The sequence below is a fragment of the Phacochoerus africanus genome, chromosome 1 (assembly GCF_016906955.1).
Source record: "Phacochoerus africanus isolate WHEZ1 chromosome 1, ROS_Pafr_v1, whole genome shotgun sequence".
Classification (NCBI taxonomy): domain Eukaryota; kingdom Metazoa; phylum Chordata; class Mammalia; order Artiodactyla; family Suidae; genus Phacochoerus; species Phacochoerus africanus.
In genome coordinates this window covers 2,947,631-3,019,719 of record NC_062544.1, presented here as the reverse complement: position 1 = coordinate 3,019,719, position 72,089 = coordinate 2,947,631, and positions in this window count along the sequence as shown.

Genomic DNA, 72,089 nt, shown 5'->3' with positions numbered 1-72,089 from the left:
CATCAGTACATCTTACCTGCAGCAATTATCAGAATATGCTAGTGGTGAATTCTTGTTTCCCTCATTCCTTCTCTATTGATTGGATTTTTTTCTGTAAGGAATAGTTCTCTCCCCCTTCCCACCATTTATTTGTTATTTTAGTCATTTATGTATATCAGCATGGATTCCTGGAAACTAATTTTATTCTCGTGATTATAATACAAGGCAGTTGTTCAACCTGATCCAGTTTTGGACTTTGGGAAGGTTTTAGATTAACCTCTTCAGGCTTTCAGATTTGCCATGTTTTTTTGAACAGTTCCAGGCTCAGTTTGTATTTTCTTGTGGAAGCCCTACAGTCAGCTGTTGTTTTCATGAGTCTTGATTTTTTTCTCGTAGAGCGGTATTTAGAAAACACAGACTGGGTGCTTGTGTGCTTATTGCTACTGAGGTGTCAATGATTCCACAGCTTTTCAGTGTAGCCTAACTCATACACACACATATCTGTAATTGTCTCAGCATCTCTCCACCTGTATACGTATATGCACCTAAACAGAAATTCATACAAGCCCAGTACCTAGAAGTAATTTTTAAAATTAAAACAGTTCAATTTCCCTTTGGTCTCTCCCCTTTCATACAGGTGTTTTGTTTTGTTTTGTTTTTCAGTAAAAAGAGACATGCAGTCACCCAAATTATGAATCTAGAAGAGCAAGTTAAATAACATTTTCGTTTACCCAAGAGTGTGCCTGAACACTGACCCATGCAGTCTGAATGCTAAGTGCATCAAGTTAGGATCAATAAGAAGCTCTTTGAATTCCTCAACTAATTTGATCAATATTAGCTTTCCTTTAGTTTGGAGTAAGCACTGCCTTGGTAGCACCTAGAGTAACACAATTGCTATTGACATTGTCCCATATTGAATCAGGGGATTCCCCCGTTTTCCCCCTTCTGAATCTGTGTTTTGTAAATGCTAAAACTGCGTACGCATTTATCTCAACGAATACCAAGTGGGGAAAAATCAGTTGTCTAGGTCTCAGTGCCTGATGGCTTTGAAGTCTATTACTAAGTTAGGAACTGTTTTATATTATAAGATCCGTGGATTTTTATGCATGACTTGCCTTGTGTATAATTACGCTGGGAAGGAAGAAAGCATGTCTGTTGTAATGCTGCTGGCACGAGAGCAGGTGTGAAAGAAGGGCAGGAGAGAGGCTGTGCTCTGGGCCATCCTCCGAAGGGCTCAGAGTCTGGAGCAGAACAGAGGCACCTGGGAACGAGGTGAGGACAGGGACCTCACCTGGACTTGGCCTTTCGCAAGAACCGTCTGTGTGCTGATCCCGGGCTGCTGGGTTGGGCTGTGGGAATCCCTCGGGCCCGGTGAGCTCTGCCTTCCACGGGTCCCGCGGACCCAGGCTCCTGGCCGAGTTCCCTCAGTTTGCCCTCCCAGGGACAATTTTGCTTTGTACGTCTTTCATTACAAAGCTGACGCAGGTGATGGGTTTTACCTGCCTCCCTCCTGTGTTGGAAATAACACGGGGCGTGATGAGATTGTCCACCGATTGCTTGGTTCTGCTTCATCCCGTCTCCTTCAACACTGTCACAACCCACTTCCAGACGCCTCCTCGGTGGGGGTAAATATTTGTCAAATGCCATCTCTCCCTCCTTTTGCCTCAGAAGTGCTCTCGTTTGCTGGTTCCTTTGTCTGCGTCATTCCTGTCCGATTGCTCTCAACATCTGACACCTCTCTCCCTCCCTGCTCCCTCTGCCTCTCTTTTATAAAAGGATTGAGTTGTGTTTTATCCTCTAATCCTTTCAAAATACTGTGTACCTTTCTAAATGATGGCAACCCCCTGACAAGGCAGGGGAGATGAGAAAGCTGGGAACCACATCAGAGGGGTCGGCTAAATCTGTTGTGACAACAGGGAAGGGATGCTAGGACTTGCTTCATTTAGGTCTGAAAGCACCTTTGTTATGTTTCTGAGCAAAGGAAAAGAGGGCAGGGCCAGGCCTGGCAGTGCTCAGGGTTCCACTGCCCGTCAATCACCCCAGCACTGGAGGAAAAATGAAGGATTTGGAAAAATCGGGAGCAAAATCGAAATGGAAAGGCATAAAGAACAGACGCATTTGCATAGTTCTAACTATCACCGCTGCACGGCGTCTGAGATGATGACACCCAAAAAAGAGGGCTTTTGTGTGCCTGGAGGACCAGAGTGAGGTCAGCAGAATTGGATGCCTGGCTGCTTCCGTCCTGGCCAGAGAGGTTTTCAAATACCCAACAACGTACGTTAAAGAAAGGACATATTCAGGGACTTTTTTTTTTCTTTCTTGCCTTTGCTGGTAAGGTGCTCATTTGCATCGGGTTGTCAGGAGATGTGACATTTACTGTTATTAATGTCAATTCCATCACACCACTGACCCTCGGCCGCCTTCACCTACGAAATGTAAATGCCCTGCCTCCACGACCAGGACTAGACACCCCAAGGGGCGGGGAAGGGAACGCAGGTCTCCGCACGGTGGGGAGGCCAGCCCGCGAGCACCCATGTCACTCACTGCCATGGACCCGGAGACGCATTCCCTCGGCGTCAGAAGTGTGACGCACACATACGTGCATGCACCCGCACACACCCCCGGAGTAGTTTTCATTCTAGAAATGCAGGGCCATTCAGCCCACACTTGGAGCCGACTCTTTCAGAAGGAATTGCGTCAGGATGGCAAAAAGGTAGAAAACACTTCGAGGAATAAATAGTCGCGCCAAAAAGGACCAGGCGCTATAAAGCAGTGGGAACTACTGGGTTATCGCATGCCGTGTTGACATTTATAGGATCTGCTCCCAGAAATTTGTTTATTGACGGAAGTAATTTTGTGAGGTATTCAGATTTGTAACAAAGGATGCTTTCTTTTAACTTGGGAAATAGAAATGATAACATTTTCTAGAAAAGACGATTGGACTGTAGTTGACTTACAAAGTTGTGTCAATACAGGCACACAGGGCAGAGTAAATCAGTTCACATGATACCTTTGTAATTTTATTTTTTATTCAAGTACAGTTCAATAGTACAGTATTTTTATTGACGTATTAATTTACAACGCTGTGTTAATTTCTGTTGACGAGCAAAGCAATTCAGTTATACATATATAGGCATTCTTTGTTGTATTATTCTCCATTATGGTTTATTGCAGGACATTCATTATAGTTCCCCATGCTCTTCGGTAGACCTTGCTGTTTCTCCACTCTATATAGACCAGTGTGCATCTGCTAACCTCAGACTCCCCACCCTTCCCTCCCCCTCCCCTCTCCCTTGGCAACCACAAGTCTGTTCTTTATGTCTGTAAGTCTGTTTCTGTCTGATAGGTAGGTTGATTTGCATCATATTTTAGATTCCACACATAAGTGATATCATACGGTGTTTGTCTTTATTGTTCGTACTTGAAAATGATCACTTTAAATAACATTACATTTCATATTTGAATACTCTTAAATTTTAGACAAGGCCAGAAAGAAGATTCAAGTACTACTGAAATGTTTAATACTGTATTTAAGGAAGGGACTATTAAAAAAAGAATGTATGTGTATGTATAATTAAGCCACTTTGCTGTGCAATAGAAAGTAGCACAACATTGTAAATCAACTATTCTTGAAAAAAAAAAGTTAGTGACTCAGTTTCTCCCTCCATTAATGAAGAATGACAATAAAACCAACAATATAGGATGGCTGGGAGGACTAAGTAAATGTATACCTATTTCTATAAAATAAAAACTGTGTTTAATTAAAATTAAATTCTCAATTCTGAACTGAAAGTAGCTTTTACACATAATTTTTCTTTTTATTATGAAAAAAAGCAATGCGAGAAAAAGCAAGACTAATGAAATAATTACCTAGATTCAACAGGTAACATTTTGCCACTTTTTTTTTTTTTAACTTTTTAGGGCCGCACCTGCTATGGAAGTTCCCAGGCTAGGGGTCTAATCCGAGCTGTAGCTGCCGGCCTACACCACAGCCACAGCAACGTGGGATTTGAGCCGCATCTGTGACCTACACCACAGCTCACGGCAACACCGGATCCTTAACCTACTGAGCAAGACCAGGGATAGAACCCGTGTCCTCATGGATTCTAGTCGGGTTAGTCAAGCACTGAGCCACAATGGGAACTCCAACATTTTGCCACTTTTTAAAATACCACTGTCTCCATCTCTAGCTCTCAGTTTTTGTCTTTATCTGGAAAGATAAATAGAATGGTAGAGAGAGAATTTTTGCTAAACCACACATACCCACATACCTACCAAAACCCCCACTATGTTGCCAAATAAAATGAAATATGATTCCCTAACATCCGTTGATCCCAGATCATGCACACATTTTCGTTATTTTTTTCAAAATATTTAGAGCTGGTTTCATCAAGCTCAATTTCAAAGTCTGTGCACTCCTTATACCAGTGTGCCCCTCTCGTCTTTTAAAAGCAGAGTAACTCCTTCCTTCCTAAGGCTTTTCTTGATTTTTCAAAAGGAAGAGGCAGTGGTATCTCCAGGTCCCACCTTCTGGATTGGTCTGATTGTTGTCTCCTGGTATCACTTAGTTCAATGATACGTTATTTCTCTGGCTGCCTCAGCGCCAGGAAGCTGAAGCTTGGGTCTACACTCATGGCCATTATTTTTAGCAAGAGCACCTCACGTGTCATGTTCCACTCCTGACATTTCAGCACATCAGGCGGTGCCTCCTGCCAGGGTGTGTGTTATTACTGATGCTAAATTTAATCGCTCGGTAAAGGTGGTGACAACGGTTCATCAGAGGCATTTAGCATCCACTGGGGATGGCTGCCGGAATCAACAATTTTACTTTGGGGGGGTGCAAAATTATTCATTGCCTCTAGAGGTGTCAGTTGAGATTATGATGTAAAGATTTACCTCGTCCACACTTCCAACCTTTGAGGGAGGAATGAACCCCTTCCACTGAAGTTTCATTCTTCAGCGTGTAGAGTCGACGTAACAGGCACCTGTAATGGCGGAAGATGAGGTTTTTTTCCCCCCTTCATATATTTGAGATTAATAGATTTTTATTTGTTCGACATGTTTTCCTCAACGACAGTTATCATTTGTGTTGACACCTCCAGTTTCCCCAGGGGAGCCCCTCAGTCAAGCCCTTGTGTCTTTGATGGGACCCCATTCATCTCTGAATGCTTTGAACTTACCCAGCTCCACACTGGAAATCAGCCTTTGTTTAAGCAGCACGGCTTGTTCTTAGTGGGGACGGTATTCAAACTCAGCTTCCTGGCACCTGAGGTGCTTGTTGCTGCTGGTGTCACTACTTCTAGGCTGCTCCAACAGAAACAGCTAAGCAAATACGTACTTTTTAAAAAGAAAATCATGAAATTGTGTTTCCGAAACATTAACATTAGAGGGCATTTTTGCTACCTTTTCTGATTTTCCATTTGCATCTGTTTTCTTTTACCTGGAATGCCTCAGTTGATAAAATCTTTAATATATTTATTTATTTGTATCACTTACAATCTGGAGAAAACAGTGTCAAAATTACCATATCAGAAGTTCCCATCATGGCTCAGTGGGTGAAGAACCCGACTAGTATCCATGAGGATTCAGGTTAGATCCCTGGCCTTGCTTAGTGGGTTCAGGATCTGGTGTTGCTGCGGCTGTAGTGTAGGACAGCGGCTGCAGCTCCAATTCAACACCAAGCCCAGGAACTTCCATATGCCATGGGTGTGGCCCTAAAAAGAAAAATAAAAGAAAGAAAGAAAGAAACTACATCACTATCATCACTAAAAATAGAGCTACTGAATAAAGTTTAGTATTCATTTGCAGTCTCTTTGTTTCTTAAATTATATCCTGTTGAAGATATGTGCTGGAATAGGAATGATATGTTCATATATGAATGCATATGTATGGTTATGTTACTCAGCTACTGTACAATTACATTCATTTATTTTTGTTAAAGACTAAAGTTTTCTCTTTTAACTTCATCTGTTAATGTGTAGAACATTGGCGTGATGGAAATGCCAAGATTACATAAAAAGTTATACTTACAAAGGTTATATTCGTTATCCTCATTTACCCAACTCTATAGTTATTTCTGTGTGCTTTAGGTTTGTCTTTCCACTCTTTCTTTTTGCAAAGATAAGCAAACCCATGCATTATTTTTTTCACCTTCTTTCTTTCACAAAGTGTAGCATAATAAATACGCCATTCTGTAATTTGCTTATTTTAACCTAAAAATATGTTCTGAACCTCACATAGTCATACTGATTTTCTTATTCTTTTCTGCACAAGCATCACATTTCTCTGAGTGGATGCATTTTTTGTTTCCTCCTTGACAAGGAGTCCCCTATCCATGGTCCATTCTGCTCTTGTTTTCATATTTGCTATCAGAGTCTGAGAACAGCTTAATTTTCCTTCTCGTAGATAATTTAGATTTTCAATTTAGAGGTTCATGCATTTTTCTGCATACTTCTAAAAGTTTAACAGTTTTAGTAGTGTGTTTTAGAATGAATCTTTAGAGGTAACATTTTTCAGGTCTATCATGGATGCTTTCATTTGTAGACTGAGGTTTTTCTCTGATTCTAAGAAAGTATGGTGTGTGAATTGGAGCTTTAAATATTAATTTTGTTTCAATGATTTGCTTTTCTTCTTGGAGGAGGGCAGCAAGAAGTCCAATTATACCTCTGTTGGATCCTCTTTACCTATCTTCCCCATATATTTCTGATTCTTTAGATCATATCTTTATTTCTGTTTAATTTTCTTAGCTATTTTATTTATATTCTCTATGTCTAGTTGTGCATGTACTATCATAGGTACTTTGTAATTTAGTCTTGAGTTATAATAGCTGTTTTATCTTTTTCTCCAACTTCTTTCTGAAACAAATTTAGTTTCTACTTTGCATTTTCCCTTTCTTTTGTTCAATACTATCATGAAATTTTGTATTTCTGCTCCATTATATATCTTATATCTGCCTTTGCATTAATAGCCACAGTCTTTAAATTTTAGATGGTTTGTTTCTGAATTTTCACCTGCTCCATGGCTGTTTTTAGTGTGTGTGTGTGTGTGTGTGTGTGTGTGTGTGTGTGTGTGTGTATGCTGTGTGCATGCACAAAAGCTCACATTATGGAACTTATTGAGTCTTGAGTTCTGGTTTTTGTTTGTTTTATGTTAGTTCTATAGTAAGTACGCCATCCCTTTCCGTGATATAGGAAATTTGAAAATGAGTGGACAGGAGTTCCCGTCGTGGTGCAGTGGTTAACGAATCCAACTAGGAACCATGAGGTTGCGGGTTTGGTCCCTGCCCTTGCTCAGTGGGTTAACGATCTGGCGTTGCCGTGAACTGTGGTGTAGGTTGCAGACGCGGCTCGGATCCTGCGTTGCTGTGGCTCTGGCTTAGGCTGGCGGCTACAGCTCCGATTGGACCCCTAGCCTGGGAACCTCCATATGCCGCGGGAGCGGCCCTAGAAATGGCAAAAAGACAAAAAAAAAAAAAAGAAAATGAGTGGACAGATTGATTTGTCTCTTTTTCTGGTTTTTGTCATTATCAAGTTCAGCTGCCTTATTATTTCTCTTCATCACTCAGCTTAAATCAACAAATTACAGGGTGCCAAAATTGATTTTGTAGAATGGTAAAGAACAATTGATGTGAAGATGTCAAAATATTCGACATAAATTAAATTAAAATATAACTTTGAAATTTAAAATTGAACAGAAAGCCTGGGAAAGATGAGTAAAGTATAGATTTTAACTAGTACTTTAATTAACTATTTTATTAACTTTTATTAACTGCTATTATTATCAAGAGTATAGAAGCAAGAAACAAAAGGAGGTATTAACAAGGTCGGTAAGCTCTATCTGAAAGAATATAGAAATTCACATTTTATAAATAGAGAATGTCCATCTTGCTACATTCTCAAAGTAAACCGTGAATTTGACAATGCATTCTAAATAATAAGCATCATACCTGTTCCCTCACCTCAATGCCAGAAAAAAAAGAATGTTTTTATTTGTTTAGAACATTTTTCATGTATTTGGAAACAACTAAACTAGTTATTAAGTAACTCTGGAATTAAAGGGAAAACAAAAGAGAAATTATGGGAAGTTTTTAGTAAAATAACATAATTGTGGCATGCAAGATTTTAAAGACATATTTAAGATGAAAATTGAATATACATTTTAAACTTTAAATAAATTTTTGAGAAAAAAATAAAAATATAATAAAAGAACTAAGCATTTATTTTTAAATTTTGATGTAATAATAGTGCTAATTAATAAAATAATGAAAATAAACCAAATATTGAATTTAGAAAAGGTGTGACAGCTGTAATATAGATGAAATGATTTTGTTCATGAACAGCAGAAAAAATAAAGGCTTACTCTTCCTCCTTTCTGAAATTCCGCTCCCAACAAACCGTCAATGATAAACAGAAAGCTAACAACAAATAAGAACAAACACGATGTTGACAAACACATGAAAGAGGCAAACAAAACAAACTGTGCTTATTCACTCACCTCTCAGGCGATGTTGGGTTTATGAGTGTCTTTCCCTTGTAGATGTGAGTGCAGGAATAGAAGGTACCAGCCACGACACCCCGAATATCGAATTTCCACGTGAGCATTATCTCTTTCATTGTAAAATTCCAGAAGAACACCCCAATGCAGTTGTATGTCAAGTCCATGAACTTAATGACTAAATAAAGGGTTGAGTCTCTTCATCCTGCTTGGGGGACTAGGACAGAAAGTAATGATTCCATGTACACTTCGGTGACATCAATTACGAATTAATAATCAGTGTTGGGGAAAGGAAGATGAAGGCAGAGCCAGAAGAACTTTTGGGCAGAGAAGATGCTCTGATACCCTCAGGATGGATACATGTCCTTATGCCTTTGTCCAAACTCAGAGAATGGACGTCATTCACTCAGGAAGGGTTCGAGAGTGTAAACTTTCAAGTAAATCATGGACTTTGGGGGATGATAATGTGTCAATGGGGGTTCATCGCTTGTAACGGAGGTACTTTCTTGGGGGGGCTTGATAATGGGGGAGGGCGTGTATGGGGGCAAGGGGTACATGGAAAACCTCTATGCTTATTTTTTCCTGTGAACCTAAAATTACTCTAAACATACAGTCTGAGAAAATAGCCACCACTTTTAGGGGAGGTCGTGATGCAGAAGGCCCCTCCCTTGGACTGGCCATAACCCACAAACCCATTTTCTCGTCGTACCTTGTCTCCTTTAGCAGGGCCCCAAACAAAACCCCATCACCCAGAAACCTGCCTTTGAAAGTGCCAGTGGATTCTCACCTTAGTCCTCTTCTGTCTCTCTCGGCCCTGCCCAAACCATCCTGCCCAGAGCCATCACAATGGGACAGGACAGAGTAGAAGGCTGCCCACGTCTTTGCAGGGGGCAGTTGGCTTAGCTTGTGGCATCCTAGGAGAGGCATGGAAGGTGTCTAGACCAAGAGATAACCCTAAATAAGGGTCAGAAATGCACAGGAGAGAAGTGCACCTTCATGGGCAGTGAGGGGGAGATGGAGCCGAAGACTGGCATCGTACAGGCATCAGGAGATGGTGCCTAAATGCACGAAGGAGAATGGCAGCCAGTGTCCTCGCTCTCAGATGAGGGAGAGTGCGAGGACGAGCCTGTGGTTCTGCTGTCCTCGGTGACGCCATGGCCTCCTGGAAACACAGATGCTGACCCAGAGAGGGGTGTGACTGCATTTGCGTGTGTGCACGTGTGCACGTGCCCATACTCACATCCCCTGGTTCTGTGCACTGAGCTAACGCTAGAGGTGACGATGCCCAGCAGCAGTGAGCAGACTAAACGTCTCGAGCCTTCTAAAGCCATTTTCCACTAAGAGGAGGCCTGGAGAAAGGGCTGATTCTGGGGTCATGGCAGGGGGTGAAAGAAATGAGCCCCTAACTTCTTGTAGCAGAAAACAGGGAAGAGTTCAAAGAATGAAGAGCAGATGCCCAAAGGCCACGGAGCCACCGGCCCTAATTTTAGCATGGAAATAATTAATGACAATAGGGTGTTACAGCATCTTACAAGAGAGGAAGCCAGGAATACATAGAGATACTAGTAAATCATTAAATGACGTGTTTAATGAAGGAGGGGGTAATTATATGACTTCGAACTACCCTGGACAAACCCAAACTGGGAAGCCTTCTACAAACAAGGGGCCCGAGTCCTAACAAGTGTTGGGTTCATTAAACTCATAGAAAGACTGACACACACCAGCCAAATACAGCCCAGCTTTCCGAAAGGGACCCTTCCTTGTTTTTTGGTTTTGTTTTATTTTGTTTTTTGAAAGACATTGGGACTATGGGTGAAACCTAAGAAGATCTGAGGACAGAGAAGGAAGTGACATGTCAAGGTCGGCTTCCCGATTTTGATAGCTGTATTTCCATTTCGTAGGAGAGAGTCCCTTTTGATAGAGAATACATAATTAAGTAGTCACACGTGATGGTGCATGGGGTTTGTAAGTTCCTGCCAAATGTTTCCAGAAAAAAAAAAAGTGATTTGGATCATCCTTCTAACTTTTCTTTAGGTTTTAAGTTATTTTAATTTTTGAAAATAATAATCATGGCATCAGCTTCCTAGTAATTTAAAATATTTTCTTATATTAGCTGCCCTGTCGGAATTTTCTAGCCTGCTGGGGGTGTGATGTATCATTTTTACTTGCTGGTGTTTTTTGTTTGTTTGTTTGTTTTGTTTTTTGTTGTTGTTCATTTGTTTGTTTTTTGCTTTTTAGGGCCACACCCATGGCATATGGAGGTTCCCAGGCTAGGGATCAAATTGGAGCTACAGCTGCCAGCCTACACCACAGCCACAGCAACGCAGGATCTGAGCTGTGTCTGCGACCTACACCACAGCTCAAGGCAACGCCAGATCCTTAACCCACTGAGTGAAGCCAGGGATTGAACCTGCAACCTCAGGGTTCCTAATCAGATTCATTTCCGATGCGCCCCAGTGGGAAACTCATCCTTGCTGGTATTAAATGGGTGAAATGACCCTTCCATTCGGTCGTCAATACAAGCCCCGTGCCTGACATAACCATCCTCCATGCCCCCAGCCAAACGCAGAGTAGGATGAGATGCCAACCTGCTCTACAGTCAAATTTGATTATTTTGACTCTAAATATGTTCCAGAAACACCTGCTGGGGGAGAACTGGCTTTTCCTCTGACAGCAAGGTAGATCCCACGAGTTTTTGGAGGTAGTGAGAGAGTTCACAGTTCTTTGGAGAATGCTAGGGCTGGGTTAGTCCACTGTTTTCTGATTGTCCAGCAGAAGGGATTGCTGGCAACACCAGGTGTAATTACTGCTTACGGCTTACCCACCGTGAAAGCATCGTTTGAGTAACTCTGTTTGTTGTTGGTTCCTGAGAGAACACCCTCCAAAGGATGGAAGCGCATAATTCCTTGCCTTTAGTGCAAACCCTTTTGGAGAAATTCTCCATTAAACCCGCTCTTTAGAGGCAAATAGCACAGGGGCTTGTAATTAGATGAGCCGCTTTTAAACATGAACCAACACAGATAATGCTAGATAATTAGTAGATAATTTTCTAGGTATTCCTGGCACTAAACGCTAAGAGCTAAATTAAGTCAGGCGCAGCACTGGGAGAATTGCCTGTGGCCAGCGAGTTGTTGGTGTTAATTGGGAAGAGCGAGGGGGAGATCTCTGCGCTGGAATCCAAACGCTTTTTGCTCATTGTCCAGTTAATCGCAAGGTCTGATAGTGGCTGATAGCACGGATAATTTGGTAATTGGAAGGTGGTTTGGGATGAGAGTTATTTATTGGAAACCGTTCTTAGCTTTAACCGCTGGTTCGAATCATATTTGAATTGCAAAAGCGAAGATGTTTAGTGAGTGTTTAACAATCGGGTGTGTGTCTAGAATTTACAGGATCACACTTTCTGGAGTAAACGGCTCATTGGTATCTTCACGTACGAGTTCCAAGAACCCAGTTGGTGGGGTTGGGAGGGTTTCTTGCACGTCTCTTTTTAGACATTAACATGCTACTTCAAGATTTCTCCCCAAAATGTCAAAAATGAGGCCGCTTAATTACAAATCTGAAAGTTTTTAAAAATGTGTTCAGACAGAAGTGGGTCAAATGTAGGAAAAAGTGGGGGGAAAAAAAAACTCGAGAGAAAATTGAGGGAAATAATTCAAGATTTTCAGCTGTTGAACATAGCTTTAGAAGAGCTGGATCCCTTTCTTAGTGCTGGGGAGAGCCGTCTCTGACCAGGCCCTGTGGATTTGAGCCCTCCTCTCATCCATAACTTAGGTATGCACTGGAAAATTTCCTTTATTTGGTTGGGAGCTAGGAATTCTGGCTTCAAGACCAGTTTTGGCATGTATTCCTTGTAGGAGTCAGGGTCTATAATTGTCTTTCTTTACCCCTCAGTATCCTCATGCGTATCCATGTAATTATAAAGTATTTTTTTTTGGAAGGAATATATGTATATATTATATATGTAAGAATATTCTATATTCTATTATATATTAAATATATCATATAATGTGTATTCTGTATATTATTCTATATAATATAGAATATAGAATATTCTTACATATATAATATGTAATATTTTATACAATATGTAGGACTATATAAGTAGTTATATGTTCATATATATAAATATGTATTTATATATTCATAAATATGTATCTACAAACTGCCTCTGGACATGGTGGTAGCTGGAACATCTCTTCTGTGATGACATTGGGCACGGATGGACTTTCTATATAAGAATACATAAAAAAGGAATATATATAGCTATATATAAATTCCAGAACGTTATGTTGCAAATGTTGATATCATGTCCATGCGCGTCATGGTTTAAGGAAACACGCAAGGGCTAGGAATCTGTCCAGTCAGAAACATTTTCAATAAAAGGGTAAAGTTCAGTGAAATGGGTCATCAGTTGACCCAAAGGAGTTTCCCATTTTTAACATCGTCCCCCGCCCCCCCGGGAAATCAGCTCCCCACCTTTTAACAATGCCCCGCCCCCCACTGTCCCTCGTCCTCCAAACCCTTTGGACTGAGACCCCCGCCTACTCCTTCTGGGCAGCATTTCCCCACGGTTCCGTCTCAATTCTCCGCAGTCTCTGTTCTCATCTCCTCCTCTTTGAAGGCTCCAGGAATTTCCTGTTTAATTGGCCTGTTGTCACCGTACCCTTTCAAGTGGTTCTCAGTGAGTTTAGTTACAAAATTCTGCATAATCTCTATACTAAACTTGAAATAAATAGGTCTATACTTTAGTGATATATTTGCATTTAATGCCAACACAGCCAACATAGGCATTGGCACAAAGACTTTTTTTTTAAATCATGAGCAGTTTCAGAATGGGGGGGGGCACTCTTCTTGCTTTGCTTTCTGATATGTTTCTATGCTTTGCATCTGGGGCTTTAATATCCGATTCGAGCATCTGAGCCCTTGGGCTACGGCTGGGGCAGCAATAGTGTTCCAAGCCACTTTTCTTTGAGAGCCATCTGTCCGGAGAGCAGGCAGAGCCACCTCCAGTCCCACTTTAGCCCATCACTCTGTTCAGCCTCTGCAGGCAGAGCTGGCCCGTGGGGTCTGCTGTCCGGGGCTGTGACCTTGGTCAGCTTCTCAGGAGCAGGTTTTCCAGCAGAACCTCCCCAGAGCGTGTGCACCTCCACTTGAACTTGACGTCTTTGGACATGGCGGGAGGTGCACCCTCTCCTCTGCAATGACACTGAGCCTGGATGGACTCTCGGGTAAGACGCGGCCTCCTCCAGCCACCAGGGCTCGAGCAGGAGCGGGCGAGCCAGTCGCGGTGGTTTATTTGCAGTGAAATCACCCTCTGTGTTTCCAAGTATGTTCTTATCCCAGCTAAGGGGTGAGATTAAAATGAGTTTTTCAACCACTTTTATCCCCCGAATCAAAATGAAACAAAACACTTCTGGCAGGGCTTCAAGATGAGTTTAACCCCGTGGGCTTTATCAGAACAACTTAGGATCTGCTGCGATGCCTCGTGGCCAGGAAAGGAGAGCTCTGCTAAGCTACGATGCAGTCGGGTTTGCACCAGCTTATCCAGGCCTCCCAGACTCAGGGGAGCAGTTCGCTTTCAGGTTGCAGAGTTTACAAAGCTTTATGCATTTGCTTGTTACCATACATAAGAATGGGAAGTCACCAGAAATTGTAAAACAGGCTTGGTCTGCTTGAGTCACGGCAACAAAAACTAGACATTCTTTTCACCCGGTTCTGGAGGCTGAGGAGGGCAAGATGAAGGAGCGAGTTGACTCTGGTGTCTGGTGAGAGTTGCATTTTCGGCACACAGATGGCCACCTGGGCAGTGTCCTCGCAGGGCTGAGTGATGGACGGGGAATTTGAGGAACGCAGCATGAGAGCCAGAGATAATTAAAACGTAGACCACGCACTTTACCCTCAGTGCTCAGAGGACCTAGACACTTAGGTCTGTCCCTAATCTGCACCTGTTTGGACATCCCCCGGCCCCTCCCCCTGCAGAGGATTCAGGCAGCATCTCTGGTTTATAGCTCTGCTCCCTGGAGGCAGTTACAGTCCTGCCCGCTGCATGCAGAGGTGTTCTTGTGACTTGCTTTGGCTGATGTGTCAGCTCCAGGCACGCGTGCTCAGACCCAGTGCTTGACCCAGCAGGTTTCTCTTCTCTCTGCCCTGGTGACAGGCAAAGCTGGGATCCATCAGTCAGCCTGGAGAGAGAATAGCCTGAATCAGAGAAGAACCCCATGGGTTCCGAAGGTGGCGTTTCCGTGTCACCTGCCAAACTCACCTGCTGCCACTTCCCATCGAGAGGCCACCTGTGCCCAGGCGGGTCCCCCCAACCCCGTGTTCTCAGCACATCCATTCTGGCCACCGCAACCTCACAGGTGTGTTAAATTCGACAAGTGGGTCGTGTAGTTTACTGCCTGACAGCTTGGATGGCTTCCTGTGGCTTCTGGAATCTGGCTCCCCATCCCTACATCATCCAAGAGGCCCGTTCTGGGTAGAAAGAGCACAGGGCAATGTAACAAGACAGGGAACTGGAGGCGGAGAGATTTCCCTGAAGGTGAAGGATGCCCTTCACCCCTCACTGGCTGGTAAGCAGCCTGGCTGATGGGACTAGAAGGTCCTTGTCACCAGGGGCCCCAGCGTGCCATTAGAGGAGCCTCAAGCTGGGCTGGGACAGAGCACAGAGCCACGTGGCTGAAACTGGAGACGGGGACGAAGCTCGCGTCTTGTCACACTGCTTTAGGTGGCGCGTTTGCGGGGGCGGGCGGCTGGATAACATTTGACGTTTTTAAGGCGCGTCTCTGTGATGCCCCATTTGTGAAATAATTTTTCCAGGTAATGGACCCAGGTTTGACATCAAATGGATTTATTGTAGGAAGGTAAATGCCTGAGTTTAAAAACTATCCAGAGTAACTTATTTCTCCATATTAAAAATTGCTCACATACAATGGTAAACGAGGCTTTTCCATCCTTCTGGTTTCTGTTGGAAGCCGTTCGCTTGGGATGTCACTGAGATGGTGCTGTGTCTTCTGAAAGGAAAGCTTCCCCACCTCCACGTGCTGTTGAGACCTCCCTCGTTTTCTTTGTTTTGGTTTTTGTTTTTTCCTTTTTAGGGCCACACTCACGGCTTATGGAGGTTCCCAGGCTAAGAGTCGAATTGGAGCTACAGCTGCCGGCCTGCGCCACAGCTCACAGGCCACACCAGATCCTTAACCCACTGAGGGATCGAACCCTCAACCTCATGGTTGCTAGTCGGGTTCGTTACTGCTGCGCCACAACGGGAACTCCCAGACCCCTTGTGAGTGTCTTTCTGCACAGAGCCTGCTAATCCCCAGGCTCCAGGAGGCACATCTGTTCCTCTTTGCGAAATCCCGAAATCCCGCCCTGGGAATTGTGGGCTCATGAAGGGGCCGCCCTGTCCCCTGTCCCCTGATGTCCTCTCCCCGTCCCCGCCAGGCTGGAGTCCCCAGAGACCCTGAGATTTGGAACCGCTGGTGCTTAGTGACCCATCTCCTTTCGGGCTTGGGCAGCATCCTCCGGCCCTCAGCTGTTAGCGGCCTCTGGACGGTGACCTTACGCTGCACTGGGGCTCTGTGTGCATCCGCCCCTGTGTGGCTGTGGTTGGCTTCTGCTGGCTCACTTAGGTCATGCGTATTCCTCCATCAGTCGATGTGTCCCATCCATTCATCGTCCCGTGTGCCCCCCTGTACTCAGCATCCTGCTGTGACAAGAGTCAACCTTGAAGCCTACCGGTGCAGAGAAGGGAACTACAGACTCCGAAAGATGTCAGGGAGTCAGGGACATGGGCCCCCGGTGCCTGACAATAACACCATTTTTCTCTCCTGTCACCATCAACACATAACTTTATCTACCACTTAAGCTCAAAAAAAAAAAAAAAGATGTAGTAAGACATCCTAAAAATGAAGCAGTGGTAAGCAGAGTCCGCAAAATGCCACCAGACACGGCTTTCCACTATTAACACATATTTAACGCCTTCAAATGATTAATTATTACTCCAATGACTTTCCAATTAAAACGGAGACTCCAAATCAATTTCAATATTCTAGGGCCTGGTCAAAACTCGCAGATTCTCTTGTTGAATTGAATACATGACAATAAAATACACAACTGGATTTGTGAATAAAATGAATTTTCTTTGAGTCGAGAAAGGGCAATGGGGCAATGGCTACCATCCAGAATGGCAGGTCCTTGTTCTTTGGAAAATATTCAAGGCTGAGGTGTTTCAGAAAGGAGGAAAGGCAGGAGACCCAGAGGAAAACAAGCTCTGGGCTGGCTGACAGCAGGTTAAACAGAAAACGTCTGTTTAGGGTCTTTAAATAACGTGAGTTCTGATTTCCACCCTATCTTTCAAAGAAAGCTCCAAAGACACAGCACTGACTGCTCGAAGTCCCTCGTCCCTGCCCCCCCGCCCCCCCGCATTTCCAGGTGAGTGTCTTGGCCTGACCCCCATAAGAGGCTCCCACAGAGGTTGTGACAACCAACCGTTGAGGGATGCTTTGTTTTGCCAACCTGTCAGAGTAATCCAGTCGCTGGCTAATTTAAGGGAAGGTCTTGATTGGAAAACATCCAGTGTGTTTTACTGTACACATCTGTGTCGGGGATGCCCCTGCCAAACATAGACGCTTTTGCTCATTTCAATAAATCAGCCGTGCGAGCATCAAGAGGAAAAAGGATGCCTGCGGGTTGAGGCGCGGCGGACTCCCTAACACGTTGAGACAGAGAGCGCTCAGGGCGCTACTCAGCACTCCGGGGGCAGGGGGGGCAGGGGGGGCCGGGGGGGGGGGTAGCAAGGGCGGTAAGCCTGTCAAGAATGTCTCTCGTTTGTAGAGAAAAGACAATGCGTTGGGTTAATAAAAAGGTGTAACATTTCCTACAGGTGAGCCTCACTGATCAAGGGATAAAGAGACCTTTTGTTGCCACTTTGGAAAGCGCTCGGAAGGTGTAGCCTGCGCTTTTGATGTAGGCGCGGAAGGCTTCCAGGGGTTGGGGGGAGGGGAGCGTGGGGTCCGAGGCTGGTCGGTCTTTACCAGGAGGATGGTGGAGTTCGCAAAGGGACAAACCCCGCCGACCTGAAAGGACAGAGGAAAGAACAGCACAGAGCTCCGTGGGGTCAGCAGTGGTCCTGTAGGGCCACTGGGCATCTCTCCTCCTCAGTCCCTGAATCCCCCCAAGGGCACATCGAGGCTTTTTTCTATAATGATTCACGTCATCTAGGAGCACTTTCTTGGGGAAAATATGCAGTTACTCTGGCCAGAAATCACTGTTATGAAAGGAATCATTGAAGAGTGTGGATGTATTGTGGCCTCAAGAGGGAAAGCCCTGGTCTGCCCTCCTGCAGGTGTCCTGGGTACAAGAAGCTCTCAGGCGCCCCGAGGGATAGGTATCTGCCGGTCAGGGTGCCCCCCCCCCCCATGGGGTGACATCTTCTAGAGCAGGCTGCAGAAGATCAAGCTGGCTCAAAAGAGATCGTGGCCTTGCCGCAGAAGTGGTCTTTCTTATCGAGACACCGAGACACCGGGAAGGAGTTAGAATCTGGAGGTGGGACGCCACGTCCTCAAAGCTCCGTCCTTCCTTCTCTCTGGGATATTTACAGTGTTTCCCCTTCTGCTCTTATAGTACCTGCTACCATAGCTCCATCCCCAGTCCCAAACTCCAGCCCAAGTGGACCCTCTTCGTAATTTCATCTACAACTGTCTGGGCTGGGAAAAAACATAATAAGACAAGTGTGTCATCAAAGGTCGAATCTTTGTAGAATGATCCAGCAGACACGCTGCTTCTCCGAGGGCCGCTCAAGATGATCGGCCTCAAATAGAGAATCTCCACTGTGTTCATTTCCTCTTCTTCTCTTTCTTTCTTCACACATTAGACATGAAAAGTGGCCAGATCTGTACCTTTTCGTTCAGGAACATAAATCTTTGCCCAGCATTTTGAGGGAGGATGGAGCCCTGAGCAGGGCGAGGGTTTAAAGATCTACAGCCAAGAGGTGGTCTTTATTTTCTGCTGCTGGTCGAGGACAAGGGAAGCAGCCAGGTGGTCCCATGGACACCGCCCTGAGGGAAATTCACAGAAGCTGGGCAGGAAACAGGCAAATCAAGTGTGACCATAGATCTAGGCACTTCCATCTTTTCAAATGCACCATTAACTCGAAGGCCCTCTAGGGTTTCCCCCGGGGGCAGGCTACCCGGAGCAGTATGTAAATGTTGTCTTTGTCAGTTTATTTTTCCAGGTGAAAACTCTTCCTGTATCTGAAAGGAGCCTTTTGTGGCCCTGGGTCCCAGGGTTGCCATAAAATCAGAAGGGCGCGGGTTCCTGTGGAAAGTGTGCTGTCTCACTTTTCGCTGGAAACGCCGTCCTGGGGCAGAGGCGCGCGGAGCCATGCATGGGTTCTGATTTAATTTCAGCGAGGGCACAGGGCAGACGCCGGGAGAAGGTCCCGTCTGTTCCCTGGGCCGGCGGGCTCCTCCGTCGGAAGGTAAACACGGTTTGGGGACAGAGGGCAGTTCCTTTCCCTCATAAATCACCGCGATGGCGAGAGCACCCCATCAAAGCCCCCACGGCCCTTTCACCGCATCCCTTCCCATTAGAAGATACCCAACCCCGGCCAGGGAAGCCCCGCAGCTTTTCCGGCCCTGCTGGACCCTGTGTCAGCCGGCAGGGCTTTTCTGTAGAAGCTGTGTCCTGGGAAACAGTGGCAAAGGGGATTCTACCGCCAGGGCCTTTTTCATGGGATGTGTGTCCACTTAGGCTGTTTCAGATGAGCCGGCCTCTGAGGAAGGGGCCTCGGAGCCGATTCCACAACATGGGTGGGTGTGCCGTGTCTGCTCTGCATTTCCCTCTGCCCTCATCCCTGTTGCTTTACTGACCCTGAGGGCTCAGGGAGAGCAGGTGAGACTCCGCCCTGCTCAGGAAGCAGGGCTCCTCCTCCTGGGACCCCTCATAGCCACTAACCACAGTGGCACCTTACAGTTGGACCTCAGGGGGGGCAGAGTCCAGCTGGGGGTCAGGGGCTGACTGATGGACCGATGGGAAGGGGCTCCACTCAGGGGTCCCGTGCGTCCTGGTAGCTTTAGGATCCCTGCACCTGCTGGAGTATGGGGGCCGGGGTGAGAGGGGATGCTGGACTGGGTCCTGATGAGACAGAGGTGCTCAGGGCATTTTCACACATTCACAGACTTGAGGGAGATGGAAATAGATTGTAATTAAATGCAGCTCGTTAATTAACAGAGAACATCCTATGCAGGTCGTGGGTGTGATGGGAGGTTTCCTTTCCACGTATGTTGTTTTGGCAGAAGGACTCAAAATGCCCTGTTACAGGGTTGCCTGGGTGGGATTTGTCATAATACAGACACTATATCATAACGTGTTAAAATTATAGTCACTGGACATGCAGAAAAAGCTATGCCTAAGACTAATTTACAACGGCTGGTCCTTTAATCTCATAAGATCCCTGTGAGATTACTGTCCGCCGTTTCCAGGTGAAACTGAAGCGTGAATAATTTGCTCAAAGTCCCCCGAATGGTGCATTAAGCGCGGGGCTGTGGGCGCCTCGGAGGCTCCAGGCACAGTCCAAACACCCTTCCTGCCTCTGGGAGCTGGGCCCAACCGGAGACACGTGGGGCTTCCGGGAGCTGCTCTGTGCAAGGGCCTTAGAGCCCCTGGCCCAGCTCAGATGCCACAGCCTGGCCCCAGACCCTGGCTCTGCGGGTGCCGGTGACTCAGGGAGGGTTTCATCTCCCTGCCACCTTCTCTCCCTCACCCGGGAAGTGGAGTCATCCCTTGTGGATAACTTTGTCTCCCTCGGAGGCCATCCCCAGGGGCCCTGGCCAGGAGGCCCTTCTCAGGCCAGCGCTGCTCCACCTGCCCACCTAGAGTCAGACCTGGGCAAGGGGCTGCCCGGAAGGGAGATAACCTGCCTTTTCCCCCCATCTCCTCCCCTCCGCCCACTGCGTTAGGGCAGCTCCCCCCTCCTGCCAGTCAGGGTGGATTATCCCTGATGATGCCTCTCCTTGAGGGCTGGTCCCTGAACACAAGAAGCTCGGGGAGCCCAGGAAGCCTGCAACCCCTGGGGCTCTTGCTTTGTCTGTTGCCAAAGCTGGGTCCTCTGGGAACACAGACCTCCGTGCAGAGCCTGAGCTCTGGTTAGAGGGCTCATACCCCTCAGTGGGCAGACCCAGGGGTTCGCCCTGTTGGTGACACAACATTGCGCAAAGCTCTTTGTTTAAAGACACGCAGTGTGCCCTGGGGGTGGCACCGCCTCCTCCCAGAGTGTTGCCACCAAGCTGACGCTTGATGTTTTCAGCGCATCCAGTGGCCTCAGGATGACATGACAGAGGACCCCACTGTTTTGGGCCCATTCCTGTAACTCCTGTGCTGAAAGGACCACCTGATTTGCAGGGTATCAGGTGGGATGCAGGCTGGTCCAACCCTCGGCAGGCTCAGAATAGTGGTGCTAGCCCAGCGGCTGCTGCACAAAGGCGCACTCACACCAGCATCCTGTCTACTCCCGTGGGGAGGAAACACTGGCCCGTCGGCTTGGGCGGGGCCCCATCCGGATGCCTTGCAGCCTTTGGTCTCTGGCCTGTTGCCTCATCAGGGACTCGGGGTTGGTCTGGGGGGCTGGCAGGCTGACATCAGCTGCAGCGGTAACCTGGTCAGCCTCCATCAGTGGAGTCCACGCTGTGGGCACAGACAGACCTAAACCTCCATCCGTGCCACCTCGACACTTGTTCATGTGTCCGTTGGGTCAGCATGGGGAGAGGTGATGGCAGAAGGACACGGGGGCCCGCGGACCGGGATGTGTTTTCTACTATTTTTCTTTTTCACATCCCTTCCCTGGCGAATGCTTTTGATGGCAGTTGATGCGTAACATGCAGATCTTCAGACTTGGTGCCACTTCTGTGTGTTTGCCTCCATGCTTTGGCCACAGATTTCTTTCCTGGTCCTCCACCTCTTCTGTTTCTTCCAGGAAATGACCAGCTGGATGGGCCAGTAGCCGCTGCCCCTGAGTCTCTGTACCTGCTCCTGGGCCCTTTCTTTTCCACGGGGAGGAGGTGAGCAAGGTCATTGTGGAAGCTTTTCCTTTCGAGATAATTGTCCTTTTGCTACGCTTTCTAAGCCACACCTGAATGAGTCGGGATGTGTGACAGCTCCCTGTGGTTACCTTGGACCCCTGCACTTAGCTGCAAACGGAGGGCAGACTCTTCCGTCTTTCTTGAGTTGGTCATAGGCCCTCGTGTAGGACCAGGAATGTGAACTAGGAACGTCTCTGGTACAGGAGCCCAGTGACGTCATGGTCTGGGAGGTGACCAAGCCCTTTGGGCCTGTGCTTGCTCTGTCACAGACTTACCACTGGCTGATCTCAGCCCTCGGCGAGTCTGACAGCACTGAGTGCTCCATGGAAAATTCTAGAAGCATGGTCACTTGATGTCATCGGTAGGCATTCCATCTCTGCCAGGGTCCCATTAGCCTACCAACTGTGTGGAAAAAAACCATATCACTTTCTGCTGCACATGGAAGGGCCTGGCTTCAGATCCCCAGGGTCCCCATGCTATGCGACTTTTAGACTCAGATTTTTCCCAAAGCGCATTTTCCCATCACTGGTGACGCCAACAGTGTAGCCATGTGATGTAAGTGGGGGGACTTCTTTCACCAAAATCAGGACCTGCTGTGGAGTTCTTTTTCCTCTGGGCCCCATTCACAGGTAGCAGCCTTTTAAATCACTCAGTTTATGGACCAAGGGAGTTACCTGCGAAGGACTCTGCTCCCTACGGAAACGGAAGTGCTCACCAGGCACTGCGCTTCTTTCTTCGGGAGAAGGCGTGTAAGACAGTGTCCTTTCTCCCAGCATTACCCCGATCATCAGACTCCTAACATGTTTATGAATGTACCAGGTCTCCAGGTCTTTGAAAGGTTATCTACAAACCTCAGGAGCACATGTCGTTAATTCGTAGTTTATACATTTAAACACTTTTTTTGTGCACCCGCGGCATGTGGTTCCTGGGCCAGGATTGTATCTGAGCTGTAGCTGCCACCTACATCACAGCCACAGTAACGCTGGCTCCTTAACCAACTGCGATGGGCCAAGGATCAAACCCACACCTCAGGAGTGACCAGAGCTGCTGCAGAGACAATGCTGGCTCCTTTAGCCTCTGTGTCACTGTGGGAACTCCAATGCATTTAAACCCTTCTCGCTCACCTGGCCCGGTCATCATTATAACAGGTCCTTGTTGAAGCAATCAGGACTCTCTGGATTACACTATTGACAGAGGATGGTATATAAGATGCTGGGGGGCAAAATGCAAATGTCTGAGGGAGCCCCAGCTGCCTTCCCAGAGGCGTCATCTTCCAGCACAGGCAGGCACGCTTCCTCAGATCCTGGCATGATGGTACAACTCCGAGATTGTGAAGGTTGTGAGGAGTCAAAACCTTGAGGCGTGCCTCCAAGGATGCATCCATCCCATGGGCCAGTGTCATGCGGCTCCCCAAGATTCCTATGTTGGACTCTTAGCCACCCCCCGAGCCCCAGGAGATGGTTTTGGAGATAAGGGTCTTAGGGAGGTACGTTGGTTTAGGTGAAGTTTGGAGGATGAGGCTCCATGATGGTGTCCTTCGAAGAAGAGGAAGCCACTGGCGCTTCCTCTCTCTCTCTCTCTGTCTCTCATGCACTTCTTGGCAAGACCACCTGAGGACACAGCAAGAAGCTGGCCAACTGCAAATCAGGAAGAGAGTCTCGCCAGGAACAACCTGGCCAGCACCTCGAAGTGGACATCCAGCCTTCAGTGCTGTGAGAAAAACAAACCAAAAAAACCCCTCTGTGTTATTTAAGCCACCCAGGCGGTGGTATATTGTCACGGCCACCTCAACTGATTTAAGTGCCAAAGCCTTTCCAACCAGGACCCTAACTTCGGCAACGCAGGACCACTGTGGCTGGATGTTGACACATTTTTGAAATGTGGAGCGATTGTTCGGTCCAGGACTTAGTCTTCAGCATCTTAGTCCGTCGCCTCCAAGAGATGACAGGTGCTTTGTATGCAGTCAAACAATTTGACCTCACACAACTTCTCTCCCTCAGCTGCCCCTCTCCTCCCAGGAGGCCGTCAATGACACGCAGCCATGGTCCCCAATTCCTAGTGCTCGGACCCACTGTTTCCACCACCAGCCTCCAGCATCTCGTCTGCCCAGGCAAGACTCTCTCCATCCATCCCTGGGTACGCCCTCAAGTGACCTCTGTGCCACTGTAATAACTACACTGCACTGGCAGTGAGGGTCTGTGTTGTTGGCACAGGAACACGACGCGAGATCAAGTCTTTTGTAACCATCTTGTTTTATACGTTTTAAAAATGAAATCAAGGACTCAGTACCTGTCTATTTTAACCATCCACCAAGATGAATTAATGCCTGAGTAATTGAAGTAGAAAGCTTAATTTTTAAATATTACTGAAAAGGTCTCCTGGGGCATCAAACGCATCCTAGTAATAGTGATCCAGGGATCAATGCCCGATGCCCAACAAGCGAGTTTGTTCCCCCACATGTCAGATTTAATCTGCGGTATAGATGGTCTCTTCATTCACCTAATGAAGAGTTTGTCTCACCCCCTCTGGGTTCTCAGAGTGAAAGAATCTGCTCCCCTCATCTGAGACGCTTATCTGCGAAATGAATTGCTCATCAGTGCGTGCATGCCATCTGCTGAACCACGCAAATCTGGAGGTCTTGGAAAGGGTTTTCCGTGATTTGACAGGAGAGGGCGGCTCCGTGCCTCTTGAGAGGAATAATTGACTCAAAGAGAAGATAAACTCTTCCCCAATAAGAAATAGCACTCTGTTTATTAAATAGTGGGGAGATTTTCCTGGAAATCTGGAGGTGCCAAAGCTCATCCCAGACGGAGAAACTGGGGCATTCCCAGAGTCAGCTGGGAAGGAAGCGGGACAGGCTGCGGTGTTTACCCATTTCGTCGACAGTGTCTTCCGGGTAGGTGACACCTGCTTCCCCCCGATTGTGTTTCTGAAGGGTGTCAGTTCTCCTGAGATGGATTCCAGCAAATGTTGTCTCTCTCGGTTCAAATCTCAAGTCTCTTAAGGAAACAAGCAGGGGCTGAATAAAACAGCTGATTAAATTCACGTAAGCATTTTTGAGCCGTGAACCCATGACCTCTAGATCGAGCGCGTGTAGACGCACAAGCACACACACTGCACTTGCCCCGTGCAGTAGCGGGCAGTAGATGAAGGGGCGGAGAGTCTGGAATGGGGTGTGCGAAGGGTTCCCGTGTGATTTGCTTTAGACCCAGGAGACATCGATGGGGGCCTGCGTTCCCGCACCAGTTGTGGCGAATCTGCTGGTCACCTTGGTGTCTCCGCTTGCCGCCAGCTACTCCAGTGTCACATGGAAGGTTCTGCGTGCGAGAAGATGGAATGAGGAGGAATTTTCTCGCGCAAGGGTTTTTCCCTCGGCTTGTGTATCACCATCCGGAAAACAAGGATGCTCTCAGCATGAACCTGCATCCCGCACGATGCCAAGCATTTCACCCCTACGGCACCTTGTGTGGAATGCATTATGTACGTGTCCCTCTATAGACAGCTAAGAAGAGAGTGCCAAGAAGTTGGTGACTTACCCAAAAGCCATAGCTTGTGTCTGGTGGAGGAAGGTCCCTGTAGGAACCCATGGAGATGACACTGCGTGTTCTCCAGGCTCGTGGGGACGCCCTCCGGAGGTGGGAGGTCAGCGACGTGTGAGCACCTGTCTGCTGGGGTGAATGTGCATCCATTTCTCTGAGATGCGGTCGGCCAGCCTGTTGCTGACAGGACTGCCCCCGCGTCCCAGCCAGGTCATGAGAACCGTGCTTTGGGAGGACAGCAAGGTGACGTGTGCAAATGTGCCCCTGACATGGGCACTGCCAGGGAAGGGCTGTCACCGAGGTTGCAGGAAGAGGCCCAGGGGGACAAGACAGCCTTGCTGGGAGACCCACTCCCTTCCTGGCTTTCCACAAGAGGTGGAAAATTCCAGTGGCCACCACGGAGCGTGCCCTGCATCCCCTCAAGCATGGGATGGGGCGGCGCAGGGATGATGGAGGGATGGTGATGCCGGGGAGGGGTTCCCCCGGCTTGTGAGGGACCATTAACCCTGGCGGGTGGTCACAGTGTCTTCCAGTGGTTCTCCAGCGGGGCCTTCAGGAAAGGGATGGTTTTTGAAATCGCTTTCTTTTTTCCCACCTGCTCAAGGCCAGAAGCTTCCTGACACAGCTTCACTGTCTATGGTCTTCGAGGGAGTGGAGGCCCTGGCTGTGGACTTTTCTCTGGGCTCAGTGTGAGTCCCGAGCTTGTCCAGCTCCTTCTCATTCCAGCAGGACTCGCTCTGGCATCTGCCGTAGGAGCAGCTCCCTTTCCCAACTGAATCCTGCCGCCCTTGCTCTCAGGGTCTTCCTGGCATGCCTTCCTCTTGGGTTTACAGCCACAGCCCTTGTTTCTCAGGAAACACTCGTGATAACAGGGGAAGGGATTATCACGTGTTGGGTTCTGAAGAGGGACTTGCTATTCCTATCACAATGGGAACATTCCAGACCGTAGGAGAAGAGCAGATTTTGTGCAAGGTGTTGTGTTATTTGGTGTGCGTATGAGAGACCCAAGCTGTGGGGTCAAAGGCTTGATAATTGTACCAGTGAGACAATAACTTGAGGTTATTCTCAAGGCAAAGGCCACACACACACACACACACACACACACACACTAAAGTAACCCAAGGGGAATTATAAAAACAAAATAGCTCTGTGTTTAAATACATTTCGCAGTTGGAATACGTTTTAAAATTTGTATTATCTTTTGAGAAAATTATGTAATGTTTTAATGTTGTCATCCCATTATTAATTTCCTTTCTTTACCTATTTTTGTCAGGGTTTGAGAACATTCGCTGATGGATGCAGCGTTTCTAGAGGAATCATTTAAACAATTACAAGTCAGTGATGAAAACGAGTGTATTCTTTGCCGAATTAGTCTTTTAAAAATTATTTTAAATACGGACTACAAAATCATTCTGAAAACACATTTCCTCCCTTTTTCTTTTTCCTTTTGTGTCTGTCTTTTTCTTCTTTTTTCAACCTTCTAAAAGTGGTCAATTTGACCTCACAATAGAAATCAAATGCACCTTTGAACATCTAAATTTACTTTAAACTGACTCCATAGAAGGAAGTTCTCTATAACCCTTATAGAAGCAATATCCCTCTCTCTCTCTCTCTCTCTCCCTCTTTTGGCTCCTTAAAAGTGCTTATCAAGATGAATGAGAACAGTGGTGTGTAATTTCAAAGATGAAATTGCTTTTCTCTGCTGCTTTCCCTCCGTGTTTGAAGGTCACTGGTGGGGAAGGACGCCTGTAGCCCAGGCCTTCTCCTGGGCCCCTGTTGGGGCACATTGCTTTCCCAGCCCAGAAGTGCTCTGGGTTATTTTTCCTCTCAAAAGAGGGTGTGAAATTCCTCCTCATTCACACATTGTTGGGTAAAGCTGACCCTTAGGAAAGGGAAATGACATCCCCTGTCCTGTGTCCCCAACACTGTGTCCTGGTACAGCTGCTCAACCACCTGAGCTATGAAATGCCTGTCCTCGTCCTTGTCCCCTGAAAAGTCAGGAAGGGAGGCCCGGGGCCACATCCCACTGACAGGAGCCCTGGAAAGAAGCTCCACCTTGCCGCGTGTAACGGGTTGGTGGGCACCCAGTCACACACGCACTGTGTGCTGTTTGATTTCATGCTTAACAAACTATCAAAGGCTTATGGTCTGCTGTTTCTATCCAGTCCTCCGAAGCATGCCACTACTTAGAGCTCGAATCAGAGGATTCTCATTGGGCAATCCAATGATGCCCAGATATTCCCAAGCATCTTATAGGGTTAACAGAACCCAAAAGTGACCAAGGCATCTCGATATCTGCTCCTCTGTTTAAAAAAAAAAAAAAAAATTCTGGAGTTCCCGTCGTGGTGCAGTGGAAATGAATCTGACTAGGAACCATGAGGTTGCGGATTCGATCCCTGGTCTCACTCAGTGGGTTAAGGATCCAGTGTTGCCCTGAGCTGTGGTGTAGGTCGCAGACGTGGCTCAGATGTGGCATTGCTCTGGCTCTGGCATAGGCTGGCAGCTGTAGCTGTGATCCGACCCCTACCCTGGGAACCTCCATAGGCTGCGGGTGTGGCCCTAAAAAGACAAAAGACAAAAAAAAATCTTGGTGGTCACTTCTGTTGGGGGACTCGGCAGCTCAATGCATGATTTTTTCCAGATTAAAGTAATTACCTTATTCTCGTAGGTAACCTGGCCTGATAAAAATTTAAAGCTGTTTAAAAATATCTAAAAATATGTGTTGAGAAATAATTTGATATAAATCAGGGAACTGATGGCTCCTCATGACCATTACTTTGCTTAGTTCTACAAAATTCCTGTTCCTACATGGTGGTAGCAAAACTCACGCCACCTTCAAGGAGACTCATCATCGACAGGGAATGGCTGGATGAAAATACTGAGACTATTTCTTAGAATCAAAACATGGACGAGGTCTTAGGCGACCCGATGCGGAACGACCTCGCAGTATGAACGTCCATGGTTCAGCCCAGGCTGCAACGGCAGGAGGGATGAGACTTAGAAGGACGTATTCAGTCCTGGGTTTCTTGTGCTTCCTGGAGATCACGGCATCGATCTCACACGGTTGTGTGAAGAGTGAAATGAAAAGTGTGTCACTATTTATTAGCATTCCAACTGCATTATGCGCGATATGCAGATGTTCTGATCAAGCCCTTGGGAGAACTACCTCTATGGCTCAGACTTGCCTGTGGTCCCGTGTGTGCCTCGTGCCCTGTTTGCCTCAACTCTTTCACGGGTGACTTCTTTGATTTCTGTCTTCAACCTCCAAGCTCTGTGTGAGTTTTGGGACAAGGCAAGGGGGGGCCGTTTTAACACAAAACGCGAGGAGGAAAAGCGAATGGAAGCAAAACTGGCGATACAGCAAAGTGTGAATTGTGTCGACTTCCAGCTCTGATGTGTGTGTCTTACGGCTGCGTTCCCCCCTGTGCCTTGAGCCTACAGGCTAGCAAATCGCCACTGGGAAGGTGATGACGATTTTACCAAAATCTGGCCTGTCGTTACAGTGTTTGAGAGAGATGGTCACCAAATAAGACCTTTTTTTCTTTTTTTCTAGTCAAAATATTCAATGACGCTTTACATAAGGGCATGTTTTCACCTACAATAATAGTTATCCTTTGTGCCAGCTGATCAGATTTACTGTCCCCTCTAGCCCTTACCACAGTCCTATAAAGTGACCAGTATTATAATCGTGATAAAAACAGCGATGCTAATTATTATTATTATAACTACTACTGCTCTTGTGTATTGACAAGAAGACTGAAAGCGAGGGAAGCGAAGTAATTCGCAGGGAGAGACCAAGTCCCTTGCTCCCAAACGACGTCCACCAGGCCGTCCAAAGCTGTGACCAAGGCCACCTAAGGTCAGACATGTGTCCTCTGTGTCACTCTGCGACCAGCCGGAGCCCAGAATCTCTCCCAGACCCCGGGGTTACCTGCTCTGGGCCAGGAGCTCTGGGAAGACGCCTTCCCTTTCAGCCGTGCTTCTTGCTAACATCCCAAGGAGGGTCCTGGCCCTGAAGTTTGGGACCCTGGAGACATCTGCTCCCTAAGGACAATTTTTATCTTCGGAAGAGAGTTACGCTATTGAAATAAACCTGAATGTAGCTGTGCACACATCGACGGTGGACAGAGTAAAGAGAGCATCCGTTTGAAGCAGGACTCTAATCTGCAGGAAATTCACGCACATGCGACGCTCTGTACCTTTCCCCAAAGTCATGATGTTGCCCCGAGTGTGGCAGAACCTGTTTTCTAGAATCGCTTTACTTTATGCTGCTACTCGCTCGACCTCAGGCTTCAAGTTCACCAGCCGTCCAGATCAATTCCGCCCTTCCTACATTTTCCACTCAAAGAGATTTTCGATGGAGCAGTGAGTAGACTAGACCTGGCTGGCTGGGTAGGATCCACATTGGGGTACACGGGGGGACGGCCACCACGGGGACCTGCTGTGTCGCACGGGGCCTCGACCGCGTGTTCTGCGCATTCTGCGACGGTCTACGTGGGGAAGGAATCTGGAAGAGACTGGATGTGTGCACATATATAATTAAATCGCTTCGTGGGACGGCAGAAATCGTCACAACATTATATTTATATGTTAATATATTATATATATTATATATATGTGAGTCGCTTTGCTGAATTGTTCTGAGAATTGCACTTTGGGAACTGAAAGCCTGTGAGGAAATAACAGGAAGAAGGGTTTTTTTGGCTGGACGTTTGTGTTTTTTCATCATTTTTGATCTCCTTTATCTCTCCTCCCATTTTTTTGAAGTTTTATTAAGCATAGTTGATATATATAAGGTCCTTGCTGGTTGTTTATTTTATATAGAGCAGTGCGTGTCTATTAATCCCAAGCGCCTAATGTATCCCTCTAGGTTCTTTCCTAACATACATTCAGTTATTAAATAATATAGAACACTTACCTTTAAATAGGTAAAAAAAACCCAAAAAAAAGCCTCTTTATTTTATCTATTTTTATTATATACATATATAATGAAATTATATATATATACACATAAATACACACATATATACATATATATACATACACACACACACATATATACATACATATATACACACACATATATACATATATATATACACACACATATATACATATATATATATATACTTTTTTTTTTCCCACACCCATGGCACGTGGGAGTTCCCAGGCCAGGGACTGAACCTGCACCTCAGCAGCAACACAGCTGCTGCAGTGACAACACTGGATCCATAACCAGCTGCAGCCCAAAAGAACCCCTTGAGCTTAATGGCTGTGCAGAGTTAGGCTTTAAGGATGCCCTGTCATTTAATTTGGTTAGCAATTCATTTATCAATGCATATTTATTATTACAATTCTTTTTCTTAACTCTGTTTTTTTTTTTTTTTTTCCTTTTAGGGCCATACCCGCAACATAAGGAAGTTCCCGGGGTAGGGATCGAAGTGGAGCTTCAGCTGCTGGCCTGCACCACAGCTCACGGCAACGCGGGATCCTTAACCCACTGAGTGAGGTTAGGGATCGAACCCATGTCCTCCTGGATCCTCCTTGGGTTCATAACCGCTGAGCCACGACGGGACCTCCCTCTTTCATCTTCTTTTTTTCTTCGTATACCAACCAAGCCACGTTGTGATGAACGTTCTCCTGCATGTTTTGTTAGGCCGATCCCCAAAGGGCAATTCCGCAGTCTTAGGTTGTCCGCGTTTGATGGCTCTGAGGTTAGGTTCCAGAGAGCCCTGCAAATGCATGTCCCTGCTGGGCGCGTTTCCAGTAGACGGTATCCTTTGAAGGTATCTGCAGCGCTTACCCAGTGCCCACCCAGCACTGGTATTGGACAAATACTGGTTTGTGAAGGACAGGACATTTTTCCTCATCATGCCTGTTTGCTTGTTCCTTTTATCATTTGGAACCTTTGCTAAGGGGAGATGCAACACCTGGCTCTGCTCTCATTTGCATTTGTTTGGTTACCTCCAGGGCAAAGGGCGTTTCCACAAACGCCCTGTCTACTTACATGTGTGTTTCCTTTCTTTTCTGAGAACTCTCCGGGCTCTTTTTTTCTCATATCCTGTTGCTGTCATTGACATATGAGGTTTCTTCTAGTTAAAATCAGTGAGAATTCTTTAGAAACTGGTCCTTGAATCTTTGTTGTTTGTTATCTGTTTCTTTTCATTTACTTGCTTATCCCTTAACTTTGCTTTCGTTATTTCCCCCGACTTAGAAATTATGTCTTTCCCCATATTTATTTATGTTTGTGGAGGAAGAGATAATTCTGGGTTTTTACTGGATTTTCCACCATTATTCTGAGAGCATATGTTTAAATTATTCCAACACATATTGACGGGGCTATGCTACAGATTCGACACAAAATTTTTGTGCTTGCTTTTTTAGACTATAGAACACAGAATACAAAATGTGTGTGTTTTCATGTGGAATTTTTTTCCACATAGGGAACGAGGAGGTTTCTATATTTCTTTCTTTTTAAAAGACTTGTCAGTTGAATGAACATCTTTTATTGAAAGTTCAAATTTTCCCCAGAGTTGAAAGGCCAGCTCTGTCAACTCTGAGATTTGCATTTAAAAATGGATCTATTTTTAGATTCTCACTCTCTCTAATCTTGCCATTAATTGCCCATATCATTCCATAAAATTTTAATTAGTTAGCTTTAAAATGCGCGTAATTGGAGTTCCCCGGTGGCTTAGCAGTTAAGGACTCAGCATTGTCACTGCTGTGGGTTGGGTCACTGCTGTGGCATGGGTTCATTCCCGGGCCTGGGAACTTCTGCCTGCTGTGGACGTGCGCCCACCCCCTCAAATGCATCTGATTACCTGGCAAATCATGAGATCCTCTTTATATTTCCTTTCATGATTCTCCCTCCTAATTCTGATGTTTGTTTTCCAGATAAAGCTTTAGAATAATTTTTAATATGTTCTTAAAATGCCAGTAGAAAACTATTAAGATGTCATTGCATTTATGAATAAGATTGGGAAGGCTTGCTATCTTAATGAAACGCCACCTGCTCATGGAAGAAGCGGGTATGTTTGAGTACATTCATCCTATGTGTGTATATGTAACTTTTAAATTCTACTCAGCAAGCCATTGCACAATGAACGTGTACACCAAAGTTGAATTTTCAACGAGTAGGAAAATAAGGTCTCGGTTCATGCCCTCTGTCCAGGCAAAGGCCTCCACCCTCCCAGAACATTAAGTTGTAAAGTGAATAAAGGCCTCAGACAGTCGCTGCTTTTATCTTAGGAATATTGCATCTTAATCCATCATTTATGCATGAATGGAATGAATTGCCACACGTTCTGATCCGGAGGTTTTGAAATCCTGAAAAGCTCTTGGGGAGATTGGAGTTTAATCTACCTGTTGCCGGCTGGTCATAGTTGTGTCTCTTTTCACTTGGAGGAAAACCATCTTTCCACTTCAAAGGCTGCCCCCCCACCCATGCTCTCTGACACCCCCCCATCCTTTTGTCCTTTGGCTTCGTCATTGTGTAGCTTTGATGATATCTTTGCTCGGTCTTTATATTTGGAATGAAAGACTCCTCATCTATTTAGCTTGCCTCCGTCCAGCCTCCTCATTGATTCTCCTATGAAACCAAGCTGCGTGGTCCTGGCACTGCCCTCGCCTGCCATCCACAAAGGAGGACCTGAGCCAGTTCAGTGGCTGAGGTCTCACTTAGGTGGGAGAGCTGGGGGTGGGGGCGGCGGGGAGGGGTCCCAGGCAGCGGGACCCATGAGCCTCCACATCCAACATCTCTTTATGGGACTTCTCTTCCTGTCCACTGGCAGGAGAGACCAGCGGGGGTGGACATAACACGTTGAACTCAGCCTGCTGCCAGGTAGGGTCACCTGTTATGACCTTTGAGAGAGAAATGAGCTGCTTTTGCTTTTCCATCCATTATACCTTTGGGGCTTGTTACATCAGCCAGTAGTAGTAATGCATTTAATGAATCATGTGACCTGTGTTTTAAAAATACACACTCGTGGCCTATTAAAATAAATTTCCAATAATTGAGAAACTGTAGGTAGGATGAGAATAAAGTTCGGAAGAGAGGCTGGAGCCAGGACTGAGTCTGATCTGCAATCATCAGAGGGGGAAGCCCTGTCCTCTGGTTTGGAGGACTAGTCTGCCTCTAAGTTAGAGGCAGAGAAAAGAACAAGGAAGACAGCAAATGACCGAGGAGAAACGCCAGTGTTCATGATGACAGCGGCGGTGCCCTCTCTGCATCCAGGCTGCCGCCTCTGTTTGCTGTGTGGGTACCGCCGGTTAGGAGTCTGCGTGCAGTTCTCTGTACAGACCTGGAAGACCTGGAAGCGGCGGGGGGGGGGGGGGGCGGTGGACGTGGGCATGAACCTGGCCGTGGATGGAGCTGTGGAATCCCACACAGAGGAATGTAGACAGAATGATAGATGCGGGCACAGCCAGAGATGCAGACTCAGAGACGGCGAGGGTCTTTATGGCGCATTCACCTCCCGCCCTGCGCCCCTTCTGCTCACTGACCTCTTCTCCGTCTGCAGCTCAGCTGGCCTTGTGGCTGCCTTTGCTGTGGTCACCCTTCCCCTTTCTCCCCGGGCCCCCGTTGAATGGTACCCAAGTTGGTCTCCCTCAAACCCTGCCCTGGGTCGCTCCCCCGCCCCCGCCTGACCTGCTAACTGAGGAGTCCCACGTCCAGATGGAAGGCATCGCCTACTCCACATGCCACCCCCAGGGCCCCACTGCACGGTCCTTACTTAAGGGCCTGAGGCCAGGTCGCCGTCCAAGCTGGAGAGGCAGGAACGATCCTGGATTCCGGCTTCTCTCATCCTGTCACTCAATCACCCAACAGCTCTGCGGACGGCCCTTCCTGTGTCTTTCTTAGGCTGCCCGCGTGCATCCGTCACCACCCGGCAGCCACTTGCCCCGTGTCAGCCCATCGCCTCTCACCCGAGCCACCTCTGTGACCCCATTTCAATGGCTCTCTTCAGCTGCGGGGGTAAATCGGAAACGCTGGCTTCCCTGCTTGCAGATGAGCTTTCCCATTTCCTTCTTTGTGGCCTTTGGGGCTGGCATCTCTTGCACGGTCCTGTGCGTCGGGCACTGTTAAGTGTCTTCCTGTCTTGAGCCCAGTTAACCACAGAGCCACCCTGGGAGCTTCTCAGCTCTGCCACCTTCACAGGACAGTGAGGGAACTACGGTCGGGTCCCTTTCCCTGGGCCGTGTGAGTGACCAGGTCACGTTCATGTGGTTTTGTGCTGGTGGCATCACTGTGTCCACGGTGCATGGTGAATTCTGACCCACCCTTCATACTTGAACGTGGATACCACCTGCTCTCCAAAGACCTTCCGTCTCTCCAACCTGCCTAAAGGTTTCCAGGGCACTCACATCAACAGCCCTGGTCAGGCCTTGGCAGAAAGGTCCCCTAAGGGCAGGGCTGTGTCTGACGTTCCTTCAGGCGTTAGTTCCATGCTCGGCATAATATGCACGTGGTAAGCACTGCTTAACTATTTCCTTACAAAATGAATAATAAACATGACCATGTCTCAGTTGCTGTGGGGGAAATATATTTTGTGACATGTGCAAATGTATGTACATTCAAGTGTCTTTTTTTGTTCATTAATAATCACTAAGATACATCTACTTTAGCAGAAATATGTATCTCCATAAGATTATGAGAATGAATAACAAGTATACAAATAAGCCCCCTCATTTACGGAGTTTTAATTATCATGTGAGGCGTCCAGGTTTTATGGATTCATTCTTCCATGAGGGATTCATAGTCCAGGGCATCGTTAATCTCCACGTCTGACAGTTTCAAAATCTTAATCATTATCTTGATTGACCATCATTCTATGTAGGTTTAAAATAATGCACAAACAAACAATCCCACATAAGTTGGGTGATCTGCTTGAGCCTGAATGTTGAAGTAAGAGTGCTTTTCTCACTCCTGTTACATGCCTGTGTATTTACAGCATAAGTTATCTATTTAAAAATGGGGTGTTTTTTTTTGACATAGTCAAAGAAATATGGGAACAAAAATTGTTCAATTATTATATAAGCAATATGCATTTGTTAGAGAAAATTTTAAAACAGACAACAGTTTAACAAAGAGAAGATGAGGAGTCCCTGCTATGGTGCAGTGGTTAAGAATCTGACTGTAGCAGCTGGGTCCTCTGGGGAGGCGTGGATTCAATCCTGGTCCAGTGTTGTGGGTTAAAAATCCAGCGGTGTCCCAGCTGTGATTCAGAGTCGATCCCTGGCCTGGGAACTTCCATATGCCTAGGGTTCAGCCACAAAAGTGAAACAAACAAGCAAATAAAAATCAAAGAGAAAATGACCTACAATTCTATCACCTAGAAGAACCTCCTGCAAATATTTTGTGTATGTGATGCCAGCCTTTTTATTTTGAATATTTTATTATAATTGGCATTTTAGCAATCCGAATTTAAATTCTCTGTATAATAGTATAATAATCGCTTCCTAGTTTATTAAATGTTATTTGTAAACTTAATATCGATGCTTAGACACTATTCCAGTACATGAATACATGTGTATTTTCATTAGTAATTTCTATATAATTTTAGGTGTCAAAACTCATAAGGGTTATCACTGCTATTATATTTAACACAGTTTCCTTGGGATTAATTTATAAAGTGGAAACATAAGGTCAAACTTCCTAAATATTTTAGCTTCTTTGTCCAAATATCCAACTACTGTGCTCAATGCTTGTATCAATTTATATGAACAGTTTCAGAAGGCTCTTATGTCACAACGAATACAAAACATTTCACAATATGTTCCAAACCTTCATTTTGACAAAGTTAAACATAGTTCATGCTCTATAGCTCTTGCCCCAAACCCTAATTATTCTTTTGATTTTGTTTTGTCGGGTTTTATTGGCTCAGTCTTAATAAGTTCGTTTGGAAAGAAGTTATAATCGAATAAATGAGCTTTTGTTTATCTAGGACAGTGGGAGAAACAGGCTCTGAGACCTTCCCTCTCCTCCCCAATATAAAAGAAAAGCATATTCTTAGTAAAAGAATTCTTGGACGACTCAAATGCATTACATGGTTCTGTGTCTGTGATGAAACCTGCCTATGGCTGGCTACCGAAGGAGTCAAGAATTGTGTGTTTGATATTGTCTCCCTTTTCTTAGGTTAGAATCCTGAGTGTCTTTAGAACTAATATTACCCTGCCACCTAGGGGCATTGCCAAAGAAATTTATCCATGCATAGCAAAGAGAGGTACAGTGTGTTGGCCAAAACACAAGAATTCTGTCACTACTATAAATCATTTAATTACCCAAATCTGGGCCCCTGCAGAGACCTCTACCCAGTATTGTGGGATAAGCCATGTGGGCACAGAATCTGAGAGAGAACGGATGTGCATATCTCCATGACTGGGTCACTTTGTTGTACAGCACAAGGGATCACAGCCTTGCAAATTCACTATACTTCAGTACAACTTCAATGCAACTTAAAAATGACAAGTAAGTAGCATCCGCTATCATGATCATGTCTTTTATCTCTTGCACAGTCATCTCTGTTTTGGAAACTGTGTGAAAATGGTGGGATGGATATTAGGAAGGATCCCCCCTTTCAGGACTCAGAATGTGTAGAAGTGAACGCAGCAAGGTCGGATGAGCACTAAGATGTGATGCAAGCAACACACAGGTTTTCCCGAGCCCCCAAAGCCCTTTCTGTATTGCTGCTCATTTATGACCATTTAACACCCAGGAGACAGATCCCTATTCAGGATATGGTCAGTTGTCTACTGTTTGGAGGTGGGTAGAGGTAGTGAGTCTAGATCTTAATATAATAATATAAACATATAATCTGATTGACCAAATTATTCATGCCACTGAAAGCGATGGGAACCCATCATCCAAATTATTGACTTTTTAATGCCTGTCTTTAGACTCTGCCTAACAACCTTTTTTTTTTTTTAATCCCCTGAAACTAAGCTTTTCCTGATGAAACTTATTGAAGTGAGAAACCTAAATATTCACCCCGAAGAATCATTATCTGCCAACTCTGTGGATGTGGGGCTTTTGCCCTGGAGGATCTAAGAATTAAGATGCATTTGGGGAGAGAGTGAAGGCACAGAGGACAGATAGCAGACTTCTTAAAGAGGCATAGTTTGTCTTTATTTAAAGTTAATGGAGCAAGCAAACTAAATTCCGTTGTGAAATGCATAACTTCTGAGGGACAACGTCTCCTTGTCTGGAAGCCTAAGAACTGCAGCCGAGGAGGGGGCTGCCGAGTGGCTGGCGGGCCACCGCCCGGCTGTGGCTCTGGGTCAGGGAAAAAGCAAACCCTGCCCTTCTCCATTTCTTGAAGAAATTAGCCGGAGCGAGGGAAACAGAGTCTGCGCACACTTCAGCCTCATCGTCTGTTCCTGCGGTTGCTCAGCCGGGCAAATGAGTTGGTGTCTGGCCTCCGCACCCCGCGATCAGGCTCAGGAATAAACCGGGAGCAGCGAGATCGGTCCACTGCTAACATTAGGAAACTCCACCCCACCCTGTTTTCTTCACTTTCCTCTTTTCTAGGCAGGGAGAGGGAACATGCAGAAAAGGGGGGACTGGTGGGGGCTTTGCTTCCTGCTGACAGGCCTTTGTTCCCGGCTCCGAGAGCTCTAATTACAGCCTCGCCGGCAGGGCTCCGGTGCAGGCGGCTATGCAAATGCCAGGTGCCTTGCCTGTCTCCCGGTGACCTGTCTCTCTCCCAGCGCATCCCTCTTGGGGAGGGCGGAGGCTCCTCCCTTTGGCTCTTCATCCTCACCTTATTCTTCGCAGTTTTGCTCCCAATCTCCATCCTGTTTAGGGCGAGAAAAAAAGCTGGTTTGGGTTTTGTTTGCAGACACGCTGCCGCTTGAATTCAGCAATCAAGAGCAATGCCATCCCCTCGCCCAGGCAACCCCTCCTGCCGATCGCAGTGCCAGGCACAGGTCCTGGGAATGGGGCTGGGAACGCTGCTCCCTGTAGGACCAGGCCGCCACCTTGGGCCACTGTGAGGGCACAGGGTGGTTTAAAATGCAAACTGAGCACTCCAGGGCTTGGAAACCAATCGGAAAGAGTCTCAAGTGAGCAGCTCCATTTGCACTTTTTATAGGGGTCTGATTTGTGCTTTTTAATTAAGTGGGTATTCAAAAAAACCCTTAAATGCAAAGTTATCCAATATCCAAGCTAGGTCTTAGCATAATTCCAGTTGCTGGGCCAGTTAGGAAAAATATGGGAAGGAGCACTGTCGTAGGTTGGTGTCCAATAAGGATCTTTATACATTCATCTCAGTTTTATACTTTCTCTTTTGGGGAGTGACTTTATTCCACCGGCTTGCTCTGCTAATTCTGAGACTCAAGTCAATACCCGATGAAATTCCACGAGTAGGAATTCTTTGGGTTTTATTTAAATGTTTAGGCACTTCTAAAATTTAACACAAAAGAGAAATGACATTAAAACTTATGTTTTATGATTTATAAAATCTCTCTCTGTTAAAGAAAGCATTCTGAACAGGAGGTGATGACTGGTTTTACAGAGGTGAAATATTCAAATTCTATAGAATTAATAGAAATGACTAAGCGAGCAATAATTTGATATTTGCTGGCACAGAAGAAAAAAGCTTCCTGTTCTCAGTATCCATTTAGTTAGTAGACAATTTGCTACATGTTTCACAGTCTTTAAACTATTCATAAAAACCAAGTACCTATATATTTTAAATAAACAGAGATAATAAAGTTTGGAGTAAACAGTATTGTGACATATATTGTCACATTTTCAAATGATGCCATCGCACACATATTTATTTAATTAGTTCATATTTAATATACTCCGTTCTTTAGTCATACATTATATTGAAAACAGTGACGTTAATTAGGCTACCCTCACACTTAATTTTCTTGATTTGTGCTCTAACAATTACGTGATTCCTTTTGTTTATAATCAGAGCTATAACATGTTGCTTCATGAACACATAAGTAATCCTTATGTCATTATTGCATATAATTTCCATACGTCATTAAACTAATAAGCTTTATTGAAAGTAAGCATTTTTATTAATAGGCAACTGCATCCCCTACTTGAACTATCCTAATTAATTTAGCAGCTTCAGTGTGTGAAACTGAGGTCACTGCATATGTCCCATAAAAGGTGCAGAGGGGACAAGGAGGGGCCCCAGTGTTTCTTAAGATTTTTATTTTTTCCATGATAGTTGATTTACAGTGCTCTGTCCATTTCTACTGTAGAGCAAAGTGATCCAGTCATACATGCATATATATATGTGTGTGTGCGTGTGTGTATATATATATATATATATATATACACTTTTTCTCACATTATCCTCCATCCGGCTCCATCACAAGTGACGAGATACAGTTCCCTGTGCTATACAGCAGGATCTCATTGCTTATCTACTCTAAATGCAATAGTTTGCATCTGTTAACCCCAATTTTTAAAATAACTCAGAGATCGTGTTTATTTATAGTATCAGATTAGCTTTGGTGTTGTTACATCCAGTTGATACTATTACATATATAACACTATATATATTGTATATTCTATGTAAAATAATTTGGTTGAGCCAAAGATTCTCAGGTAAATGGATGCAGAATGATCATGCTTCTAGTGGTGTGATTCTGAATGTTGGCTGCTTGATAAAATACATCCAAGTGTATATTATTTCTGAAAATAAAATCTTCACTGCTTTCTTGTTGTACATCTAAGGTTTCTTAGGGCTCACTGAAAACTTGTGTGTGAACTACAAGGAATGCCTTGAGGAGCCAGGGTCTGGGGGCGACACAAGTCACGCCCCCAGGGCTCATCCTAGACCCACCCATCCTGACAGAGAAGCCCTGAGGGCAGCTGCACCTGCGCCCTGGTCAGCAGGACCAGCCCCACCCGACACAGAGCATCTCCTGGGTCTTCTGAGCTGCCTCCCAGGAGGGGGCTTGTTGTGAACATTTTTCAAAACAAATGCTTTTACTGGCTTGCTCGCTTTTACTGAATATTCGGTGAACCAGAGTCTCTTTAAAAAAATCTCTTTAGGTAAATCTATATTTAGAGGCATTTTAGCCTTTTTTTTTTTTTAAGTAATATGAGTATGTCAGGAATCGATTCCTTTTTTCACTATTGTCAAAATCAAGAATGGCTGTCATTTAAAAAATTCTACCACTTTACTGAATGTCTGCAAACTTTTGGAAAAAAAGTTTTCCAAAAACGTAAAATAGAGTGAAAGGATGCATTTGGGGGCCGTCTATAATGTAAAATTTTGTGGGTTTTGTTGTTGTTGTTGTTGTTTTTGTTGTTCCTTTTGAAGGCACATTATTAATGGGAGTGAGTGAAAGGAAAGAGCGTATTTATCGCTCAATTCTGCTCCTGCAGGAGGTGAATAATTATGCTGGTTGCTGATTCAAAAGAAAGAGGAGGAGGGTGGGGGAGGAAGGACAGCAGCAGCAAAGAGAAGAACAGGAAGCAGGGGGGAGGAGGGAAGGAAGGAGAAAGGAAAGCTGGAAGGAAGGCAGGTTGAACAATTTTCTTTAAATTTAAAAATCCACAGGGATTCCAGAGAAATAAGCTATACCCAGGTCCATCTAGACAAGGCTTAACTTGTTTAGTTCTCATAAAAAAACAGAGAGGTGGAGCAAATTGCCAGGGTCACACAGCTGCAGGGTGGTGAAGCTAGAGTCTGAACTCAGACAACACAGTCCTGTAGCCACATTTTCGCCACCTTCCCCCCAGGGTGGCTGTGAGCTGGTCACCTCCCCATGGCTGTCCTCAGCACGTTTCTGTGTGCCAGGGGAGCACAGTCCCAGGCTTGTGGCAAGAATTAAATGAGACAGCTGTCTACTGTCACAGGCCTTCTCCTGCTTGGGGGGGCAGGGGCAGAGCCTGTGCCTGTGTGTGCCTGTGTGTGTTTTTCCTGGGTCTTTAATCCTGGAACTACGTCTTCCACATAGTAGAAGCTCGGTCAACGCAGGGTGTGTATAATATTTGTACTTCAGTGAATGATAAAGCGATTTAAAAGTGGTTTTGGAGAAGGGTTCAACCACTTCTTTCATATCCCGTGCTTAGTCCTTTCTCTGCGGTTGTTTCGGAGTGGACTGGCTCCCCAGCCCGGTCGGACTGTGAGATTATTCAGCTCAGGGAGGGCATCTCACTGAGTTTCACGCTCACACACAGTGGGCACGAAATCAGCATGGGCAGAATGCAATGACGTCTGCTTTGACTCCAGGGCATTGCAATTCTTTGTCCATTTGGGAAGTGTTCACTGAAGGGGAGACGCGTTTGGCCGGTTTCTTATTAGCGGGTTTCTGGCCAAAGTTCTATGTGATCAGTTAAATCCATGTTTGAACTGAATTTTTTCCGAGAGCTGTACACATAGGGGAGGAAGAGCCAAACTCAACCGGAGGCACCTGGCTGGCACTGAGCTGGGTGCTCCGTGACAAGGGAGGGCAGGGGGGTGGCAGAGGCACAGGGGTGCCCGGGCTCACCCCCCCCCCAGGGACCCTCAGCTGTGCCCTGATCCCCAGCTTTCTCTGCCCTTGGCCAGAGTGGAAGTGAGGTTACCCTGGCTGTGCCGGCTTATTTCCTAGCAGGGACCACTGGCTGAAAATCTTGACCAGGGCTGAGCCTGTAGAATGCTCATCGGGGACGTTTTAAAGCAAAAACAAAACCTAGCGGCTCTTTGCATATGAAGGTTTGGTCAACACAGCTGAAACTTTGCAGCAGCGCCTTCGTCTCTTTTAGGTATGAGATCATTCTGAAGACTGAGCTTTGCAAAGAGCAGAAGCTCTGTGAGAAGGCGCGAAAGCTCTCTTTTTGAAGCATATTCACATTTAATTCAGTTCTTCAATCAGAGGGAAGGCAGCGTTCTATCAATCCAGGAATCCTCTCTAGAAGAAATAGCAAAGGCTGCCCTGGAAACTATGTTTTAAATCCTACATGTCTAACGTCTAGATGGCATTCTGTGCATACTGAGCACAGATGAAGCTTTTTAAAGGGAAAAGGAGAGACACCTTTGATTACACGATTTTCTCCACATTTGTTAATCTCCAATTATGATTGAGTATGATGACACTTGAAATGAAAACATTCTGCTTTAATTAAAGGTGCCATCTTTCACAATGAGCACGGGACGCCTTGAAAGGGACAGTTGGGTTCACTTGTTTGTTTGTTCAGGAGTGCATATGCCAGCTCGGGTTTCACTGCCATCCAGGTGACACTGTGACAGGGAAGACCCTCCCTCTGTAGCTCTCTGAAGCCTCGCCCGACAGAACGGGCAAGGTCCTGTGGCTTGGACCCCGTCTTAGGAAGAAGGGACAGACTCTGAGGAACAACGCAGGACGTCCTGGATGGAAGAGCAACCAGAAACAGATGTAGATGGCAACCCGTGGAAAATCACCCAGTACATGTCGATACCCTCCATGAGCCTCCTCCTGCAGCCGGAGTGCAGAGAGCAGGTGCATAATTGCTTACGCTCACCCTGCATCTGTACTGGACACACGAGTGCACAGACTAACATCTTGGACGCTCGCTTTCACTGTGGCACTTCCTAAAGACATAAACACAAGGAAATAGCATCTTGTCCTGAGATGTCAAAGGCTGCTATTAACTAGATAAAGCCGGTTCCAGACCTTCTTAGTGCAGTCTTGTCTCTTGGCAAGCCTCGTACCTCAGCATGAGAAAATCTGAACTCTCCTCACCTCTCTTTGATTCCAAGTCAAGCAGGGTTTATGTGTAAGCCCTCTGGCATCAGGCTGCAGTGCAGGGGCCTCTGTCTGTACTGAGAGTTAAAACAAGACAGGTCTTTAAATTGATCGGGCTTCTGGAATGGGTGCGGGGCGGCGTGTGTGTGTGTGTGTGTGTGTGTGTGTGTGTGGTCAAGAATCTCTCTGTGATCGTCCTGTGTTGTGAGGTTGTGAGATCCTGGCGTGTTGTCTGTCAGCCGGATTGACCCACCTGAGTCGCGGCTGCTCATTATCAAAATGATGTTGACAAACTGAAAAGTGCACAGAAGAGAAGCAAAAATGATAAAGCAGCTGAAAGGATTGATTTATGAGGAAGAATAAAGAGAACCATAGATAATAGTAAATGGCATTTTGTCTTTCTCGTGCAGCGCTTTGGAGGAATTCTAAATAGGAACGTTGGCAGGAAAACTTAGAAAACAGTCTTCGGAAAACAATAAGAGTCAGTAGGAGAGCTTAGGAGACACTGAGCAGAAATAAAGACAGGATGTACTTTGGTGAGGTTGAGTTAAGAGACTCCTGGTTTGGTACTGCGATTCAGAAAGTAATATGTTGCTGGAAAAGTGTGGAAAATCTGCTGTAGAAATTATTTTGTGTGCATGAATGAAAATTTTGTATTTACAATGCAAATAGCCAATTCAAAAAGAACTACGAGACTTATGGAAATCCTGGCACCCGTTGGAACGTGAATTATCTGAGGAGTTGGAACCCTCACGCGCGAGATCTGACAAAGAAACTCTCAACCTACAGGTCAGGGACCAGAGCGAATTGCTTTTGCCTGTAGGGTGATCAGTATCATTTCCCCTTTCCATTCACTCTGTACTTTATAATAGAGGATAGCTGCTGCAGGTCTGATCCCTGGGAATCAAGTAGATAGCAATCAGGGACTGCTATCTGCTCACATCAGGAAACAAAGAAAAACCCTGCTTATCTATGCAAGTGCCCTGTCACAGGAGGCAAGTGTTTACAGCCAACAAAAGGCTTAGGATACCTTGTAACAATTTATCATAATTTTCCTCCGGACAGCTTTGTCTTGGTCACCTTTTAAGACCCCTTTCCTGTGAACTGAGTTGGGGGCAAGTTTGTTTTGCCAGCCAGGCGCCCCTGCTGCTTAGGGTGGCGTGGCCAGTAATCAATTTCCTAACGGGCGAGGAAGGTGGACGGTGGTCACGAAGATGCAGAGGAATTCGTTTCCCGCCAAGCCCCTGGACCGAGATTACAATTACATTAGACTTAATGTGTTTTAGTTAAAATATTTGATTCGCTGTGTGCAAAAGTACGTGTGCATGGAGACGTGTTACACTTGGTTCAAAGACGGGAGGTGGCAGACAGAGGATTAAAGAGGTTACGTTGTAATCATAGCCTGAAGACTGGGATCATTTTCAGGGATTCATAGTATTTTGACACATCTATTAAAATTACAACCCACCATCTAAGACAAAGTGCTAAAGTCTGATAAAGAAGAAGCAAAGTGCATTTCGCTCTTTACAAAAACTCGCTGTGCTGCTTCTCTCCCATCAGGGTTTTTTTTTTTTTTTTTTTTTCCCAGGTAAAAATCACACTTCTAATTTTGAAAAAGTGTAATGCATTTCATCTTTCTTCCTTCATTTATGTCAAATATCCTCTTTATAAATATACGTTTCTTTAAATAACTCATTTCAGAGCACTCACTTTTTTATTCGAAGCCAAAATAAAATGTTATGCTTTGAAATGTTTTCCAGAAGTCAGTTTCATAGGACTTTTTTTTTTCTTCCTGGAAATGGGGGTGAGTTGCCTGGGGGGGCCAGGCAGAGCCTGGCGACGTGCTCTTGTTCCCCGTTCTGTTGGGAGTGAATTATAAAAAGATATCTGGGCAATCGCTTTCCTTGGATAAGGAGGTTTTTCTGTTTCAATTTTCTCCCAGTTAATATTACAAAAGTGGTGGGAAATAATCTGCCCTATGGTTTCCATACTGTTCCTTCAGAAAGGCCGCCAGAACCAAGGCTTCCCCTCTTTGCCCAGGCCGATGTGTTCAGAATGGGCTTCTCCCTTGGCCCACACGGAGCCTCCTTAAGGCCATCTGCTCCTCCTTATCCATCCCCTCCGCGTGCTGCCTTCCTCCCTGATCCACAACCCTGCCCTGGGAGAGTTAAGTTACCCTTTGAGGAGAGTAGGGGGCCATTTCTAGAAGTGACTCTGAGCCATGAGTCTAATGTCCATTCACAATGCCCAAAACATCAGCATTGTTTGTGCTTTACCCAAACCAACCAACAGTAAATAAATGAATAAATAAATAAAGACAGAGATAAAACAAAGATATTTGAGAATCACTATTCCAAATAGAAATCTTAAAAAAAAAAAAAAAAAGAGAAAAGAAAATCCCCAAATAACTGAAGGCCATCATTTATCAGGAGGATCTGACTTTGTTGCTAACCCTTCCACATTGCAAGGCAAGCAGATAAGAAAAGGCCAGTGAGTTTCTGTGCGTGACCTCTTGGAGCTGCAGACAGGAGTTCTGTTTTAAGGAGAAGCTGGTGGAAGAACGCGGACGGCAGGTGCATTACACCGGGGAGGCGGGGCCGCGCCCATCACGCTTAAGTCCGGGTCCATCAGGCTCGATTACCCAGCGTCTCATTGTTTCTGACCACGTTTCCTCACCGCAACTGGGCCAGAGAGAGACTCCCTAAGTTTTTCTTCCATCTCCTGGCGAAGGAAATGCCAGCCGCCTGGGCGTCTTGTTGGCAGCACTTTGTCTAATTGCTCAGAGGCAGAGCAGAGACTACACACCGCTGCGCAGGAGCTGGGTCCCAGCGCGAGCTGCCTGGCAGCGCAGAGCAGCTGTGGTGCACGCAAAAGATGCAGGCATGTGGGGTGTCTTATGCGTGCGTGCCGCAGCAGCTCTTAACCGGTGTTGGGTTCTCACCGAAACCTACACACAGGGCGGAGCAGGGCCATCTAAGACGCTTCCACCCGCCCCCGCAGAGCCGATCCAGCACCTCCGCAAACCCTGCCCGGCCCCGGACAGGGATGCTAGGCTAGCCCTGAACAAAGGCCTCTCCCTCCTGCGCCCCCCGCCCTCCTTCAGCTCGGCTCCAGCACCATCCCTGGAAGGTGCGGGCCGCCTCCCGCCGGGCGCGGCAGCAGGTGGCAGCATTGTCACAGGCCTGGCAGCCTCTAGGCTGAGGGGACACAAGAGTCCAGCAGGAAGATTTGCATGTGGAGGGGGCTTCGACCTTTCCTGAATTTCCCTGTCACCTCCTGGAGGGCTCTATCTTTTGCCAGCGAGGCCAGTTAGTAATTAAGCGTCACCGGGCCCCCGGAGCTGACTTAACCTGAATTATTTGTTCTCACTGTTTTCACCGCAGGACAGGACCTGCCTTCTTTCACCCTGAATCTACCGGGCGGGGGTCTTGGGACCACGGAGAAAATGCTCAGCATTAAAAGACAAACAGAAAACAAATGGCTCTGTGGATGATGTGGGGCAGGGAGGGGGTGACAATGCTTTTAAGACCAGAATGCAGAGCACAGGGAACCCTAAGGACACTGGGAACAGGTTTTTGGGGTTTTTTGCTGTTGTTGTCGTTGTTTTCTTTTCTTAGTAATTGAGATGAAGGACATTTGGCTCCTGTTTCTCATCTGAGTCTGGGTGACGGGCAGCCCGCAGAAGCAGGCGCTGGGAGGGGGCAGCCGAGTTGCACTTCACACACTGGATGCAGCAGGTTGGAGCCAAATACACCCCGCTGGTTTCCCAGGGTAAGAAAACCGCGATTCCCTTCAGCTCGACATCTGCAGCAGCGTGGGAGAGGAGGAGAACGCATTTTGGACAAATTCAGGACAAGGGCAGATGCCCAGACTCCGCTCCCAGCCCTGAAGGCTGTGACGAAAGTACCCTCTCGATGGCAGCAGGCCTGCTGGTTCCCCAGCCGCTGCGACCCACTTAGGTTTGCTTTGTCAAGGCACTTGTGACCTAAAATGCTATTTTTCTCTCGCGTTGCTTTTGTTGCTGTGCTCACGCTCGCACAGGACATGCCGGGTCCAGATGAAACCTTTTACTCAGTCTGGACCGCGGGGCCCGTCCCATCCTCTCCCTGCCCTGGGTCTCTGTGTGCGCGTGCGCACAGCATCTCCCCCCCCCCCCGCCCCCGCTTCCCTCGCCATCTCAGTAAATGAGTGGAGACTGCTTATATATGCTTAATAGTTCACAAAGAAAACGCCTTCCATTACAGAGCATCGAGCTGCCATAAGGGAGGCCGAAAACTGACACCACTGAGTTATAGATGCAGGTTCTGTTTAAAACGATGCCAGCAAGAAGCGCCAGGGTTCATTAAATCAGGCAGAGTTTCTCATTAAGCGTGTCGATTGACAGTCAGAACTAACTGTCATTTGTGGCTTCCTTAGAGCCCCCTACCCAATAATATCTATGCGTTTTGCACGGGTGATATTATATTTAGAATAAAATCGTGAAAGTGTGACTCTTTGGTGGTGGTAAAATAGCTTTGTGTAAAAATAGCTGTGCTGTTTCTTCCCTTTGTTGCTTCTCGGAAAGAAGGCGGCCCTGAAGAAGCGGGAAACTCACTCCGGAGGCTAATCATCAGCATTTCTAGTTTAAGTCAAAATAATAGATAAAATGGACCCATGCTACTTGGAATATATTTAAATATTAACCAGAAACTCAAGAAACTCACAGCTCTGGCTTTCCATTTTCTTACCACTTAATTCATGCATCGATTTCACTTTCACTACCTCCAATAAATCCTTCATGGAAAATTCCTGGTAATATGACTATGGAAGAAGGGCCCCCAAATTAACATCCTTTCCTGCTTGGAAAAGTGACTTGATGAAGGAAAGGCCCACACTCATTACAAAAATCTCATTTTTCCTCAAAGATCTGAGGCCCCTAGGTGACACTGTTTTGCATCTTAACATAAAATATGTAATGCAGAACCTTCTGGTACTAACAGATAGCGCCAGAGTACCCTGCCCTGGGCACTTTACGAAGATGCGCGATAGTCCTGCCTTGAGGTAGGGAAAGAAAATAAAGAAAATATTTCTTCTATAAGTACAGGACCTTGATCGGTGAGCAGATATTCCTGAAGGCACTGTCAATATGAAACGTCATCTAGGGCCAAAGATGCTTTCCTGATTTAAAAAAAAAAAAAAAAAAGAATTGTGTCTATGTTCTTAGGTATTCAAAAGTGTCCCTGGATGACAGAAAAAGCTGTAGGAAATATTCCTCCATAAATAAACACATAAACACACTTTTCCAGGGAATAACCCTAAGGACCCCTTCCTTCCTGGGAGAGCTTTTACCAAGAAGTGGCCTGCCTGGCTCTGTGCTGTTTCTGTTCTCTTCCTACTCATCCACTTCCTTAAGTGTGTCCTCTGCTAAAAAAAAAAAAAAAAAAAAAAAGTCGTGAGAGGGACAGTCCTGCCTGTGCAAAGCTTTTCTTCCTTTCCTGCACCTCCGTCCTAGAAGGAGTGCTTCAGTTTATGATACACTGGTTTTTAGCACAGCCTCTTTCCCTCATTCTGTCAGAAGCTTGCATTTCTCTCTGCAGGGAGATTCTCAAGGGCCCCTTGAGCTCCTTCGAATTTGAAAGCACTTTCTCTGGGAAGCTTTTTCCACAGCCTTTTTTCCTCGGTCTTTCACAGGGAGCATTCATTTCAGAAGGTGGCCACGTAGAGACAGATACGGATGCAGATAGAGCGCGGGTTCGCAGAGATGCGGATACGGATGCTCGCTCGGTGCTCACATTCCCCTACATTCACCTTCCCTCTGATGTGCGTGCCTGCCTCTCCGAGTGCTGTTCCCCCAGGGCAGGCAGAAGGATTCCTGTGCCTCTTGTACCTCGCTGACGGCCCTTGTCAAGCGCTTTAAAAAATGAATGATTAGAAATTTTTGAAAAAGCCTTCACCTTTGTCCTTGGATCTTAACGTATTACTTGAACATTCTTTCTGAGTCTAGCAGAAGCCGCAGTCACATGTGCAGTCTTAAATCAACAGTATCCTCAGGATCTTGACACTCACAATTCTGCAAGACAAGCCAAGATTGGAAACAATACCCTTCTTTAATGACGTGAAAGATTTTGAATTCACACGGCATGAAAGCGTCCAGAATTTGCTAAAATGGTGTTGGAAGAGTGAAGTTGGCACACACACAAAGTTATTTTGAAGGATGTGGACTAAATCCCCGACAGATTTTGCAGCTGTATTCAAAATGAAATTGAAAAATAAATTTGTCCACAGAATTACTTATGGCTTTATTCCCATAATGGATTTTCTTTGGAGTACAGTTCACATGCGAAGCCATGATGCAAATTAAATATATGTTCCCCAGAGACGCATTAAACTTTGCAGTGTGTGTGTGTATCTCTATATATATCTATCTATAGATGTATATCTTTTTTTTTTTTGGCCGCGCCTGTGGCCTGTGGAAGGTCCCAGGCCAGGGACCAAATGTGTGGCACAGCAGCAGCCCGAGCTCTTGGGGTGACAACCTGGACCCTTAACCCACTGCACCACAGGGAACACCTGCAAATATCTTCATGGGGTTCAAACATGTATGAGACTAGTGGATATGATAATGCCGGCATTTTCAATTAGTGGGAAAAATAGACTGCTCATCAAACAGTATTGTGCAAATGGGTTTGCTCTCTTGAAATAAAATCAATTCAACCTCAAAATTCTGAAATGGTTGAAATAGTGCACAGTGTTTTCCTTGACTACAATAAATTAAACTAGAAATCAATATTAGGTTTGCAGGTAGTCCTCCAAAATTTGGGAAATAAGCAGCTCACTTCTAAATAAACTATGAATCAAAGAGGCAGTGGTATAGACAATTGGGATGTATATTAAAATGAATTACAGTTAAAGCATCTTGTATAAAAATGTATGGTATATAGATAAGGCAATTCTTTGAGGGAAATCTATAGCGTTAAATGCTTAAATTAAAACCAAGAAATGTTTCAATCAATGGCTAAAGCTTACACATTAATAAATTAGAGAAGAGAAAATTAAACATAAATTAATCATAAAGATGGAAATGATAAGTATAAGAGCAGAATTCAGTGGAATTAAAAACAGAACAAAAAGGTAGAAAAATCAATGGAATCAAAGCAAATAGTTTCAAAAAGAGCAATGAAATTGATAAACCATTTAGCCAGACTGATGCGGAAAAAAAGAGACATAAATTGCTAATATCAGAAATAAAAGAGATGACATCACTGGAGAGTCAATGTATATTAAAAAGATAGTAGAGCATTATTACTAAACACACACACACACACACACACTCTGCACTGTTTCATCGATTAAACAGGTAGATTGAATGATACAAAATATCCAAAAGAATTCAAGAAGAAATAGGCTACCTGAATAGCATAATATCTATTACAGAAATTAAAATTTCTGTTTAAAATATTCCCATTGTGCTCTGTTTATTCACGGGAAAATTCTACCAACACTTGAGAAATCATCCCAATTCTACATAACCTCTTCCAGAAAATACAGACTAGAGAAAGTTTCCAAATTTATTTTATGAACCTAGCATTGTTCTGATATTAAAACTAGGTAAAGATACCCCCACAATGAAAAAAAAGTATAGATTAGGAACCCTAATGAATATAGTCACAAAAAATTTAACAAAAATATAAGGAAATCAAATTCAGCCGTATGGAGCAAGGGTAATACACCACGGTGCAGCGGCTCTTAGCCCAGTGATGCTAAGCCTGGGTCAGTATTTCGTAATCGAGCAAACGTAATTCACGCTATCACTCTGCTGCAGGTGGACAAGAGCGCTGACAAAATCCAACCTCTGTTCCTCATAAAAACTTCCTTAACTTGAGAAGGGCCAGCCACAAAGAACCACGGCTGTGATAATGAATGGTAAGAGACAATCCTTTCCCCAACGATTGTGACTGGGACAAGGAGGGGCCCTATCAACATCTCTGGTGCACATCTGTATACGTTTTCTATTGATGTGGCGACAAATTCCCCAACACCTAGTGGCTCGGGACAACCTACATTTATTATTTTATGTATCTCTGAGTCAGAAGTCTGACAAATCTCACCAGGGAAAACCCAGACGCCAGCACGGCCTCGTTCCTGACCCGAAGCCATCAAGGAGCATCCATTTCCTGCCCAGAAATGTTGTTGGCAGAATTCGGTTTCTTGCAGTTATAGGATTGGGGTCCCCAGTTTCTTGCCGCCTGTGCACTGAGGGGTGTTTCCACCTTCCTCGTGAGACTGTCCACGTTCCTAACTCGTGGTCCCAACCCCAAGTCCAGCGTCACCGGGAATGGGCTGAGTCTCCCTTGCAGTCAGAGGTTTTCTCTTTTTTTTCTTCTTCTCAGCCATGTCGCCCTCCTTGATTCCTGTAATTTTAAGGTCCGGTGTGATTAGTTTATGTCCAGTTGGGGAATCAGAATAATCACTTTATCTCAAACCCATGCTCTTAACCACATCTGCAAATCCCTTCTGCTGCTTAAGGCAACATTTTTACCAGTTCTGGCAATTAGGGTGTTAACATCTTTTTCAGAGGATAGGGGGCATTATTCTGTCTACGGAAATATCATAGGGGGAATTATCCAGTATAATATGACAAGAAAAGGAAAGAATGGGCATTACAGGAGACTGAAAAGAAAAACTGAAATTATCTCTAGTCAGAGACTAGATAATTATCTATGTCAGAGTTCCAAGGTATCTACAAAAACATACTGGACGTTACATGTGAGTTCAGCAGCACTGCTCTACAGAAAGCCAACTATAATACTTAGTTGTGCATTTGCATACGAGCAATGAACAATTAGTTATTGAAAGTGTTAAAAGAAAAATATTTTTCAGTCGGACCAAAAAAACTTGAAATATTTAGAGTTAACAAAATTGTTCAAGATTGGTACAATAACAATTATCAACTGAAGAAAGAAATCGAAGAAGGACTAAATTAAAAAAATAGAGTATCCAGGAACTGGAAGTCTGGATTGTGGTAAGATGTCCATTTCCCTGATGGGTTTATAGATTCCAAACAATCCCAACTAAAATCTCTGTAGGCATTTCTGGTTGAAATCTATTAATCATTGGACTCTCCAAAAGCATAAAATAAAACAAATGAAACAGACGAGAATTTTCTTCAGAGCAGAAAGAGACTTTCCAGATGCCACAAAATCCAAAGGCTCCTCGGCCACAGAGAGAGACAGCTTCCTGGGTATATGCCTGTTTTAATCATTTCTTTCTGAAGTGAAGACAACTTAAATCTGGTTGAAAAGGCCACATTCCTGGTCAAGGAGAAACTGACCTAAAAATGATATCCATCCTGTCAAAATTATTGTCTCTAGCACACAAGGACCCAGGATTTGCTTTTTCTCTCCATGGGCTCCACATGGGGAAACTACAGATGAAGGGCTTAGCCAGTTGAGCCCTGTAGATGAACCACAACTACAGTAACTTAATTAGGGTGGTGACAGAACGCAAGCACAATAGGCTTTCACGGTGTGAAACAGGGCAACTAGCAAAGATTTCACGAAGAGAAAAAATACAACACAGTTTTTGTGACTGGGCTACCTTTTTAAATTGGAATATTAGGAAAAATATAAACAGGGGATTTAGCAAAAGAATGCTCATGCTAAAAAAGTTATTCACTAAAATTGATACTGATGGAGGAGATACAGGACCGCAAAAAGATGCTCTCTTTGTTATTGCTTATAGAAAGGATTAATAGGTACCACCTAAATCATTAAGGGATGAAGGGTACTATGTTCAGTTTTGATTATAAAGGTAACCACTAAAATAACCAAAATGCCCACCTTCATGAATCTCAGAAATCTATGCACAAAAAAATTGCAGAGAAAATTAAACACACATTAACTCCTTTAAACATAGAAAATACACAAAATAATATGAAAGAACTAAAACCAAATGTATTTCTTACATCAATAAATGTAAATAAACATTGTAAAATTCAGTTGAGTCATAAAGTCCAAATGTATGCTGTTCCACTTAAAACAATGTGATTCTAAACACTGAAAACAAAGGAACAGGCTAAGCTCTTCAAGGGAAAGAGAAACAGAAACCAGGGGACAGAAGTTTAATATCAGTCAAAACGGGTAGTTTAGCTGAGACCATGAAAAAGACAAAAACCAAAAGGGAACTGTAAGGTAAAAACGAACTGTTAGGAGAAAGGTGTAGCAGTTACGTTTATCTGCGCACGAATTAGCGAATTAGCGTAGTTGCTCTACTAATGAAGCAGAAACTACAGGAAGTGCAAGAAGAAAGAGAACGCGAGTAGTGGGCATTTCAGCTCATTCTTCTTCCTTTGTGACAGACCAGGTTTAAAGTGAAAATATACATCCTAATAACATAATTAATAAAAAAGCTTTGCCTGATATAGAGCAAATACGGTATCCTGAACGTAGATACAATGTCCTCTTTGTGTCTGACTGTGGAATGTTCACTGACAGCCCAGACACTAGCGCACGAAGAAAGCATCAGAACTTGCAGTGCTTCTTGTGCTGTGTTACTGAGGGTGAACCTGGCTTTTTGACAAAGGTAGACACCTTTTATCAGTTCGAAAATGGCCATCTGGTCTTGATTTATTAATTTTTCTAAATTCATGAAGAGTTGTTCAATATTTCCAAATGCCTGTCAGCCTATATAAAGATGAGCATATTCTTTCTCTTTAGATCTTAAAATATTCTGATGAGATTAATTGATTTCCTAAGAGTCAACCATCCTTACATCTGGTGTCAGCGCCACAGTATTAAGTGATGTCTTAAAGTGTTCTTTGGTTATGTTTACTCATTTTACATTAGAATTTTTCATATTATATATGCCTATTACATACTACCTATGCAATGTAAAATTGCCGATACATTATAGCACGTGCAAAAAATTCATTTGACTGCCGCTGTGCTTACTGTCACCAGTATCACGTAACAGTGTGTGGGAGGTAAAAGAGCAAATACAATTAGATAAGAGATAAATCAAAATGAAAACATGAGAAAATAGTAAATAACTCACTATACCACCATGTGGGGCATGTAAAACCTAAGGGAATCGGATGAAAGACTGTTGAAAACAGTACCAAAATCGAGAAATTGTACAACAAAGTGGAAAAAAGTACATATATTTAAATAGTCTTTATGAGGGAAAAGTGCCCATTTAAAGTAACAAAACCCAGATATAAAATAATGCTGAAAATTTTAAGAGGCGTAGGCAGTATCTACTTGAAGTGGGCGTTCGAATGGTGTATGAAGACCACAGAAAGAACTGAACGTAGAAAAGACAGCGTATTCTTGACTACGAATCCATGAAAATAAAGATGCATTAATTTCTTAACAATTTAATTTGCAAATTTCACAGTTACCATACAAATATGCCAGCAGATATTTGGAGAGTAATGAAACCAGGATCCTAAATCTTACATGGAAAAAGAAGACCCAGAAAAATGATACGAGAGAAAAATCGATGGAAGGTGAATAGTCCCACTAGACCTTAAAACACATGATAAAAGCTCCATCATTCAAGCAATGTGGTACCTGTACATGAAGGGATCGACTAAGGGAAATAGACTGAAATGCACTGGAACTTTGGAATGTTGTCAACATGACCATTAAAATAGGAGTAAAGACAGGCATGTCCATAAATGCTATTGGGACAACTGGATTGACTCATGACAGCATTGATATTGGACTCATTCTTCACACCAAACCCTAGAATAACTGCAAATGGTTCAAATAATTAATTATAAAGTGTAAACTATTAAAGGACTAGAAGGCATGGCTAAAATCCTAAATAATCTTGGAGAAAGACAGACTTGACAAAAGTTGAAAAGCTGTAAAAGAAAAGATAGTTAAATTTTACCGCAAAAGCCAAACATTTCTAAATGAACCACAATGGGGGGGGGGGGGAGAAAAACATAATAAACAAAGCCTGAGCTTTATTTCAAACTAGAAAGGTTTTTACAACGTGCACCACAAGCCAAATATTGTTCTCCCTAAAAAGCAGTGTTCCTCAAGTTAAGAAAAAGACCAAAACCCCAAAAGAAAAACAGGCAAAACATAAACAAAGGTTTCACAGGAAAGGAGGTACAGCTTTTGGAGAAGATATTCAGCTTCACTTGTGCTAAAGGAAATGCACATTAAAATTACACTGAGGCTCCTATATTGAAAAAATCTGAATATTTGATTACATCCTCTTTCTCTGAAGTAATGCTGAACCAGGGTGGTTGGGAGTGTAAATTTAAATTAGTACAGTCTCTGGAAAGGGCAATTGCTATACTTATCAGAATTACAAATGACTATATATTTTCACCCAGCAATTCTACTTCTGGGAGTACATCCTAGGATAAATGAAAATAACATGCAAGTGTGTGGTTATTTACTGTGGTGTTATTTCTAATAGCAAAATTGAATCAATGTGAATATTTATTTACAAAGCACAGATTTATTAAATCACCAACTACATAAATCAATATAAACATACAACAGAATACTATACAGCAAAATAAACACAGAGAACACAAAAAACAAAAAGACAGATTGGAAGATAATTCAATATTAGATATTATCCAAAGTGACCTAAATATTCAATGAAAGCCTTATCAAAATTCCAACGGCATTTTTTTTCCCCCAGAAATAGAAAGAAGACATCTTAAAATTCATGTGCAAGCTCGAGGGGCCCCCAAACAGCCAAAATAATCTTTAAAAAGAGGAACGAATCTGGAGGCTTTCTTACTTCAAAACATTCAGTCAGAGCAATGTGGTATTGGCATTGAGACAGAAATATAAACCAACAGAACAGAAATATGCATATGGTTAAGTAATCTTGAACGGATGTGAAGAGCACATCGTGGGGAGAGAACCGTCTCTTCAACGAAGACTGCTGGGAAAACTGGCTACCCACACGCGAGTAAACGAGGTTGCACCATTGCTTTATACCAAGTACAAAAATTAACTCAAATAAATTAAATAATTAAACATTAAGACCTAAAACTATACAATTTCCAGAAGAAAACGCAGGGAAAAGGCTTCATGATATTGGATGACAGTAAATTCTTGGATATGACACCAAAAGTACAGGTAACATAAGCATCCACAGACAAATGGACTATATCAAACATAAAAGAAAACATCTGTGCATCAAAACAAGCAACCAGCAGAGTGAAAAGCCAATTTAGAGAGTGAGAGAAAGCATTTGCATGTGACACATCTGATAAGGGATTAGTATCCAGAATACACAAAGAACTCCTATAACTCAACAACCACTTAGGAACAAGCAACCTTTTTAAACCATGAGAAAATAATTTAAATCAATATTTCTCCAAATATATACAAATGGCAACAAACATATGAAGAGATGTTCACCATCACTCATCATTAGCAAAAGCAGATCAAAACCATGAGGAGATTAGCAATGAGATCCTGCTGTGCAGCACTGGGAACTACGTCTAGTCACTTACGATGCAGCATGATCATGTGAGAAAGAAGAATGTACACATGTGTGTGACTGGGTCACCATGCTGTGCAGCAGAAAATTGACAGAACCCTGTAAACCAGCTATAATAGAAAAAAACAAAATTCATTTTATATATATATATGTATATGTATAAAAAACCTTAATGAGATGTTACCTCATACTCGTTAGGATGACCTTTATCCAAAACAACAACAAAAACAGAAACAAAAGAAAAGACAGAAAAGTGTTGACAAGAGGTGTGGAGAAATTGGAAACCTCGGAACTCTCGTGAACTGTTGGTTGGAATGTAAAAGGGTACGATCATTCTAGAAAACAGGATAGAGTTTCCCCCCAAAATTGAAAACAGAATTGCTATATGATCTGGTAATCCCATGTCTGGGTATGTATTCAAAGGAATTGAAAGCAGGAACTCAAAGATATTTGCACACCTATGTTTACTGCAGGATTAGTCACAATAGTCAAGGAGTGTAAGCCACTCAAACATCCACAGACTGATGAGCGGACAAAGAAAATGTAGTATATACACACAATGGAAAATTATTCAGCCTTACAAAGGAGATCCTCTCGCAGGCTGGAAGAGGGCTGTGGGAGGGAGAGGGTGTACGTTGCCTGACTGTTCATGTTCATGGTTGATCACTTTGATGTCACGAGAAAGGAATGCATTTCTAAAACTGAACTTGCACCAACTACATTTTTTTTAAAATACTAAGTCATGAAATAAGTAGCTTAAAAGTCCTAGTTGAAGGAAAGTACTGCTTAGAGGAAAAGCACATGTGGAGTGAAAGCGGGCTGTTTGGGTTTGACATTCTGCAGGGGGTTTGTGGATCAATGACGCGTTCCAGAAACACGGCCCTGGAAGGGAGGGACCGGTGGGGCTGGAGGACGTGACTGCTGGGAGTGGTGACATACAAGTGCTGAGAGCCTGGGCCGTCGGCTCCCTCTTCTCCCCGGCTGCCCGAGTTCCCAGGAGATGAGTGACGGTGAGGAGAGCAAACCGAAGGCTGAACACTCCAATGCGGCGGCCCGTCCAGGACGTCTGCCCACGTCCACGGTGAGCACGCGGCATGGAGGAGTCAGAGGAATTCGCTCCATGGAGCAGCGTGTTTTCAAGGGGCCTAGCAGGGGAGTAGTCCCCAGGCTGCCACAGAACACGAGGATGCTCTCTCCCCTCAGTGTCCCACTGCTGCCCCTGTCAATCGGGGTTTTGGACAATCAAAACCGGGGCAGAAGATCCACATAGACTTTTCTCCAAAGAAGACCTACCGATGGCGGCAGGCACCGGAGAAGCTGCTCAGTACCTCTAAGGACTAGAGAAACGCACGTCAGAACTCCAAGGTGCTAGCTCACTCTGGTCAGAAGGGCCGTCAACCCAAAGGCGACAAATGATCAATGCTAGAGAGGGCGTGGAGCAAAGACGCCTCTCCTACATTGTCGGTTGGAATGTACATTTGTGCGGCCGCTGTGCAAATCAGGATGGAGGTTCCTTAAAAAACTGCAACTAGACTTCCCATATGATACAGCCATCCTACTCCGGCGCATATAACTGGGGACAGCTCTTAGTTGAAAAGGTACATGACACCAGTGTTCATTGACGCGCTATTCACACTAGCCAAGATGTGGAAGCCACCTAAATGTCCATCGACAGGTGAGTGGATAAAGAAGATGTGGTGTATATACTCAGTGGAATATTACTCATCCATAAAAATGAGTGCAAGAATGCCATTTTTAGCAACAGGAATGGACCTGGAGATTATCATATTAAGTGAAGAAAGCCAGGCAGAGACAAAGACAAACATCATATGGTCTTGTTTCTATGTGTAATCTTTAAAAAAAATGATACAAATGAACTTACTTACAAAACAGAGCAGAAAGAGACTCACAGACCTAGAAAACTAATTTATGGTTACCAAAAGGGAAGGGGGGCTACATTAGGCATTGGGGATGAAAAGATACACACTACTGTATATAAAATAGATATCCCACAAGGACCTACTGTAAAGTATGGCACAGGGAACTATACACAATATCATGCAATGATCTACCATGGAAAAGCATACAAAATCCTACATACATGAATAATTTTGCTGTACACCTGTAACACAACATTGTAAATCAACCAGATCTCAATAAGAATTTAAAGTTCTTCTAAAAGGGAAACAAAACTAAAATAGAAAAAAATGGGGTTGCTGAGAGGGCAAAATGGGTTAACACAGGTACAATGTTAAGGACAGGGTAGGGGTATGATAAATGCTCCGTGTAGCGCGGGAGGGCACATGCAGCCCCCTCTGGTAGGGCAGGAACCATCTCATCACCAAGGTCACCACAGCACTCCTCCATGCCCCCCTCTTGTTGGGCACTTGGGACACCTGGTCTGCCCCTTGCTGAGGGGACTCAAGGGGACGGACGAAAGGGCTCAGGAGCAGAGGAGAGGCAGGGTGAGTCCCCTTCCGGCTGCTGCAATTCAGATCCCCGACCTGTGGACCGGCACCCAGCTCTGAGCGAACAGACGGCGGACCTCACCCCCTTTATGGGCAGAATGAGACTGTAAAAGAAGCTGTCTTTTCTGGTCACCGTGGGAGGGAACTCCTCTGCCCAGTCATTTCTCGTTTCTCTCATGAGGGTAGGGAGTGTGATCTTCCAGATAAAACAGCAAGTCCTTTCACAGGGTAAGTGATGGAGCCTTCTGTCTTCCCATGGGCTTATTTAAAGAAGAAAAAGGAAAAAGGCAGCATTCCCAAACCTTGCAAATAAGTCGTTTATACATTAGAACAGATTTCTGCTGTCCTTTCTTTTTCTTTCTTCTGATGTCTATTCTTTTTCATATTCTTTTCCTTTATAGGTCATTACAGAATATTAAGTATAGGTTCCTATGCTAACCACATAAGTCCTTGTTGGTTATCTATTTGATATATAGTAGTGTGGAGATTTTCATCCCAACCTGCGTATTTATCCTTACCCCCCTTTTTTGATAACCACGTTTCTTCCTATCTGTTGGTCTGTTTCTCTTTTGTGAATAAATTCCTATGTAGCTTTTTTCAAGATTCCACATATAAGCAATATCATATGATATTTGTCTTTCTTTATCTGGCTTACTTCACTTAGTATGAGACTCTAGGTCCATCAACTTTGCTATAAATGGCATTATTATATGCTTTTGTGTGGCGGAGTCATATTCCATTGTGTCTATTTACCACACCTTCTTTATGCATGCATCTGTCAATGGACGTTTAGCTTGTTTCCGTGTCTTGGCTGTTGTAAACAGTGCTGCAATGAACAGCGCAGTCTTGTGTCTTTTCAAATTAGACTTCTCTCCAGCTAAATGCCCAGGAATGGGATTGTTGGATCATACAGCGACTCTATTTTTAGGTTTTTAAGGCGCCTCGCTACTGTTCTCCATGGCGGCACTGCGGATTATCACACCACTCCCTGATATAACACACACACGTCCTATGTAGGAAAGACCATCAGCGTAGGAGGGTTCCCTTTCCCTACACCCTTGCCAGCACTTATCATTGGCAGACTGATGATGGCCGTTCTGACCAGAATGAGAGAACGTGAGATAATGTCTGCTGTGTTTGTTGGTTTTGTTTTGTTTTGTTTTTGTTTTTGCTTTTGCCTTTGCTTTTTAGGGCCACACCTGCAGCATATGGAGGTTCCCAGGCTAGGGGTCGAATCGGAGCTATAGCTGTCGGCCTGCGCCACAGCCGCACCAACATGGGATCCGAGCCGAGTCGGCGACCTACACCACTGCTCCCGGCAACGCTGGATCCTCAACCCACGGAGCGAGGCCGGGGGTCAAGCCGCATCTTCACGGGTCCTAGTCAGATGTGTTTCCACTTCACCACAATGAGAACTCTTGCTGTCTTTTTCAGTACAGGTTACAATAAAGGTTCAACACGGATTTCAATGCAGGTTATAGCACAGGTTATGACAAAAACAGGGTGAAATTATCCTGTACTACTGCAGGCCTTGAAAGAGACATCTCTCGTTTTTTCAATGTTTCTTTATGTGCTGAAATTCGGTATTTCCTCATTAGGAAACGCCAGCCTATTCTTTTCTACGGTGCGGCGCGTGGTACCAGCAGCTGAAAAATCGCCGTAAACTTACTTTGCAAGGACACAACCTCCATGAATGGACACGCTGCTTGTTATCAGCACATCATTTTTAAGCCACCATCAATTATGGGTTTTTATTTAATTCATTTAGTTTATTCGCTGGTACTTGTGTATGTAACTGAATTCTATCTAGTCTATTTTCGTTTGGTGGTAGGTGAAGGAGTACCTAGTTCAAGCATCATTAATTAAATGAAGGAATGTTGACAAGGCATTTTTTCCAAAGCACAGGAAATGCCTGCAAATAACCCCTCAGAAGGCAGCAGAGGCTCGTTTGGAGGAAATACAGGGCCATCGATTAATTTTAGAGCTCGTGTCTTTGTGAAACCCGAATGGCCTTGCCTCCCTTTGACCATCTTTATTTATTTTTTTTTATGAACCAGAAAGAACTGATTTTATCTTAGGGAACTTGTCTGGCCAGTATGAGGGGAGAAAGATAGAAAGCTTATCTACATATAAATTTCTGAAAGTACCATATCAGCAAAAGTCAAGATTGTAAGCAATGTCCTGCATTGCTTCAGTTTCCTTTATAAGCACCTCGGCCCGTCTTTAAGAGTCCCATAAAGTTCAATGAGTGCTTGCATAACATTCCGTAAATTGAATTATCTTTGCATCAGTGGCTAAAGCACAGATTAGCTGGGGGCAAAGGGTTGCACAAGAATAAATCAAGTGTCTCTGTGTCTCATTCTCTCGCTCTGGTCCCAGGAGCTAATGTTCTTTCCTAAATAGGACTTGTGTGTGTTATATCACAGAGTGTCGAGTACTCAGCCCGTTTTCAAAGAGTGGCAGAGATAAAATCATTGATGCAGGAGTCAAGCATCTAATTTCATCCTTCTCTTCATGAGGTTCAAGAAAGAACTCGAATTTCTGCTCCAGTGGTTTTGCATGGCTCTCCAGGCTAGGTGATCAATGGCCGCCTCTGCACGGCTGGGGCCACCCCTGTCGAGGATAAGACCCAACCCGGTGTGTCCTCTCACCCAGTGGTCAGTGGTTTTGGTAAGTGTCACAGCACTGCTCCCTACATGCCACGAGAGGTCATGTCAGATTCTAGAGTCGACGCTGAATTGTTTTCATTCTCCTCCCCCGAGAGGGTCTGGCCCGGGTAATGCCTTGCCTGGTGGCAGAAGTGTCCTCACTGAGATGCTGTGCGAAGGAAAACCCTTGGGCGACAAGTGGAAATCCTGTGAGTGATGCCACAGAGAGGCTCGGGCGGCAAGGCCGGAGGCTGGTCCTCAGATGACACTGCAGGAAAAGTTCAATTAGCAGGGAACACAGGGGCTAACTAATCAAGCTAAGTCGCCGACTGCATCTCGCGTTCGGAGGATCTTCTTAATCTTCTCAGTTCCGTGTTGAGCGTGGGGGTGGCGAGTAGAAATAATTATGTAGATTAGAACCCAGCCCTCACCTAAAAGGCACCTTCTTGGGGCTGGCATTAACATGTCACTGATAATACTCTTTTCATAAACCTTGGCATTCCTGTTAAATTATTCATACGGTGTTCTAGGAGAGCATATGACAATTTTTTAAAAATGTATTCCTCCCAGCTTCCCGCAATCAGCCAGAATGCCACTCCATGGGTTATTTTTCTGAATCTTGCCATCTGAATGTTCTGAATAAATTTCGCTTTATTCAATAAGTTTCACTGTTGTTTCCAAGCATTTCTCTTATGATTTCTACAGCTTCACTTCTATTGTATTACCGTTCTATTTTATTTTTTCCCATCGCCTTGATTTCCCTTTTTATCTGCCATGTGCTTCCCTTTACCATGTTTGCAATCTATCATTTCAGCTTTGAAAAAAGATATTTCCTATTATCTGATCTTCCCTAGATGTACTTAACTTGGTGACACTCGTATTTCTCTGAGTGACCTTTGTGATATAATTCTTTGGTGCTACATCTTGAAAGTGCCTTCTGACAGATTTAGCAGGTGCCCTTTTAATTTCCATACTGGAACCACGACGCCCGTCTTGAATAGACTTTCCGCCAGCATCCTGTGGTCTGCACGTCCTAAATCGGAGGCAGCATGATGATAACTCTGGCAGGTGCCATTCCTGAGTTACCGAACACATTTTTCGTTTCGGAGTTGTCAGATGGGTTTTTCATAGTCACTTTCCTAGAGGAATCTAAAGTCGGTGTGACGGAACCAGAGGCATCCTTTTGTGGCTCCCGTCTGAGTGGGAGGATGGAGGCATGCCTCACAGACTACCACCTGACGCCTGTCTTTTCGGGGCGAGAAATGCCGCTTCTTCTCCCTGTGTCTCTGGTCGCGTCCCTCTCCTTAGTCCTGAAGGACTGTCCGGTGTGAAGGGCCTTCTGTCGATTTGGGACCCTACCATCTTTCTACCGAGGTTGTTCTGAGCTGTGATGCTTTTTTCAAGCCAGTGGCAGCCCCGCCCTATCTCACTGACTTGATGTAGCACGGGGGCCTCCCCCACCCTCCGTCAGTGGGTTAAAATGAACCTCTGAATCCAAAATCGGGTCCCAGAGAATGGCAGAAATCCACCAAGAACAGAACTGCCTCCCCCACCATCACCTTCAACTGATATTGTCTCATTTGAATAGTTTCATGCTCTAGTCTGGTCCATGATATTTACTTTTTTCAATAAATGAGAATAAATTGTTTAATAAGTAAGACATTATGAAGTCTCTAGTATTATTCTTAGGAAAGTCATATTCAAATGAACTCCTTGGTTTTCAACAAAAAGAATCTGTTATGAGCCTCATTTTTACAGAAACTCTTTTTTTCTTTTAAATAAAAATTATTATAGGCTACTGCATGATTGGCAGCTTTTAATGGGAAGAAGTAATAAAAATAAGTGAGGCTGCACCTGTCTGACTGATACACTTTGGGGTGACTCTGAGGCAGCTTATAAGGAAGACCTTTTCTCTACAACGGAAAAGAACTCCTGACAACAAGCCGAATGCTCTCCTGGAGGGTAAGAGAATTAGGTGTTTGATTGTGCTAATCCTGTTGAGCTGATGTGAAGAGCTTTTCATTCAAACTGAATCAATGAATACACTTTCTTCCAGCTCTGAAAATGGGTATAAACAAAGTGACAGTGTGGGGACGACCTTGGGGGCGATTCGGGACGCTCTTTCAACATCCCAGGTTTAGGCGTTTCCAGTCTTCTCGGCGTCTGCGGTCATCCCAGGCATATGACCTAGTCCTGAGGCTCCGATGAGCGTGGAGTCCTAGCTGCTCAGCCTCTTCTCTTGGTCCACTTTTCATCCCCTCTCCACCCAGCACGGTCATCGCCGTGGTTCCCAGGACTGCAGGTCGCTCTACACTTTTCCAAAAGCTCAAACTTGGACCCCCACCACCTGCCGTGTCTCTTAGCCCCTCATTCCAATGAACACACTGACTTTTCTCTCTTCACCTTCTTTTTCTCTCTGTTTCCCTGGTCCGTCCAAGTTCCCCAGCATCAGGCCAGACGCTCAACGAAGCTTCCCTTTTAACTACTTCCGGATGCTGGTGCCCCGGTCAGCCGTCATTGTGACGCTTCCAGGTCTAGCCTGGGATTTTATCTCCTCAAACTTCTGTAGGCATTGCCTTTCCAATCCTCACTGCGATTGCCTGTTTTCTCTGCCGTATCTCTGCTTGTGGACATTGCAACACAGTGTTTTAAATTAGGTTCACCGCAGAGTTCCCCCATGGCTCAGTGGGTTAAGGGGCTGGTATTGTCACTGCTGTGGCTCTGGTTACAACTGTGTGTTGGGTTTGATCCTCGGCCTGGGAATTTCTGCATGCCGGGGGCTCAGTCAAAACAAACAAACAAACAAAAAACAGGTAAATTAGGTTCACTAGAGATTCATCTATTTGGTTCATGTGAATTGGGTTTTTGTGGGAAAAGTGAGACCTGAGCTTTAGTAATAAAAAGGACTTGGAGTTCCCACTGTGGGCAGTGGGATCGGTGGCATCTCTGCAGTGCCAGAGTGCAGGTATAAGTCCTGGCCCGGCACAGTGGGTTAAAGAATCCAGTATTGCCACAGCTATGTCGTAGGCCGAAACTGCCTCTTGGATCGGATCCCTAGCCTGGGAACTCTGTATATGCTGTGAGGCAGCCAAAAAAGAAAAACAATTTTTTTTTCCTTTTTTCTTTTAGGGCTATACCTGCGCATATGGAGGTTCTCAGGCTAGAGGTCGAATCGGAGCTTGAGTGCTGCCTACACCACAGCCACAGCAATGCGGGATCCGAGCCACATCTGTGACCTACACCACAGCCCACAGAAATGCTGGATCCTTAGCCCAGTGAGCGAGGCCAGGGACTGAACCCTAGTCTCCATGGATCCTCGGCGGGTTCATTACCGCTGGGCCACCAGGGGAAGTTTGAAAAGAGAGTATTTAAGAGGACTTGGACGTATTCGGGTGAAGACTGAGGGGACACAGAGGAAAGAACAGTCCAGACTCTGGGACCACAGCCCAAGAGCGTGTCCCACCAACCCAGGCAGGCAGCCTTGAAGGGAGATGAGCCGGCCTAACAGGAGGACGTGTCTAGGGACGGGATGGTTGAGCTGAACTCCAAAGCTGTCTGGTTGATCTGCTGGGCCATGCGGTGTTTCAGTGTACAGGGAGAGACAGACTACACGGATATAGCATGCTTGGCAAAATGAGGAGTTTAGCCCTGTGCAGAGTGACGTTGAGAAAACCATGGAATTGGCTGGTTGGACTCTCTGAGCAGTAGGTTGGCAGAGATCTGAAGCTTTGTAGAGAAAACTGAGCTGAAAAAAAAAAAAAATGGATTTGAGAGTTGCCAAAGTCTCATGCATTAATTGAGACTCTAGTTTCAAGTGGCAGAAATTGTTTTTACCTAAACAGATACAAATGGAGATTTTCATCCGGGGCGCCTGGGACAGGAGTAGAGTGGGGGCGTCCTGGAGAAGGCTGCCAGGGAAACCAGGAACTCCTCCAGCCCCCAACACTCTCATTCTGTACGTTCCAATGCCTTTAAAAGTCAGCGCTCTCTATTTCTCATTCTGCTTCTCCGTCCACGGGGCACCCACATCCTGTAGGCTTACGAGAGACACGTCCAGTTACTTCACACACTGACTGGATGCCTCCAGGCACCAGGTCCAAATCACCAGGAGAAAAGAGTCTGATTGTTCCAGGCCGGGCCTCGAGTCCGATTCTAGCCCAACAGGCTACAGATGAGGGGAAGGAATTTTACAGTGTGAATAGGTCGGCCCCAAAGCCATCCTTAAGAATAAGAGAGTGATTCTCAGAGAGAGGACACTGGCTCCCGGGTGGGGCAGACTTCCATTAAAGTGATACCTGCACCATGAAAATGAGGGGTGACTCTGAAAACGGGTAGAAAAGGAAGAAGTTGGACGAGGTGCCCTACAGCAACCACCATATCGTCTTTCTTTCCTAAGCCGTTCTTTCTGCACGAAACTGTGTCCTCTTGTTTGCCTACCTCCCGAATGTGCACGCATTTTTTTAAGCATCCACTTGAAGTCCTTCCTTATCAAAAGTGTCCTCAGTGGATTGTCCTCAAAGAGGTCATTGATTTCTCTGTATTTGTCCAGTTGTGTATTAAATGATTCATGGGTTTGTACCGTGCACCTCCCGTGAACTTCCTTGCTGATGTGACTAGGTCGTGCTTCTTTATCTTGGGGCTCTCTGTGTCTCAGCAGCCACTGGCCCCGCCCACAAGCCCCCCTTCCACGACCCCGTTAGAGTTGGAGTGTCAGCCCCTTGCGGTGTGTTCTGTCCTGCAGTTATAGGCACACTCGTTCCCTGAAGGAGTGGCTGAGCCATCAGTCCCCGTGCTAATTACTGACACGTCTAGAGGTCTCACGGAATGGCATTTCTCTCCTCCCGGCTGCTCCTCATCCTTGGAGAGGTTGTCACCTCCTTGATACCTGCCTTCATGATCCGTGTTTTAGGAACTCGGTCATCTTCTACCTGTTCTGGCCTCTGAGCGTGGCCGCCTTGCCGGTCCGTTGCTGTTTTGTCTCCCCAGCCCTTGGGGCAGGACAGGCTGTGTATGTATCATCGAAGAGCAAGCACGTGCTCTCTGGTTCTAAGGAAGGTGAGGGGCTATTTATTATAAGAGTCAACACTTGCATTTGGGACCGAAAGTATCTCTGGAAGGAAGAGCGAGGGTCACTGACAGGCATCCTTCCCTGTGGGAAGGGGATGCACGTCTGCAATGATTTCCTCATCACGAATGGAAAGAACAAAGTGAATACAAATGTGTCCTAAAAATCCTGGCATAGGACAAATGCGGGAAGTTGCTGGTGCTTTGGAAGATATAGAGATAGGCAAAAGGAGGAAAGCTCTTTTGTACAAGGATTAACAGATTTATAGAATTTAGCATATTCCCAGGTCTCACGTGGGTCATTAAAACGACATTACGCAGGTAGATTTAAGCAGACGGTATAAAAGTGTCATGGATGGAGAAGCATAATTACGGCGAGGAAGCACCACAGATGTTTTAGGTTGTATGGAAGTCACGGCTTCTGGGGTTTAAGACAGTTAAAGTCATTTTACTGACTGTCAATGGGAGATGAGACTCCACGTGTTACACATCAGAAATTGGACCTCAAGGCACGTCTTATACTTTCGCGAGGAGCGTATATGGTCTTCTTTCACATCCATCACAGAGCTGCCCTTCTTAGTATTTAAAACTTCTTTGAAGTATACAAAATATGTCTGAATTTCTTGGACCAAGAGTAATTTGTTAAAAAACTAGATCTCGCAATCCTGATCTGCTTCATGACTGAAAAAATGAAAAGTTGTGACTCGAGTCAATGAAACAACTTTGTCAAATATTTAGTGAATTAGTTAAAAAATAAAGATGGGGCTACCAGAAGTCTCAGAATTCATTGCTTCCTTCTACAATACTGTGTTATTATCAATCCTGAGAGAATAACACAGAGTTCTGATACATGCACAGTTGGTCAATTTTTATAGTGTAAGACCCTGAGTGCAGTATACTTTTTAACAGTCTTTTAACAATTTCAATGATAGATCTTTAAAACTACAAAGCAGACTTCCACTTTTTTTTTTTTTTTTTTTGCTTTTTTAGGGTTGCACCTGCTGCAAATGGAAGTTCCCAGGCTAGGGGTCCAGTCCAGCTGTCAGCATACACCACAGCCACAGACACACAGGATCCAGACTGGGTCTGTGACCTATATACCACAGCTCATGGCAACACCAGATCCTTAACCCACTGAGCGAGGCCAGGGATCAAACCCGAGTCCTCATGCATACTAGTTGGGTTCATGACTGCTGAGCCACAATGGGAGCTCCTTCAATCTCTGTTTTTAAGGGTGAATCAGGCAAGCTTTTTTATCCTGGAATAGTCTTAGTTTGTTGGAGGGAGAAGAGCCCCCCAGACTTGTTTGAGTACCTGGACAAGGGGTCACTGTCTACTTCTTGTTCCAGCTGCAGAGGATGGCTGGGTTTAGATAAGGAATGATACATTCTGGGACTGGACGGTGTTACCAAAAATGGGCTACTAGACGCCAGATCTGCCGGCACTTTGGTCTTGGACTTCCCAGCCTCCAGAACTTTCTGGAAAATTTTGTAGATCCCCAAATCTCATTGGAATTTAAAAAGCATGCTCTTGTGATGGGTCAAGGATGACTTCAGGGTTGGTAAAGCCTAGTTCTTCAAATACAAGGCTTGGCTAACCAATAAGAAGTTAAGAAGCATGGAGATCAGCTGAGTTCTTCAACGGCGCTGTAGGGAGAACAGCAAATATAGCACAATAGTGTTGCAGCCTTTCTGACCGTTTCTCCCGTCACCAGGTCTTTGGAGCTTCCTGCTCCTACGGCCTGAATCTCCTCCTCTTCCCTCCTCTTTCTCTCTCCCCACCTCAATCTCTGCCGGGTGGTGGTGGGTGGTGGAACGAGCCAGCCTGGCCTGCAGAGAGAGCCCAGGGCGAAGTGTCATTCATAGGTAAATGGTTAATCAGTTGGTGAGATTCTGAGATGTCTGTCATAAATCTAAACTTAAGGATCACTTTCTTTCCTACTTCTGGGACCATATTGACTGATGCTAGTTGTTTGCCTTCCTAAATTCAATTAAAAGTCTGTTTTCCCTCCAGTCACTTAAGGGAAAAAAAAAAGGGATCATAAATTGAAATGTAAGGATGCTGGAGGAGGTGATTGGAGGGACTGGAGGAAGCTGGGTAAGAACCAGAAAAAAATGAAAAGCCATTGTTGTGAACCCTCCAATAAATGATATTTGTGAAACTGATATTGAATATGAACGGATATGAAACATACTATTAGAATCGTTACAATTCTAAGCCAACATTTAGAGGTATGATTCACCTGGTTTCTATTTCATTTCCCTCTGCTCTGTTCTCTACTCTTTACTTTTTTGGATGCGTAATTGAACTCAGCTTATTTTTTATGTTCTAGGAGCTGACGTCGCTGGTGTGAAATATCTCTTTCTTTCCAGTACAGACATTTACTGCTCTAAGTCCCACCCTCTTTTCACTACTTACTACTTCAGCTGCTTCTCGCAAACTGGGGTGTGTTGTTTTTTATTTTAGTTTTGATCAAATTTTTTCTAACATATTTGTTTGTAATTTATTTATTTACTTATTTCAATCGACCGAACACTGTAAACCAACTATTATGGAAAAAAAAAAATCACTTTATAAAAAGAGAAAAACCTTTTTTATTGGAGTATGTTATTTGATATGTGGGCTCTTTAGAAGTGGGTTCTAACTTTCTGAATGTTTGAGACTTTCTAGACATATTTTTATTACTAATTTCTAGTTCAGTCTATTGTGACAAGAGAACATACTTTGCATGAATTGAATTATTTTGCATTTACCGAGACTGGTTTTATAACTCAGAAATGTGCTCTGTTCTGCTCCATGTTTCCTACGCGTTGCAGAATGATTTGTATTATTCTTTTGTTGGATACGGTGTTCTAGAAATGCCACTCAGGTAACATTAGTTGATAGTGTTTTCTCAATAGTCTGCATCCGTATTGCAATTATTTCTACTTTTTGAGTGAGATATTAAAATCTTTGAGTAAAATGCTTCATTTGCCTATTCTCCCTCACGGTTCTATCATTTTCTGCTTTTTATACTTGGAAGCTGTGTTTTTAGGCTCATAAAATTTAAAGATTGTTAGATCTTCATGATAGATAGAGTCCTTTACAATTGTGGAATGACTTTCTTTATGCATGGTAGTATGGTTTTCTCTGATCCATAATTTGTTTTCTTTTCATTCCTGTTAGAATGGTCTTTTTGCATCCTTTGGTTTTAACCTATTTGTATATTTACACTTAAGTGTGTTCATGGTAGACAGAGCATAGGTCAGTATTTCTCATTTTTAAATTTTAATTGGACAACATCTGCCTCTTAATTTTAGGTGTTGGGATAATTTATACTTACAGTAACTTTTAATTTGGTTAGACCTAAATCTGTCTTCTTTCTATTTGCTTTCTAATTGTTCCCTCTGTTCTTTGTTTATCTTCTGACTTTGTTTGAAATTGTATTTTTGGTTCTGTTTTATCTTCTTTTTGGCTTATGAGCTATATAATTTGCTTTACTAATGTAGTGATTTCATCAGGGTCAATAGGCTACATTTTAAATGTATCACAGTCCCATTTCACGTGACATTTTGCCACTTCGGTCTGAGACTCCTATGAGAAAAGACTGTCATTTCTGATCATCTCCCAGAAGTTTGCTGTGGTTATCATAGTTTGTGTTTCAGTTATGGGTTATAAGCACTGTGGGATGGTGTTAACAATCAAGTGGCTTTTAAAGAGATTTTAATATTTTAATATAAATCTAACCATGTAGTTTCTGTTTCCAAGGCTTTGAGTTCCATGGTGTAAAATCATATTTTTCTGTCTGAAATAATTGCTTTAATTTTTTTTTGAAATTCGAATGAATTTTTATTGTATTTTTTTTTTTTTACATTCTAGTTGGTTTACGGTGTTCTTTCAATTTTCCGCTATAGAGCAAAGTGACCAGTCTCACACACACACACACACACACACACACACACACACACACGTATACAGACATTCTCTTCCCCACATTAACGTCCATCATGTTCCATCCCAAGTGACCAGATACATACAGTTTCCTGTGCTACCCAGCAGGACCTCATTGCTTATTCACTCCACAGGCAATAGTTTGCATCTACTAACACTAGACTCCCAGTCCATCCCACTCCCTCTCCCTCCCTCTTGGCCACAAGCCTGCTCTCCAAGTCCATGCCTTTCTTTTCTGTGGACAGGTTCATTTGTGCCGTATAATAGATTACAGATATGTGATATCATATGGTATTTGCCTTTCTCTTTCTGACTTAGTTCACTCAGTATAAGAGTCTCTAGTTCCATCCATCTTGCTGCAAATGGCATTATGTCATTCTTTTTTATGGCTGAGTAGTATTCCATTGTGTATATACACCACATCTACTTAATCCGTTCATCTGTTGATGGACATTTGGGTTGTTTCCATGTCTTGGCTATCGAGAATAGTGCTACAATGAGCATGCGGGTGCATGTGTCTTTTTGAAGGAAAGTTTTGTCTGGATATATGCCCAAGAGTGGGATTGCTGGGTCATACAGTAGTTCTACGTATAGTTTTCTAAGGTACCTCCATACTGTTGTACCAATTTATACTGTTGTTACTTCTACCAACAGTGCTGGAGGTTCTCTTTTCTCCACACCCTCTCCAGCATTTGTTGTTTGTTGACTTGTCAATGATGGACATTCTAACAGGTGTGAGGTGGTACCTCATAATAGTTTTGACTTGCATTTCCCTAATAGTTAGAGATGTTGAGCATTTTTTCATGTGCCTGTTGGCCGTATGTATATCTTCTTCGGAGAAATGTCTGTTAAGCTCTTTTGCCCACTTTTCAATTGAGTTGTTGAGTTGTATAAGTTGTGTATTTTAGAGAGTAAGCCCTTGTCAGCTGCATCATTTGAAACTATTTCCTCCCATTCCATAAGTTGTCTTTTTGGTGATTATTTCAGCTTTTTTATTTATCAAAAATTCTTTATTTCACCTGTGACTGAAGTATTTTTTATATCCTTTGTTGACAGTGTTTTTTATTTTTTTTTCCTTTCAAGCATTTAAAGATGTTGAATTGTTTTCAGTATGAAACTTTGGTGGTCATCTGTATCTTTGTTCCTCTGGATGTGATGTGTTTTTTCCTTTATATGTGTACATATTCCTTTATATGTAATGTATACTTTTTCCTTTATGTGTATATGTTTCCTTTATATGCATGCTGTTATCAGATAATTTGTAATATAATCATGATAAAAACTGATGTTAATTTTTTCAATACTTATGCTTGGACTTTGTTGAGTTTCTTGGATCTATTGATTCATGTTATGTATGAATTTTGAAAAGTTTTAGCCATCATTTCTTCAATTATTTTTTCTTTGCCCTCCCTCATTCTCAGAGCATCCAAGTGCATGCATATTAAGCCATGCAAGGTGGCTGGTGCAGACACCACTGATGCTGTTTTTTTGTTTGTTTGTTTGTTTGTTTTTACTTTTAACCCCCCTTCTCTGTCCAGAATCATATGTACTTTCTTTTGCTTGGTCCTCAAGTTTGTGAATGTTTTCTTCTGCAGTGTCTAAACTGATACTAATTTCATCCTCTGAATTTTTCATCTCATACATAGATTTATAATCTCTCAATATTCAATTTGGATCTCCTTTATCTCCTTTACTGTCTCTGCTTAACTTTTCGTACATACAGAGCACTGTTTAAGAACTTTTAAAATGCCCTTGTCTGCT